At 43.0% G+C, this 71,519-nt stretch overlaps 3 protein-coding genes across 14 annotated transcripts; 2 read left to right on the forward strand and 1 right to left on the reverse strand.

The window, feature by feature from the left end:
- The first annotated feature begins 12,913 nt into the window (after window positions 1-12,913).
- On the forward strand, window positions 12,914-14,485 carry BEX3 (brain expressed X-linked 3). 4 transcript variants are annotated; one of them, XM_002720295.5, is made up of 3 exons: window positions 12,914-13,054; window positions 13,421-13,506; window positions 13,922-14,485. In XM_002720295.5, exon 3 carries the CDS (start codon window positions 13,934-13,936, stop codon window positions 14,237-14,239), a length of 306 nt encoding a protein of 101 aa, XP_002720341.2. In that variant the 5' UTR covers window positions 12,914-13,054; window positions 13,421-13,506; window positions 13,922-13,933; the 3' UTR covers window positions 14,240-14,485. The 4 variants fall into 4 exon arrangements, with proteins under 4 accessions (XP_002720341.2, XP_008271289.1, XP_069922537.1 ...); XM_008273067.5 differs by having other exon boundaries at window positions 12,999-13,054; window positions 13,871-14,485; XM_070066436.2 differs by lacking the exon at window positions 12,914-13,054 and adding an exon at window positions 13,107-13,244.
- Window positions 14,486-46,298: 31,813 nt separating this feature from the next.
- Window positions 46,299-48,449, reverse strand: TCEAL7 (transcription elongation factor A like 7). Of its 6 annotated transcripts, none has more exons than XM_008273066.5 (3): window positions 48,312-48,449; window positions 47,602-47,663; window positions 46,299-47,235 (listed from the first exon to the last, which is right to left on the reverse strand). In XM_008273066.5, the coding sequence occupies exon 3, from the start codon at window positions 47,222-47,224 to the stop codon at window positions 46,922-46,924; it is 303 nt and encodes a 100-aa protein (XP_008271288.1). In that variant the 5' UTR covers window positions 47,225-47,235; window positions 47,602-47,663; window positions 48,312-48,449; the 3' UTR covers window positions 46,299-46,921. The 6 variants fall into 6 exon arrangements, with proteins under 6 accessions (XP_008271288.1, XP_008271285.1, XP_017205134.1 ...); XM_008273063.5 differs by having other exon boundaries at window positions 46,299-47,238; XM_017349645.4 differs by having other exon boundaries at window positions 46,299-47,243.
- A 19,731-nt stretch (window positions 48,450-68,180) lies between these two features.
- LOC100338527 (protein BEX1) lies at window positions 68,181-70,073 on the forward strand. 4 transcript variants are annotated; one of them, XM_008273061.4, is made up of 3 exons: window positions 68,181-68,559; window positions 68,997-69,082; window positions 69,454-70,073. In XM_008273061.4, the coding sequence occupies exon 3, from the start codon at window positions 69,459-69,461 to the stop codon at window positions 69,840-69,842; it is 384 nt and encodes a 127-aa protein (XP_008271283.2). In that variant the 5' UTR covers window positions 68,181-68,559; window positions 68,997-69,082; window positions 69,454-69,458; the 3' UTR covers window positions 69,843-70,073. The 4 variants fall into 4 exon arrangements, with proteins under 4 accessions (XP_008271283.2, XP_008271284.2, XP_069922539.1 ...); XM_070066438.1 differs by having other exon boundaries at window positions 68,425-68,559; window positions 68,965-69,082; XM_017349643.4 differs by having other exon boundaries at window positions 68,477-68,690.
- Window positions 70,074-71,519: the final 1,446 nt, after the last annotated feature.

Raw genomic sequence — 71,519 nt, forward strand, 5'->3', positions numbered from 1 at the left:
TTTCCAGTAGTGCCTGCCTACCCACACCCTCTGCCATTGATAATACCATGTATATTCCTGCCCCTTCTGGCAGATCCTGCACATACTACTGCAAATATGCTAGGATTCTCAAGTAGTAAAGTGCAACATACATTAGCTCACCTAGTGGGCTAAAATCCCAGACTGACCCCTACAAAAATGGGGAGATTGCCTATCCCTTCAATTTAGACATGTATATAGTACCGCTTGTACCAGGATATCTTACAGATATCTTGGCCATTTGGGGATCCTAACATCTTCCCCAGACATGATGAATCCATCTGGGGAATGGACAAGAAGACATCTGACTAACACTATGCTTTAGTCAGAATTGTTGGTCTGTGTCTGAATGTCTGAAGATTACCATTTTGTTTTCCTGATTCCCATTTCCTTAGGGCCAGTGATCTCTCCCAAAAGACTGGTGACAGGTGCTCCACATCAGTTCAACTGACATCCCCAGACTCATGTAAGTTTTAAAGGGATATGCAAGGTAGATTTGAGGATACTCTCATCCCTGGATGGAAATATGTGAAAGTGCTATGTAAGATTTATTATGCATATGCATATCCATATCCCAATGCTTATGTATCTACAAATGCATATATGATTCATAGTTGTGCCATTCATGTACTGTTTTTCCTGTATGCTGTGCTTTTTTGGGCAGTTCGTGTCTTTAGACTATTCTTGAAGGTTTCAACAAGCTAATGGGTGCTGGTCTGGCTGGAGTGAAAAGAGGTTCCAGGGGTCACTATGCCCATTTCACAAGACAGACTAAATCCGTCCCCCTGGCGCTTGGAGGGGTGATGCTCAGGCAGGATGTGGAAGAGCTCATCAGAGCCACACTGCTCTCCAGGGTGGGTCTGCCTTCAGTTTCTCTGCCCCAGTCTGCAGCAGGCATCAGACTCCCTAGGCTGCCAGCTGGGCTGTCCTGGACACACACCTGGAGGAGGACAGTTGTCCCCTTTGCAGTTCAGAGTACTACACTTTCTTTCTCCTTTTCTTTTTCACAGAGGTCTTGATGGAAACTTTTTAATTTTTCTTAAAAAAAAAGATTTATTTGTTTACTTGAGAGAGAGAGAGCACTTCCATCCCAAGTGACACGTGACCTCAGTGGCCAGGGCTGGGCCAAGCTGAAGGCAGGAGGCAGGTAGTCCACCCAGGTCTCCCATGTGAGTGGCATGGGCGCAAGCACTTGGGCCATCTTCTGCTGCTTTCCCAGGTGCATTAGCAGGAAGCTGGATGGGAAGTGAAGCAGCTGGCACTTGAATCGGTGCCCTTCAGGGATGCTAGCATTACAGGCCATGGCTTAACATGCTGTGCCACAACACTGGCTCCATGGGTAGAATTTTATTATGGAGAAGATAAGAACTCAAAATTCACTAACATGAAGCACTGATTGTGATAGTCTTTATCTTAGATATGAATGTTCTAGATGTAAATAGATAACTTGAGGTTAAAGCAGAAAGGCCTAATGGTAGCAGAAGATGATTTTAGATAATACACAGATATTTTATTTTAATGATTTATTTATGTGAAAGGCAGAGTCTCTCTCTCTCTCTCTCTCTCTCTCTCTCACACACACACACACACACACACACACACACACAGAGAGAGAGAGATTGGTGTTCCATCTGCTGGTTCACTCACTAAATGGCTGCAACAGCCAGGGCTGGGGCTAGGCTGAAACCAGGAATAAGAAGTTCCATTGTGAGTAGCAGGGGCTCAAGCACTTGGGTCATGACTACCAGCTCTCAGGGTGTTCATTAGCAGTAAGCGGTGGAAGCAGAGCTGGAACTCAAAGCCGGCACTACCTGGAATGTGGGCATCCCAAGCAGTGACTTTTTTTTAAAAAAATGTATTCATTTATTTGAAAGGCAGATTTATAGAGAGGGAGAGAGAGAGAGAGAGAGAGAGAGAGAGAGAGAGAATGAATCAATCTTCCATTTGCTGGTTCACTCTCTAAATGACCTCAAAGGCCTGACCTAGACCAGGCCAAACCAGGAGCCTAGAATTCTTTCTCGATCTCTCAAAAGGCTGGCAGCAGCCTAAGTACCTGAGCCATCATCTTCAGCCTTCCCAGGAGGATTAGCAGGGAGTTGGATTGGCAGTGGAACAGCCTAAATTCAAACCGGCACTCTTATATGAGATGCTTGGGTCACACCTGGCAGTTTAACAACTGCACCACAATGAACACAGGCCCCCAATCATTTTTCTTCATCTTTTTTCTGTGTATATTTTGGATCATATAACTATCAATCTATCTTCAAGTTCACTAATTCTTCTGTCAATTCTAATTTTTTTTTGTTTCAATTATTGGCTTTTCAATTCCAGAATTCCCATGTGATTCTTTCTTAATAATTTATGTGTCCTTATCGATCTTTCTACTTGATGCAATATTGTCATTGTATCTTCCTCTTTTTTCAGATTTTATTTATTTATTTGAGAGGTAGAGTTACAGACAGTGAGAGGAAGATACAAAGAGAAAGGTCCTCTGTCCACTGATTCATACCCCAGACGGCCACAACGGCCAGAGCTGAATCCGAAGCCAGGAGCCAGGAGCCTCCTCCAGGTCTCCTATGCGGGTACAGGGGCCCAAGGACTTGGGCCATCTTCTGCTTTCCCAGGCCACAGCAGAGAGCTAGATTGGAAGTGCAGCAGCCTGGACTAGAACCGGCGCCCATATGGGATGCTGGTGCTGCAGGCAGAGGATCAACCTACTGTGCCACAATGCTGGCCCTCCTTTACTTCTTTAATCATGATTTCCTTTAGTTATTGAGACATATTTTTAATGGTGGCTTTGAAGTTTTTTCTATATCTCATAACTGTTACAGGTGATTTATGTTGCCTGCTCTTATTTTCCAATGTATGGGTCATTCTTTTCTGTTTCTTTGCATGTCTTGTTGGAAACTAGATGTCTTAGATAACATGTTGTAGCAAGTCTGCTTACTGCCCCCCTCTGCAGGACATATTATTATTATTTGCCTATTTATTGCTTTAGTGATTGGCTAGATGATCTTGATGATATCCACTGCTCTCCCTCCAGCACTAAATCTCTGTCGCTCCTCAGGGAGGCAAGTCTTTTGATGTGCCCATAGTCACTCTATGATGACAATGGTTTTCACAGGGCTTTCTTAGTCTTTCTCCCTGACCATACTCAAACTTTAGGCTCCTCTAATTGCTGACTGTTTGGTCTATTATTTTCAATAATTGCCATCAATTGCTCTTAACACTAATTAAATCAAACATAGGCTCTCAAGGAACAGTTCCCAAGGTCAGTTTGATATATGTTTGGCCCCAGGAAAATTACTCCTAGCCATCTCCTTCTCTGGCTCTCCCTGGATCTCTCCAACAATCTAGCCAGACAATAGTTCAACAAATCCATGAATCACTTCTCAATTGCCTCCACCACAATATCCAATGTTTTTGGAACATACTCAGCTTGAATTTAGTTAGCGCCAGCAGCAGATGGTTGGGGGAAGGATGAGAAATGTTCACACCTTGCTGTTCACAAATGAAAGCTCCTGACCGGAAACTGCAAACAGAGGATTCCCTGTGTTCTCCACTGCCAGTTAGGAGTGCAGCTTATGCCTCCCTAAGCTGGAAGTGTAAGGGGAGAGCTCAAGGTTCAAATACAATGCTCACCTCTCTTATAATGTTCTATAGATTTCCTTAAAGAAATGTTTCTCCATTGATATATACCCTTAACACCAATTCCAAAGGCTTTAAATGGTTGGTTGTTTTGCTTTATAGTCTTTATCAGTCTCGCTGGAGAATAAGTCTACAGCACTCTTTGAGCTGTCATGCCAGAAATCAATCTCCTAGACATTGCTTCCTCCTAAAAGACTTCATTGGCAGCTCAATTAGATCCTATTATTCTGTGCTCCAAGTGCTCCAAATTCAGCACTTACTGCTCTGTTTCTGCTTTCCTCCCACTAAATAATGAGCTCCATAAGAATATGAAGGCTACATTTACCTCATTCTCTTTTATATCTCCAGAGATTTACCTGCAACATAGTAGACATTCAATAAATATTGATTGAACTGAATGTGTATTTCTTATATTTTGATTAATGGCAAAAGCTATGTCCTGGAAATTGGCATTCCTAACTGTGGTGCTGAGATTGACAAATGGATATGGAGAGGCAGTGCCTAGCAAAGGATAGTGTTCACATAATATAAAAATAAATGTTGAATGAACAAAAGAATGAATGAGATATAAAATTGGGACTCAATGATAGGGTAACATTCAAGAACATTGACTTAGGAACCAGACTATATGAGTTTTAATTCCTGCTCTGCCACTTAATGTGTGTTGCTTGGCTTTGCCTTCCCGCAGTTCTTTTATTTGTAAAATAGAGTATAATATTAGCACCTACTTTGTAAAATTTTTGAGACAACAAAATGCAATAATGAATATACATATAGTACAATGCCTTGCATATATCAACAATTACATAAGTGCTGTTTGTCTTTTCTTTTTATCACGATGTATGTGTAAGGAAACTAGGATAATTCTGTACATGCTGTTTTGTAACTTGAATTTTTTTAAAGATTTATTTTATTTATTTGAAAGACAGAGTTACAGAGAGAGGTAGAGACACAAAGAGAGGTCTTTCATCCAGTGGTTCACTCCCCAGATGGCTGCAAAGGCCGGAGCTGCGCTGATCCGAAGTCAGGAGCCAGGAGCTTCCTCTAGGTCCCCTACACGGGTACAGGAGCCCAAGGACTTGGGCCATCTTCTACTGCTTTCCCAGGCCATAGCAGAGAGCTGGATCAGAAGTGGAGCAGCTGGGACTTGAACTGGCACCCATATGGGATGCTGGTGCTGCAGGCCAGGGCTTTAACCCACTGCACCACAGTGCTGGCCCTTGTAACTTGAATTTAAAAAGTAGTACCTTTCCCCTTTTTCCACAAAGGATATCCATTACTTGGAGACAGTTTAATAGATAGAAGTAACCACTGCCTGATGACCAGCATCAGAAATGCATCTTTAATCTCAAAGATGAAGGCAACCAAGTTGAGGGGAATGAGGGAGGGACAGGGGCAAAACATACCAGGCAGAGGTTTCAAATGAAAAATGTGACACAGGGTACTGTCATACTACTAATGCCTCGGTCTCTGAGTCAGGACAGGAAATACAGCCCTTCACTCAGGAACTGGGGCAGGTGTAAAAGGGAGAAGAGCTAGGGAAGAGGTGTGTGTGTGTGTGTGTGTGTAAGAGAGAGAATAAACGAACATTTTTTTAAATTTTTGTTTATTCATTTACTTATGGGGGAAGGAAGAAGGGGAGAGAAAGAGGGAGATTGCTCCCAAATCTGCTGTGCTGGTTCCCTCCCTAAATGTCCTCAATGGCTGGGACAAGGCTAGGCCAAAGCCTGGAGCCTGAGTTCCATTTGAGCCCCCACATGGGTCACTGGGACCTAATTACTTGGGCCATCACCTACTGCCTCCCCATGTGTGCATTAACAGAAAGTTGGAATCGAGAGTGGAGGTGGTACATGAATCCAGGAACTTCAGGATGGTATGCATGTGTCTTAACTGCTTTCTCAACAACTAGGTCAGATGCCTTCCCTGAACATTTGTTGTTCAGAACACTGAGACAAAGAGAGCTTGCATCGTTTTTCCCAGACTATAGATTGATTCATGGTCAGGTATTGGATAAAAACTGACTTAAGATTTCATGCAGTATCAACGCCTAAGATATTATCAACTTCACTAGCCTTTAATAATAATTTCTTGCTTATTCCTTATCCACCTAAATTATTGAAGAATATTTAGGGGTCGGCACTGTGGTGTAGCAGGTAAAGCTGCTGCCTGCAGTGCCGGCATTCACATGGGCGCCACTTTGAGTCCTGGCTGCTCCACTTCCTTTTTTTAAAAAAAGATTTATTTATTTACTTGAAAGTCAGAGTTACACAGAGAGAGAAGGAGAGGCAGAGAGGTCTTCCATCTGCTGGTTCACTCCCCAGATGGCAGCAATGGCTGGAGCTGTGCCAATACGAAGCCAGGAGCCAGGAGCTTCTTCTGGGTCTCCCATGTGGGTGCAGGGGCCCAAGGACTTGGGCCATCTTCTACTGCTTTCCCAGGCCATAGCAGAGAGCTGGATCAGAAGTGGAGCAGCCGGGACTCGAACTGGCGCTCATATGGGATGTTGGCACTGCAGGAGGTGACTTTACCTGCTACGCCACAGCGCCCGCCCCGATCCACTTCCTTTTTTTAAAATTTTTATTATTATTATTTATTTGAAAATCAGAGTTACACACAGAGAGAAGGAGAGAGAGAGAGAGAAAGAGAGAGAGAGAGAGAGGTCTTCCATCACTGGTTCACACTCCAGTTGGCCAGAACGGCCAGAGCTGCACCGATCCAAAGCCAGGAGCCAGGAGCTTCCTCCAGGTCTCCTACTTGGGTGCAGGGGTCCAAGGATTTGGGTCATTCTCCACTGCATTCCCAGGCCATAGCAGAGAGCTGGATCAGAAGTAGAGAAGCCGGGACTCGAACCGGCGCCCATATGGGATGCCGGCACTGCAGGTGGCAGCTGTTTCACTTCCTATCTAGCTCTCTGCTATGGCCTGGGAAAGCAGTCGAAGATGGCCCCAGTGTTTGGGCTCCGGAAGAAGCTCCTGGCTCCTGGCTTCAGATGGGCCCAGCTCCAACTATTGTGGCCATTTGGGAAGTGAACCAGCGGATCGAAGACCTCTCTCTCGCGCTCTCTCTCTCTCTCTGCTTCTGCCTTTCCATAACTCTGCCTTTAAAATAAATAAAGACATCTTTTAAAAAAAGAATATTTGAAACATGGAAAATCAAATTTGGAAGTTTTATGATTTTGACCTATCATCTATCGCTTAGAGTAAAGGAAGTCATAGACAAAATATTAGCATATTTCCTTTGATTTTGTTTTGTTTATTATGTATAAACCTAGCATGTAATAAATAAAATTGGCTAAGTTCCATGGGCTGAGTGTTTGTGTCCAACCCGAATTCGCATGATGAATCCTAATCCCCAATGTGATGTGATTGGAGGAAGGAACTTTTCTTAAAAAAAAAAAAAAAAAACTATTTATTTATTTGAAAAGCATAGTTAGAGAGAGGGAGAGACAAAGAGAGAGTTTGATCTTTTATCAGCTAGTTCACTTTTCAAATGACTGCAATGGCCAATGCCAGGAACCTGGAAATCCATCCAGGTCTCCCATGTGGGTGTAGGACTCCAGGGACTTGGGCCATCTTCCACTGCTTTCCTAGGCACATTAACAGGGAGTTGGATTGGAAGTGGAGCAGTGAAGACTCTAACTGGCACCCACATGGGATGGCAGCATTGCAGACAGTGACTTAACCCGCTGTGCCACAACACAGAGACCCCAGAGGTGAGAACTTGGAAGAGTAACTAAGTCATGAGGGTAGAGCCCTCATGAGTCAGATTACTACTCTAACAAGAAGCAACATGAGATTGTTTCCGTGCTTTCTGCTCTCCTCTGTGTGAGGATACAAAGAAAAGATGGACATCTGCCAACCAGGAAGTGGGTACTCATCAGACATCAGATCTGCTAGCATCTTAATCTTGAACTTTCTAGCCTTCAAAATTCTGTGAAATAAATATTTCCTATTTTAGCCATCCAGTCTATGGTATTTTTGTTAAAGCAGCCCAAACTAAGACAGCAAGAAAGCAGACAAGAGAAAAAAGAAAATTACAGTCAAAAGTTAGTTTATACCAAACACTTGTGATCAAACAAATGTCACTAATGTACTAACTTCCTTGCCTAACTGGAGGGTAGCAAGGGATGGTAAGAGGCACATAACAGTAAGGTATGTGATGGATTTTTTTTAAAGATTTATTTATTTATTTGAAAGTCAGAGTTACAGAGAGAGAAGAGGCAGAGAGAGAGAGAGAGAGAGAGAGAGATCTTTCATCTGCTGATTCACTCCCCAATTGGCCACAATGGCCAGAGCTGTGCCTATCTGAAGCCAGGAGCCAGGAGCTTCTTCCAGGTCTCCCACACGGGTGCAGGGGCCCAAGGATTTGGAGCATCTTCTACTGCTTTCCCAGGCCATAGCAGAGAGCTGGATTGGAAGTGGAGCAGCCGGGTTTCAAACCAGTGCCCATATGGGATGCCAGCGCTTCAGGCCAGGGCTTTAACCTGATGCACCACAACGGCAGACCCTGTGATGGTTTTAAAACATGCGTGCAAATGTTTTGACACTTCTCTCATTAAGAAGTGAGATCTATATTCCCTCCCCTCAAATCTTGGAAGAGGGCTTATGAAACATTTCCAACCAATAAAGTACAGTAAAACTAATGCTATGTAATCTCCAAAACCAGGTCATAAAAGACCATATGGCTTTCACTTTAGTTACTGGGAACATTTGCTTTTGAAGCCCTGAGACACTCATGTTGGATACGCTACATGTCGACCCTCTGGCTGACAGTCCCATAAAAGCCTGTCTTTTGGCTCAGTCTCCGTTGCTGTAGTGCCTAGGTTTTGGATTCATCTACAGGTTGTAGAGTTATTCTAAAGCAAGTCATCCTTGCCTCACACATCGTGGAGCAGAAAAGAGCAGTTCCCATTGAGCACTTTCTGGATGTCTCATTCAGAATCTGTGAGTGTGTGTGTATCTATCAGCATACCTTCCAGCAGTGAGTTTTAGAGCAGGATGCTACCTGTCAATAGATAACTGAAGGAGTTACCTGTCATGCTGCAGCTGATAGCCACAGGCATTGAAGCCAACGTGTTACCAAGTCAGCTAAATAGAGTCGAGGAAATGTGTGCGCAGTTCTGAATCAGCAGCTTACTCTTCCACAAATGAATTCCACATGAACTTTTGTGTTTCTGGTATCTCTTGGGAAAAAAAAGAGACTACTCTGCAACCATAAGCCTTCATTTCCTCATGACAATTGGCAAGAGGAGAGCAGAGGCTGTCCCATTTCGGTAGGGCGTGTGCCTTCGAGTTCAACCACACTCCTGCTCCTTCAGCTTCCCTCACATATACTCATCTGCTACCTGTGGCTGTGTAAGTTGACACATTTGAGCTAACAGCTCACTGGGTGCTAGGACCTTGTTAGGTGCTAGAACTATCAGACACTCTGGTATTCATCCCAACACTATTTGTATTCTATTGGAGATGGAAGGCGGTGCACATTATGTGAGTTTTTTCCTGCAGAGCTTAGACTAGATGCTTCCTGTTCAAGGTAATATGAGAAATTCCTACAGTTACTATATGGATAAAAATACATTCTATGTATATACAATATATATTGTGTGCATTTTGTCCCAAATGATACCACTTTCAGAGCAAGAATTAAAAAAAAATGATTTTTCTGGTCAAGCGAGAGAAAATTTTCTTTTGAAGGAGTCAAACATATTTATCATACACATGGTGATTCTAACATGTTTTTTTCTGTGAAATAAGCATTCACAGTCTTCTTTCAACCTGGAAGTGCACTGAAATGTGCAAAATCCAAAATAACATTCTGGCAAAATTATACTTTTTTAAAAAAAGATTTATTTATTTACTTAAAAGTCAGAGTTACACAGAGAGAGAAGGAGAGGCAGAGAGAGATAGAGAGAGGTCTTCCATCTGCTGGTTCACTCCCCAAATGGCAGCAATGGCTGGAGCTGCACCAATCTGAAGCCAGGAGCCAGGAGCTTCTTCTGAGTCTCCCATGTGGGTGCAGGGGCCCAAGCACTTGGGCCATCTTCCACTGCTTTCCCAGGCCATAGCAGAAAGCTGGATTGGAAGTGGAACAGCCAGGACTAGAACCGAATGCTGGCACCACAGGCATAGGCTTTAGCCCTCTGCATCATGGCACCAGTCCCCTACACTATTTCAGCTGTCAGCAATCATGGGTGAAAGTGCGTATTTGCCTACATACTCACCAACACTGTATACTACCAATTTTCTGAATCTTTGTTTCACTTTTGTTTTATATTTGTTTTTTATGACAATAATTCATATCCTCTTACTCCTCTTCATAAAATTTTCCAATAGTTTCAACTCAGATTTAAAATTAAAAAATCAAGCTATTTACAATGAATTAAAAGACCTTCCTACATGATATTGCTTCTGTCCACATTTCTAACCTGATCTACTAGTACTGGATGTGTTCTTTATGCTGTAGTCTCACCAGCTTTCTTTCTAGTCCTCAAAAGTGCTCACCTCTGGTCCTTTATACTTGCTAAATCTTCTGTCTGGAATGTTCTTCGCCTAGCACTTCAAAGTGTCTTCTTTCTCATCATCCAGGTCCTAAATCAGAAGTCATTTCCTCAAGTGGACCTAGGCTGCTTCATTTAAAGTAGTATGTATATGTATCTTCCATCCATTGATTCACTCTCCAAATAGCTGGGACAACTGAGACTGGGGCCAGGCCAAAGCCAGGGGCCAGGAGCCAGGAACTTCTTCTGGGTCTCCCACGCTGATACAGGGGCCCCAAGGACTTGACCCATCATCCTCTGCTTTCCCAGGTGCATTAGCAGGGAGCTGGATCAGAAGTGGAGAAGAATCAGAAATGGAGAAGGAACAGAAGTGGAGCAGCTGGGACTCGGACCGTCACCCACATCGGATACCAGCGATGCAAGCTGTGGGTTAACCCACTATGCCACAGTGCTGGCCCCACCATCAAAGTTATAATGGCCAATGCTTATAGGAAAGCTGGAGTAGGCAAAGTTTCCTTTATGTAGGATCTTCAAAAAGTTCATGAAAATAGCATGGATTTCATGCATCGATTTCAAATATTTTTTCACCAAAATATCTTTTAACTCCATTTTCCACACACTTTCTGAAGTCCCCTCATATTCTTTATTATATTATTTGAAAGGCAGAGCAACAGGGTGATGGAGGGGAAGATAGAGATAGAGAGAGACGGGGGCCAGTGCTGTAGCTCAGTAGGTTAATCCTCTGCCTGCAGCGCCAGCATTCCATATGGGCGCCGGTCCTAGTCTTGGCTACTCCTTTTCCGATCAAGCTCTCTGCTATGACCTAGAAAAGCAGTGGAAGATGGCCCAAGCGTTTGAGCCCCAGAAGAAGCTCCTGGCTCCTGGCTTCAGATTGGCTCAGCTTTGGCTGTTGTAGACGTTTGGGGAGTGAACCAGCAGATGGAAGACCTTTCTGTTTCTCCCTCTCACTGTCTGTAACTCTACCTCTCAAATAAATAAAATATTTTTAAAAAGAGAGGGAGAGAGATAGTGATCGAGATATAGATAGATCTTCCATCCACTGATTCGACTTCCCAAAGGCCAGCAACGACAGGGGCTGGGCCAGACTGAAGTCACGAGCCCAGAACTCTATCCATGTCTCCCACATGGATGGCAGGGACCCAAGTCCCCAAGCCGTCACCTTCTGCCTCCCAGACTGTGCATTAACAAGAAGCTAGGATTGGACCCAGAGCTGAGACTTGAACCCAGTCACTCCTATACAGGATGCAGGTGTCCCAAGTGGTAACTTAAGGGATTGTGCCAAATACCCTTCCCAATGTGAACTTTTAGAGCTAGATATTAATGTATTGCTATATCTGTAAAAGCATATCTATATAATTTAATAATAATAAATAGTTCTATAACCTCAAGCCATAAATGCACTAGTGTATGCTCTTCCTTTATTCAATGTCCCCCATAGTATTGCAGGGTAGGAGATTTATATATATAAGAGTTTGGGGCCCAAACCAGAGGCAGTAAAGCATTTGTCTGGTCTGTCTTGTCTTAGGGCAGTATATGATGATTTCCTTTTTTTTTTATCACAATCAACAACTACTAAATACTTTTTCATAACAATGCCCCTTTCTTTATGTTATCTCTCTAGCTGTGATAACTGTTTAAAAAAGGATTTCAAGTTGAAGAACAGAACGTTTGTACTTGGGATGAGTTTCAGTCTTTAGTCACTGCACACACAACCCCGGTTTATTTCTAATATTTTTGAAAGACATCAAAAAGTAGATGGCTTTGAGTCTAATTTCTGACTATTAGAGACTTAACTTCTGAGCTCCTTCTAAGAAAATATTTGTCAGGGTGGTTTGGAAAGTTTGGAAAGGAAGGCAGGGAATAAAAAGGCTCCTTTACTCTGATGCCTGGGGGTATCAAAACCATCACACAAAGTTTTATAAAATGCCCTAAGTCTGACAACCAGACTTCTCTCTGAAGATTTACTTTACAGATTACATTGCAAACACCAGCTGTATTCAGGAAGGGTCCCTCCTTTTTCCAAACAAAATTTTGCAACAGGCCAGCAGTACAGTATGTTTCCAAAGTGATGTTAATGTTGTGTGGAGCCCAGAGAAAATATTTTCTGTGTGGTACAGGTCTACATAAACAATGAGGCTTTTTCATTCTGCAGGATGAAGCATTTCTTTCAAAAATGAAAACTGGTTATTTCTAATTTTCTGAGGCATGCTACTTAAAAAAAAAAGGAAATAGAAAAGTATACACAGCCCATTCCCCTTCCTCATCTCCCTTTCTGACGAGTCCCCTTCTGCCTCTTCAACTCAGTCCTTATTCTAAACTTCCTAGCAGGGTAAGACTTAGCGGCTAGGTGGGCATTGGTGACTGAAAGGGCAAGATGGGGAGAGAGGGCACAGGGGAAAGTTCAAAGCCAAGGAGAAAGGAGAGAAAGCAGAAAAGGTCAAAACCAAGAATGCAGTGAGGTGGGAATGCGGGTGATGGAAGATAATACAGAACTTCCTTAGAAACCAGCAGCGAGCAAATTCCAACCATAAGGCGATGATGCCACTTGTAGGCCCTCAGATTGGAGAGTATGGAGATGAGTGACAGGGCGGTGTACATCGGGGCACCACCGCACAAAGATAGGCGGTGTGAGTGTTTCGGGGGCGGGGGGTGGGTAAAGGATGCGTGTGCTTGTGGCTGCTGGGGGCGGGGGGCTCAGCAACACTGGCCGCTGGAGTCGGGGGCGAGCGCGGCGGTGACGCGCGGCCGTCACGTGACCCCGAGCTGCAGAGGGACGCAGCCTCGGGTGCAGTCGTCACTCGCGTCTGGCTACCAGCTCCCCGCTGCCCTGCGCTCGGCGGGCTGGCATCGGGCCCGGGCAGAGCGGAGCAGGTGAGGGCCCCGGCGGCCAGGGCGGCAGCGGCGGGCGAGGAGAACAGCGCAGCGGGCCCCGCCGCTTTCTGTTTATACAGTGGCCCCCAGGAGTAGGGGTGCAGGGGCGGCTGGGGTGCTGGAGGGGAGAGCAGCAGAGCAGGCAGGAGCCAGAGGAAGTCCCCCCGCCCCGGGACGCTGCGGGAAAACGGTGAACACCGGAGGGGGCGGGGCGGCTCTGCGGAGGGACGCGGCCGCTGAGGGCCTGGACGGAGGCGCGGGGGCCAGGGCGGCGGGAAGGGGCCGGCAGGGGGCGGGGAGGGGGGGCGTAGCGGTGCCGAGCGCTCGCCTGCAGCCGCCCCCTCTCCCCGACCCCGCCGTCTGCAGGTCTGCAGGTCTGAGGCGCTGAGTGTCGCGGCGGCGCGCCGGCGGCGAGAATCGGGAGGAGGAGGAGACCGCAAGGATAGGCCCAGGTCGGTGGGACAGACCGGGGTGGGGGCGGCGGGGAGGAGCGTGCGGAAACCCTATCTGGGACCCCAGACCCCTCCAGCGACCCGTGCCCCCTCCCCCTCCCTGTCCCTGTCCTCCATTTTGGTGCCTGCAGAGCTCTGGGAAAGAATCCTGGGAAAAGAAAAATGGTGGGCTTTGGAGGGGATGGGGGATGAGGGGAGGAGGAGGAGAGAGAGCTAGAGGGAGGGGCTCGCATTGGAGGCCCCCTAGAGGGCGCACGAAGCGTCGAAGGTGGGAAAAATTAAACCTGTGGTGTCAGGGCTCTGAATCCTGCTGGTCAGTGCACCACGCATTCAGTCTCTCCTCACCCTTTACTTGTGTCCAAAGAAACACAGCCAGAAAAAAAAAATTCAATTCACCATGGCAAATATCCACCAGGAAAACGAACCAATGGAGCAGCCCATGCCGAATGGAGAAGACCGCCCTTTGGGAGGAGGTGAAGGCCACCAGCCTGCAGGAAATAACAGACGGGGACAGGCTCGCCGACTTGCCCCTAATTTTCGATGGGCCATACCCAATAGGCAGGGCAATGATGGGATGGGTGGAGATGGGGATGATATGGAAATGTTCATGGAGGAGATGAGAGAAATCAGGAGAAAACTTAGGGAGTTGCAGCTGAGGAATTGTTTGCGTATCCTTATGGGGGAGCTCTCCAATCACCATGACCATCATGATGAATTTTGCCTTATGCCTTGACTTCTGCCCTTTTCCGTGAGATTAATACTGTGATTCCCATTGATTTCCTTTTCCTTGCATTTTCCCAACATGCCTTTATGGATCCATTTGCTGTGAACCTTATGTTATTTCCATGTGTCAAGTGGGTCTTGTGTTGCCAGCTTCTAATTGAAAATTGCATCTGCACCCAGACTAAGTTTCTGTCAGAGTAGAGTTTCATCCATTTGCATGGAAAAATGTAAAGTTAATAAAGCAATTGAAAAGCAATCTAGATATTTATTATTGTCTCATTGAAGAGTATAGACTCATAAAACAGGAGCCAAAAGTATGAAATGAAACACAGCAAAGTGTTCACTGGGATGCATTTCTGTGTGGCGAGATATTGTGTGACTTTTCCTCTTTTTATCTGGAGTTTGAGAAGCAATGGAAATGATTTTTCAACGAGTATCTGAATAAAATGCAGGTACATAACAATTACTGGCTCAACAGACCTAAAGAAGAGTAAACCTTGATATTTTCCAGTCTTAACTGAATAATTCCTCCCTTCATTATAGTTACATTACTTTAGAGTCCTGTGAAATGAGGAACAATGCTTATCTTACAGGGCTGCTAAGTGGACCAGATGAGGGATGAAACTGTTGGGCTGGCTCCTCTTTAACTCCCAGCATTTAATAGGCTCCTTTCGCATACTTTGGGAGGACTGGAAGGAGTTCTCACCCATTTTCACAAGTACAGAAAGCAAAAATATGTGGGTTCTCCTATTCCATTCTTCCATTGTTTGCAATCTTGCTCCCCTGCCATATCCATATTCTGCTCCTTACTGATTTGGTTCTTGTTGAAGACATGAGTCTTCAAGGTAACTAAACCTCATGGATTTCTCTGGAGTGCTTGGTGAGCCAAATCCCCCTTTGACCTCTCTAGAAGCCTGGGGAATTAAGTTTATGCAGTTGAGTGCAACTCCCATGGTTCTTTTTTTTAAGATGTATTTTATTTATTTGAAAGAGTTGAGAGAGAGTGCTTGCATCTGCTGGTCCATTGCCCAAATGGTCACAGTGGCCAGGGATTAGCCAGGCCAAAGCCAGAAACCAGGAGCCTCACTGTGTCTCCCACGTGGGAGGCAGGGGCCCAGGCTCTTAGGCCACTTTCTACTACTTTCTCAGGCCATTAACAGGGAGCTGGATAAGAAGTGAAGCAACTGGGAATCGAACTGTCGCCCATATGGGATGCAGGCACAGGCAGCGACTTTACCTGCCACACCACAACTCTGGCTCCAAATCCTGTGATTCTTGGGTTTATATCCATTCTTTTCTGGTTTTATTTTTATGCCCTTTGTTTTCAAAGAAAGCAAGACATGAATGCCACGGGGGCCTAGGTGAGGAAGTACATATAGGTATCACCAGTGTGCCCAGGGTGCATGACTGCAAACCTCCCAAAAACGAACAGGCTGATGGCTTTACTTTTCCTGTGTATTGACCCTTTCTGTGGATTTTCTCAAAGGAGGCTCCTGTCAGGCCTGCCCACCCAGTTTAACAGACATAAATTTCATTGGGGGAACATATTTGCTCTTTCTTTTCCTTCCACAGCTAAAACATGAAACCGTAAGTACATAAAACTATATTAAAATAGACGGCATTATAAAGGGATATAGAAGTGTCTGCTCTTCTCCAAACAATGGGTTTGTTCTAATTGTTCTAGAACTGAGTTGCTAGTACAGAGTTGATATGGTTGATTCTAAGTTATTAATTACTGTGATTGATTAATGAAGTTAGAAACGCAGGTCAAAAAGTTTTCTAACAGACTTTTCTTAGCTGAGGGGCCTAAGGCAAGTAACTGTCTAGAAAGTATTAGATTTAATTTCCAAAGGAACATAATAAGGAGTCACTCAAATCTGTAGTTTTTAACCTTATATATATTTTTCAAAGATTTATTTTTATTATTTATTTGAAAGACAGTTACAGAGAGAGGTAGAGACAGACAGAGAGATTGTCCGTCTGCTGGTTCACTCCCCAGATGGCCATAATGGCTAGAGCCGCGCTGATATGAAGCCAGGAGCTTCTTCCTGGTCTCCCACCTGGGTGCAGGGGCCCAAGGACTTGGTCCATCTTCTACTGCTTTCCCAGGCCATAGCAGAGAGCTGGATCGGAAGAGGAGCAGCCGGGACTAGAACCGGCACCCACATGGGATGCTGGTGCTTCAGTCCAGGGCATTAACCCGCTGTGCCACAGCGCCGACCCCAACCTTATGTATGTTAATGTGTAAAGGAACACACACCCCTTACTTGCATCGTGATCACCTAGGGAAAATGTTAAAAGTGCTGACACTTGGGGGCCTTTCTCACCTCTAGCCTGCTATTGTCACCCCCTGAATATCCTGACAGGAATTAATGTTTTGACAGTTCCTGAAGTGATTGTCATATATAGGAGCCTTGGCAACATAGGTATATATGGAAACACTGATAGTGTTTAGATTACACACATTGTCATCTAAATTACCTTACCTACTTGCTTTTGCAGTGAATATATTTCCAAAATAAGACATTCCTGAAATTGGACTACAATAATCATTGCATGTCTATACTTAAAGCCGGTGTTGAGGGCTGGCTCTGTGGTGTAGCGGTTAAAGCCACCACATGCAGTGCCAGCATCCCATATGGGTGCTGGTTGGAGTCCTGGTTGCTCCATTTCTCATCCAGCTTCCTGCTAATGCTCCTGGGAAAGCAGTGGAGGAGGGCCCAAAACCTTGGGCCCCTGCACCCACATGGGAGACTCAGAAGAAGCTCTTAGCTCCTGGGCCCAGCCCTGTCGTTAGCAGCCATTTGGGTAGTGAACGAGCATATGGAGGATCTCTCTGTCTCTCTTTAACTCTGCCTTTCAAATAAATAAATAAATAAATCTTTAAAAAAACTGTTTTCATCTTTCCAAGTATCTAAGTCAATGCATTATCATAAATTTATTAATATAAATTTATAAAATTACTAAATTATATATTATCATCTGTATGAAGCCTGTGCCCTTTCATAATAATTTTAATTGTCCTGAAGCTCAATTTCTAGCATAGTGCCTCATATAGTAGATGTTTAATAACATAGTAATGCATTTAATTATTGGTTCATTTATTAATTACTGCACAATTATAGTTTATCTAAAATACAATTAACATTTTGTGTCTTTGTGAGTGGTTTATGTTTATATTAAAAGTTGAAGGGCCGACTCTGTGGCATAGTGGGTAAAGCTGCTGCCTGCAGCATCCCATGGGGGTGCCGGTTCTAGTCCCGGCTGCTGCACTTCTGATATAGCTCTCTGCTATGGCCTGGGAAAGCAGTAGAAGATGGCCCAAGTGCTTGGGCCCCTTTACCCTTGTGGGAGACCTACACGAAACTGCTGGCACCTGGCTTCAGATCTGCGCAGCTCTGGCCATTGCAGCCATTTGGGGAGTGAACCAGTGGATGGAAGACCTCTCCCTCTGCCTCTGCCACTGCCTCTCTATAACTGCCTTTCAAATAAATCAGTCTTTAAAAAAATTAGTTGATTTATGAGGCAGAGGGACAGAGAGAGCTCTCATTCACTGGTTCACTCCCTAATTGCCTGTAACAGGCCCAGGCCAAAACCACATGTCGGGAACTCAATCCAGGTTTTTGTGTGGAACCCAATCAAGTGGGTTATTACTACTATCTCCCAGCATCAAGAGTGGAGCCAAGTATAAAACCCAAACATTTTGATATGGGATATATGTGTCTTAATCGGGGTCTTAAGCAGTAGGCTAATTGTCTCTGGTTTATTTTATGTATTCATCTTTTAGAGGTTTCTATAAGCAACATTTTAGAATGTGATACTTTTTATAATTATGTATGTAATACAAGGGGACTTCAGAAAGTTTGTGGAAAATATGGATCATCTTTTAATTCCATTTGTTCTTGACCTTTTTGAAGCATCATTTTACAAGGTCATTGACACATTTGAATGATGCAGACAGCGCAGGATGAATATAAACAAAACTATAATCCAGTCTTCCAAAGAAACCACTTGTAAATTTTTTTTTTATCCTCATCCTATACTTAGTTATAACAAAGCCAAGCTCTGACTGAGCCTTTTGTGAGAAACAATGTCACTTTCAAAGCCCCTGCCAAGGAAGCATGTTTAGCTTGCCATGTTTAAATTATTTAGTATATCTTTGCTCAGCTCATCAAAGCCACCTGAATCATATTTGATCAACTTCCTATTAGCTCCTAATTTTCAAACCTGCCAAGCCATCACATTTCAGCGGTGAGCATTCTCAGTGAGCAAAGTTGGGAACATACAATGAATGCATTTTTATAAAGATTTATTAATTTATTTGAAAGGCAGAGTTACACAGAGAGAGGAGAGGCAGAGAAAGAAGTCTTCCATTCGATGGTTCACTCCCCAGTTGGCCTCCCTGGCTGGAGCTGTGGTAATCCAAAGCCAGGAGTCAGGAGCTTCTTCCAGGTCTCCTTTGCAGATGCTGGGGCCCAAGGACTTGGGCCATCTTCTACTGCTTTCCCAGGCCACAGCAGAGAGCTGGATGGGAAGTGGAGCAGCTAGGACTCAAACCAACATCTATATGGGATGCTGGCACTACAGGAGGTACTTTACCCACTACGCCACAGTGCTGGCCCTAGTGTACATTTATGTAATAGAGAAGGACAGAACTATTTCTTCATGAAACTTAAAACTTGTGCCCAGGTAAGAAAAAGGATTGGCTTATCTATGTGAACACAAAATTTCATGTCTGCTTTCTGTCTCCTTGGCTGACATCACATATTCATGTGATAAACATACTGATTTTGTTTCAAAGACTCAGTTTCTAAATTTTTAGATAGCATGTGATGTAGTTAGTATTGATAGGGAATCCAGGGACCCCTGGAAGGAAGAAGAAACACATGACATAACTCTCTAGGAGCCCTGAGTTTTGGGGAGATGGAAGAAACATTTACAATGCCATCTTTAGATGTCGTTGAGTCTTCCTAATAGACCTGATTGAGAACTCTGCATGCTTCTGTGCAAAACAGACTACTCCAATGTCACTTCCCTGATTGGTTCATGTAGCATGCTTCATTAGCATATACATTGACCAATCAGGGAGAACTTCCTGCTTTAGAAGGCTCCTGGCAAACAGCCTTCTAGAGGAGGCAGCCCTCTGGCTCAGACAGGCCTCTGGGGGCAGGCAGCACTTTGCAAGGCTGGTTGGCCCAGCTGCCAGAGAACAAACCAGCAGAGACCTGAACCCCGCAGAGAGGAAAAGCTTTGATACAGAGAGCTGTGACACAGCTGCAACACAAAGAACTGTAACACAGGAGCTGTGCTGTTTCTGAAGAACTGGGGAGAAGAATCTGCCACATCCGTCCCGGTTGAGACGCAGACCCGATGACCAGAGCCACAGACTTCCTGCCACTGCTCCTGTAACACCAACACCAGAACTCCCTCAACAATATGTTATGTGCCACTTGTCGGAATGCTTTCTAAGTGATACACGTAAATATAAGACAGCCTCATGAAACTAAAAATCTTAATGTTTTTGATTTCGGATTTTCCCTAGATGTTATGTTGCAATTAGCCTGCTTAGACATTTACTCCCTCCTTTGTAGTTGATGAATGGCATTTTCTATTTAGTAAGAAAAAAACTTCTGAATTTCATATGAAAAGAGAAATATTCAGGGGCCAGTGCTGTGGTGTAGGGGTAAAGTCACCGCCTGCAGTGCCCGCATCCCATATGTACGATGGTTCAAGTCCCGGCTGATCCACTTACGATACAGCTCTCTGCTGTGGCCTGGGAAAGCAGTGGAAGATAGCCCACTTGGGCCTCTGCACCCGCATGGGCGATGCAGAAGTAGCTCCTGGTCCCTGGCTTTGGATCAGCCCAACTCTGCCCATTGTGGCCAATTGGGGAGTGAACCAGCAGATGGAAGATTGATATCTCTCTCTCTCCCTCTCTCTCTCTCTCTGCCTATCTGTAACTCCGCCTTTCAAATAAATAATTAAATCTTTAAAAAAAGAAATATTTGATATATTCCATTAATAAGGAGTAATTGTCGCAGAAATCAAGAGTTTTATTGTGTTTCTGATTGTATAGTAATACGTTCTGAAGTGATTTTTAAATTTTTAAAAAGATTTATTTATTTATTTGAAAGGCAGAGACAGGAAGAGAGAGAGATTTTCCATCTGCTGATTCACTCCTCAAATGGCCACAATGGCTGGGGCTGGGCCAAGCAAAAGACCAGGAGCTTAGAACTCCACTGGGGTCTCCCACCTAGGTGGTAGGAGCCCAAACACTGGGCCATGTTCTGCCTTTCCAGGCATATTAGCAGGGAACTGTATTGGAAGCACCGCAGCCAAGAATAGAATCGGTGCTCATATGGGATGCAGGCATCAGAAGGTGGTGGCTTAATCTGCTGCACCACAGGACTAGCCCCTCTGAAGTGGTTATTGTTGCTGTTTCTTTGGAACAGAAAAAAAATGTGTCAAGAAAATTTAAAAATCTGGGGCTGGCTGGCATCGGGTGCAACAGTTAAGCCACCGCCTGCAATGCTGGTGTCCTGTATGGGCACCGATTTGAGTCCTGGCTACTCCACTTCTGGCCCATCTCCCTGCGAATGCACCTAAGAAAGCAGCAGAGGATGGCCCAAGTGCATGGCCCCCGCCACTGATGTGGGAGACCCGGATAAATCCTGGCTTCAGCCTGGCTCAGCCTCAGGCTGTTGTGCCCATTTGGGGAGTGAACCAGCAGATGGAAGACCTCTCTCTCTCTCTCTCTCTCTCTCTCTCTAACTCTGCCTTTCAAATAAATAAATTTTAACAAATTGAAAAATCTTATTTTTACCACCTTGTTTCCTTTACTGAGATCACATGAATATCAACTAATTTTAAGCTTTTATAAATATTCCCCCAAAATAATAAGTATTATTTATTGCCTAATGATATTGAAGTTTGATTTTTAAAAGATGAAGTAAGTTAATAGGTCAATCAAAACACAGTGAGGAACTTGGGGAAAACATACTGAAAAGGCGATGACACGTGAGAATAACGAGTTTCCAACTGCTTCAGATCTTTGAGCTGCCAGTGTAAACCTAGTAGTTATTACCATGGCAGTGTTTTACTCTTTGTTAGTGAATGCACTCAGTGACCTCCAGGGCTTCTGTAAGAACCAAAGGAGGTGAAAGCATGTGTGAGTGTAGACCCCAAGTCCCTCAGATTTCCTTCAGCTGTTGGGAATAGAATCCAAACTATGTTTCACAATCTCACTGTATTCCTCTACTATGGTGAGACACCCCTTCCCCCCAGTTAGTGCACTTTCCATTGGCCCTCCTCAATGCGAATTCTCTAGACACCTCAGTGTACCAGTATCTCTGTTTATTTCCTACAGAAGTGTGCATAAAGACTTTTACCTGATTTACAATTAGTTATATTAGGGGTCAGCACTGTGACATAGTGGGCTAGGCTTCTGCCTGAGGCTCTGGCATCCCATATGGGCGCCTGTTCAAGTGCTGGCTGCTGCATTTCTAGTCCAGCTCTCTGCCATGGCCTGGGAAGGCAGCAGAAGATGGGCCAAGTGCTTGGGCCCCTACACCCATGTGGGAGACCTAGAAGAAGCTCCTGGCTCCTGGCTTCAGATTGGCCCAGCTCCGGCCGTTGTGGCCATTTGGGGAGTCAATCAGTGGAATGAAAACCTCTCTCTCTCTCTCTCTCTCTCTCTCTCTCTCTCTCTCTCCCCCTCCCTCTGCCTCTCTGTCACTGTCCTTCAAGAAAACTTTAAAAAACTCATTAAGGCCAGCGCCATGGCTCACTAGGCGATCTCCGCCTGCAGCGCCAGCACCCCGGGTTCTAGTGCTGGTTGGGGCGCCAGATTCTGTCCCGGTTGCTCCTCTTCCAGTCCAGCTCTCTGCTGCGGCCCGGGAGGGCAGTGGAGGATGGCCCAAGTGCTTGGGCCCTGCACCCGCATGGGAGACCAGGAGAAGCACCTGCTTCTGGCTTTGGATCGGCGCAATGTGTTGGCCGCAATGTGCTGGCCATAGCAGCCACTTGGGGGGTGAACCAATGGAAAAAGGAAGACCTTTCTCTCTCTCTCTCTCTCTCTCACTGTCTAACTCTGCCTGTCAAAAAACAAAACAAAACAAAACAAAAAAACCCTCATTAAAAAGAATGGTTAATTGTATGTTACGTGCAACTTACCTTGATGTAAAAATTCAAAAAAAAAAAAAAGAATTGGTTATATTAGCTTATGTGAGTACAGTTTTAGTTATGTATAGAACGTGATGTGTTGTATATTTTTGGCAAAAAAAAAGACATTCAGTTTACGTTTGCTGTTTTTGTGTTTGTCTAACTAGCCTTCTCTTCTCTAAAGCATTCAGAGAATAGGGGCTGAGTCTTGCTGACAATCTCTGTCATAAAATTAGAGGGCTTAGACAATTTTTATTTAAAGTAATTATCAATATAATTAATGTACTGTTAATTTCTTCAGTTGTTCTATTTAATTTTGAATTGTTTCTATTGCTATGTTTTCAGTTTCAATATTCTCTTTTCTTTCTTTCTTTCTTTCTTTGAAAGATTTATTTATTTATTTATTTGAAAGAGAGAGTTACAGAGAGAGGTAGAGACAGAGAGAGGTCTTCCATCTGCTGGTTCACTCCCCAGATGGCTGCAACGGCTGGAGCTGGGCTGATCCGAAGCCAGGAGCCAGGAGCTTCTTCTGCATCTCCCACATGGATGCAGGAGCCTAAGTACTTGGACCATCTTCCACTGCTTTCGCAGGCCATAGCAGAGAGCTGGATTGGAAGAGGAGCAACTGGGACTTGAACCAGCACCCATATGGGATGCCAGCACTGCAGGCGGCATCATTACCCGTCACGCCACAGCGATGCCCTCTGCCCCCACAAGCAGCATCTGAAATGTTGTACCAAACACCAGCCAGCCCCTTACTTTCAGTTTTGAGTGATAGGTTAACTTGATACAGATTCTTAGTTTGAGGGGCTGGTGTTGTGGTGTAGTGGGTAAAGCCTCAGCCAGTGTATGGGCACTGGTTTGAGTCCTGGCTGCTCCACTTTTTTTTCTTTCAGCATCTTACTTTTATTATATACCTCGAATACAGAACTGTTCCCCTTATTGATGGTTTTAATTTTATACATTAAATTAGAGCTTCCTCCAGGTTTCCACGCGGATGCAGGGGCCCAAGGACTTGGCTCTTCATCCACTGCTTTCCCACGCCATAGCAGAAAGCTGCGTGGGAAGTGGAGCAGCCGGGACTCAAACTGGTGCCCATATGGGATGCTGGAACTGCAGGCAGTGGCTTTACCTGGTATGCCACAGTGCCGGCCCTCAATATTCTTTTCTTCTATAATCCCTAACCTGCTATTTACCGTATATGGCATATTTTTATTTCATACACAGCCATTTTATCTATATGTCCAATTTTGTCTTTTAAATATTTTAAATTCCATCTCTGCTAAAGATGTTCACTCTTCTCTCCAGTTTCTTGAACTATAAAATACTTGTTTAATGTTCTTATCTAATTCTAGCATCTTTGTTATTTCTGGGCCAGTTTTTTCATTTATTGATTTTTGTCCTCATGATGGGTTATATTTTGCTTGTTTCTTTGCAGGATTGGTAGTGGTTGCTCTGATGCTACAAATTGTCAGTTTTACCTGCTGAGTCCTGGATATTTTTGTATCTCTGTATATTGATTTTTATTCCAGGACACAGTTAAGTTAGTTATAAGCAATTTGATCTTTTAGGTTCTTTTTAAAGAATATTTTATTTTATTTATTTGAAAGAATCTTAGAGAGAGAGAGAGAGAGAGAGAGAGAGCGCCAAAGCGAGAGATCTTCTAACTGCTTTACTGACCTTCTAACTGGTTTATTCCCTTAAATGGCTTCAACCACCAGGTCTGAGCTAGGCCGAAAACCAAGAGCCAGGAACTCCATCTGGGTCTCCCACGTGGGTTGCAGGGGCTCAAGTAGTTTGGCCATCCTCCGCTGCCCTTCCCAGCACATTAGCAAGGAGCTGGATCAGAAAAAAAGCAGCACTCTGATATGGGATGCCAGTGTTGCAGACAGCAGCTTAACGTGCTGTGCCACAATGCTGGGCTCCTCTTTCGGGTCCTTGATTTTAACCCTCATAAGGCAAAATCAGAATTTTAGTTTAGAGTTTAGAGTTAATCGTATTGCCATTAAGAAGGAAAAGCCCTTCTGAATACTCTATCTGATGTATTGTGAATTATGACATCTTTAAGTCTGGCTCATGAGAACATATACTATTCCCCAACATGTTAACTTAAGGAATTGTTCCCTTTAATCCTTTTGAATGGATCATTTACTGACCCAGAGCAGTTTCCCCACAGGTATATAGTGATCAGTACTGTTAAAATTATTAATTGGTAGCCCATTAGACTAATGTGGCCCTAGCACCTTGGAGTTCCTATATAAGTAAACTGAAACCAAACTCATAGTAAATGGTCATAGCCTAGTAAAATAAAACTTAAGCTTAACCAATCAGAAACTACTCTCCAACTAGAGCTTTTTACCAATCAGACCCTGCCAGCTAACCTCTAACTGGGGACTTATAATCAAATAAACATTTTCTTTGTCTTCAGCAAACAACTTATAAATATTTTACCTCATAACCTCTTAGTGGATTTCTAAAGCACTAAACCTTGGTGCTTCTCTATTCATGAATCAGGGGCTGTACAAACAAACTGTAAAATTATAATGTACTTGAATTTATCTTTTAACAGTATTCAGGTGAGTACCCAAGGGTGACCATCTATGGATCTCTGGAATTCTCTCTGTGTCCTTTTCCTTTCTGATACATAGCCTTGTGAACTCCAACTTCTTTGGCTTCCCCAGACTGCCATCTTTTCATTCTAGGCTCTTGGATAAAACTGGAATCCTCATGGACTCCTACTCCCTAGACCGTGCCTTGAAAACTTTCTCTAGGAAGTAAGCTAAGCCAATCATAAGAATAAGCTCAGTTGCTCCCAGTGGCTCAGAGATCAGTGACCTGTTGTCTAGGGCCGCATGAACAGTTGGTTTATATATTTCATCCAGTAGTCTAATTGTTTCAGATTGGAGGACAATTCCTCCCTAGACCGTAACAAAAATCCTGGTATGGGGGCCAGCACTGTTGCATAGCGGGTAAAGCCGCCGCCTGCAGTGCCAGCATCCCATATTGAGTCTGGTGCGAGATCCAGCTGCTCCACTTCTGATCCAGCTCTCTGCCATGACTTGGGAAAGCAGTAGAGGATGGCCCAAGTCCTTGGGCTCCTGCACCCACGTGGGTGGGAGACCCGAAGGAAGCTTCTGGTTCCTGGCTCTGGATAAGCCCAGCTCTGGCCATTGTGGCCAACTGGGGAGTGAACCCGTGGATGGAAGACCTCTCTCTGCCTCTCCTTATCTCTGTGTGTAATTCTGACTTTCAAATAAATAAATAAATCTTTAAAAAAATCCTGGTATGTAAGGTGGGGTGGAGGTTACCCTAGCAGTTTAGACACTGGTTTCCCACACTGGAGTTCCTGGGTTCTATACCTGGTCCCTGCCATCCATGTGGCAAGCTGGATTGAGTTTTCAGATCTGGCATTGACTTGGCCCAGTCCCATCTTTTGCAGGTATTTGTTGAGTGAACCAGCAGGTGGAAGTTCTCTTTCTATTAATCTCTCTCTCTAACACTAAGTAAATATATTTTTTAAAAAACTAGTATGTATAAATATATATGGATATGCATATATTCAAATACAAATATGAGGGGTAGGCATCATGGCACAGCAGGTTAAGCTGCTGCTTAGGATGCCTGCATCCCATATCAGAGTGCCGGTTCGAGTCTTGATGCCTCTGCTTCTGATCCAGTTTGCTGCTAATGCATCTTGACAGGTAACAGATGATGACTCAATTGTTTGGTCCCCTGCCACCCATGTGGCAGACCTAAATGGAGTTCTGGGCTCCTGGTTTTGGCCTGGCCCAGTCCTGGCTATTGCAGGTATTTGGGGAGTGAACCAGTGGATAGAAGATCTCTCTCTCTCTCTCTCTCTCTCTCTCTCTCTCTTTCTGTCTCCCTTGCTCTGCCTTTGAAGTAAATGAAAAGTTAACATTTTTGAAAAAGACAGGAATCTAAAAGAATTCATCACTGATAATATTTAGGAATGGTTCATGAGTGAAGGTGATTTTTCTGTTCTTGTTCCCTTCTATGCCACTTTTTTATTTTTTTAATTTCTTATACAGTTCCAATATTACTGGTATTAGAATTATGAATATTTATATATATGTCATCAATTTTGCATAGACAGAAGGTAATGATAATAATGATGATGATGATGATCATAACATACATTTATGTAAACCATAGTCCAGAGAGTGTTCTAAGTGGTTTGCAGGTATTATTCAATCCATTCCCCCAGAAGAAACCTGTCATGGCTATAGAATCAGTGTTCCCACTTTACATAGGAGGAAACTGAGGCATCTAAATCATAAACAAATCACTTGAAGTTGTTTAGCTAACAAGCTGCGAAACCAAAATACAGGCAAACTGCCAAGCTCCAAAATCAGTGCCCTCAAGCTCCCAATGAAGGAAATAATAAAAACATTAAAACAATAAGTAGAACAGCTGGAGAGAGCCAAATATTTTCTTAAAATTAGATTTAAAAATTTACAAGTTTAAATTAAAATTACATTACATTGTTTTTCTAATATTTTACAAGTGGCACATCCCAAGCCTGTTGCTTCTTCCAAGAGAAACCGTGTTTTCCATGACATTGCATAGAACAGGGCATAATGGAGATGATCAAACAAATGATGCTGGAAACTGAACGAAAAGCAGGAGAAAAATCTCTGCTAGTAAAGATTTGAGAGATCACCACAAGTCCAAGTTATGAGGTAGACAAATGAAAAGGGAGCAGAAACTATGAAGAAGCAGAAGCTAGGAAACAGGAAACCTACGCACCTCTAAGCAATGGGAAAGGAAGACAGACATTTGTTGTACAAGTGCATATTTTATGGGAGGGAAATGTACCAGGTAGAAGGACCCTTCAGCGTTTTCGACCCATAAACATTTTGAAAAATGAATAGGTATTGTACATTGAAGAATGGCTCCTAACTTGCCTTCAAGTACAATAAAAAAGTAGTTTTTCTCCTTTACCAACAGTTAGATTCAAAGTAATGGGCCATCTTGTGACCAGAGCCAACACTACAGTTTGAACACCACTGAGAGAAAGCTTGGGTTAAAAAAAAAGGGGGGGGGGAGGGTTATTCTTGACTAATGGTGGAATTCATTTTTGGACCTGTTGAGATTGGGGTCTCACTGGGACACCTAGAGAGAGGGCTCCATTAGAGAACGGGAGAAGTCTGTAGGGCTAGCGAATGGGCTAGATTTGGAGCTGAAGGTCCTCATCCCTAGGACTGCAGTGAGTCTGAAATCGGAAAAGACCCCCTAAAATTCACACTAAAATGTGGCCCCTTAAAGTTCCATAGAAATGCTATCCGGGGTACCACATGCGCTACCAGAATTTGGGGTGCCTTACGATTTCACCACGGGCTTATTACTAAATCCCCGATATTAATGAGCCCAAGAGGGTTCTTGCCTAATATTTAGAGAAGAATTCTAAATACCAGCACAGATAAACGAGGCAGCATGGTACGTTTTATGCTTTTATTTAGTAAGAAAGGTGCATAAGAGAGTGAGAGCTTTATTTAGGGGAGAGAGGTGAATGGGGGTTCATACCGAGCACCAGGAACAAGCCACGTGGATAAGCATCTAGGCCAGGAAGCCTAGAGCACAAGGCCTGAAGGCGATGTGCCCTGGAGGGGGCAGGGCTACAGCAAGCCCTGTCCTGGTGAGAGGCCAGGGAAGAAGAGCAGGGCCAGGCACACTGTGCCCTAGGCTTTTAACCCACTCCAAAGGGGAGTGGCTAATTAACCTGATTGGCTGGTGGGCACCCCGGTGTGGCCAGGTAGGGGAATGAGGCCACACAGGGGCGTGGCAAAGGCATCAAGTGGGAGCATGAGGTCACACAGGGGCGTGGTCTTCCAGTTCACAAATCTGACCAATTTTAACCTGTATGCCTGCCTACTTCATTCCCCCTTCAGAGACTCCAGACCTTAATCTTAAGGGGATGTTGATGGGCATCGAGTCTCCATCTTCTGTAGCTACTTCCTGCTGATTAGGGGTGCAGACCCTGCCTGTTCTCGGTCTGGAAGTCTCTGCCTATCTCATCTAATAAGTTCATTTCATGAGCTGGATCTCTTTCAGTCACTGCCATACTCAGTGTCTCCTGCATGGTCATCATTATTCTCAGAAGCTGCTGGGTTCTGCTGGGTTAGTTTAGATATAAATGAAGGTCCATTGTCACTCTGGAGTGACTGTGGGAGTCCATAGCGTGGCACGATGTCTTTCAACAATGCTCTAAGCACCTCGTGTGCTTTCTCCGTTTGGGTCGAAAAGGCCTCTATCCATCCTGTAAAAGTGTCAATAAAGACTAGAAGGTACCTATAATTACTTGTAGGGAGCATATTGGTAAAATCAACCTGCCAATCTTTAGCTGTTTATGTTCCCCTCCTCTGCACAGGAGTCAACAGGGGAGGTGGCCTTACATGGTGAGGGTTATTCTGTAAACATAGTGGGCAAGAGTGAGTCACTTCCTCTATGACCATATTTGGTCCCTTTTGTCGCTCCCCCTCTTCGTGGAGGAACGACACTAAACCCTGCCTAGGCTTCATATCCGAGTCACGGCACCATTATGTCGCTCCCCCTCTTCGTGGAGGAACGACACAAGACCCTGCGCTGTTCTTCTGTCTGCTCGGCCCTCCCCGGGTTTGCTGCTGGTTCTTCCCGGGTTGGCTACTATCCCTTCCACCTCCGTGGAAGGGCAGTTCCCCCTGGCCACATTCCCCACTTCCGCAGGGGAGCGGCACACCGCCGGCCGGCTCTCTGGGGGCTGCACAGGTGTTCCCCTTAGATGTTCCCCTTAGATGTTCCTGGTGCATGCCGTCTCTCTCCTCCTTTATAGTCCTCCTCCGCCAATCCTAACTCGGCTGCCCACACGCCGAGTACGCTGCTCTCCTCCAATCAGTAGCAAGTCCTACAGTTTATTGGTTGAACTGGAGGCAGCTGTGCGGAAGCTGTTTACTTCTCTCCCAGCGCCATATTGTGGGAGAGCAGATGCATAGAATAAGTCTTAATTCCAGTAACTCAGTCCAGTCCGGGCTGCTCCCCACACCTTTCCTCCAAAAAGCTCAGGAGACCAGTTGTACTAAGGCATCTCTTCCCAAGTGGGTAGAGTTGTGTATCTCCTTAATAATTTTCCATTGAGTGGCCAATGGTAGCATTATTCTATGATTTAGCATCCACCATCCATTTGCGTTTTCAGTATAGCCTCACTGTTGGGCCCATTCATTCTCAGGCTCCATATAGTGAGGTTCCTTAGCCACTTCCACAGGTTGAGGTATAAGGGCCATTTCCAAACTTTCCTGTGTAGCTGCTCTATCTGCTAATGCATTTCCCTGGTTAACATAATTATCTCCCTTCTGATATCCCTTGCAGTGGATGATGGCCACTTCTAAAGGCTGCGGTACTACCTGAAGTAGAGCCAGTATCTCTTTTCCATATTTAACAGGGGAACTCTTTGCAGTCAGTAAGCCCCTCTCTTTCCAGATTGCTGTGTGTGCATGCAACACAAGGAAAGCAAATCTGTAATCTGTATATATATTAACTCGCTAACCTTTTCCCACTTGTAAATCCCTAGTAAATGCAATAAGCTCCGCCTTTTGGGCTAAAGTATTGTGTGGTAGTGCTTGGGCTCCTATCTTTTGCTTTCTAACTCCTTCCTTCAGATAGCTGCTACCATCAGTAAACCATTCAGCATCTGGATTTTCCAGGGGCTCATCTCGAAGGTCTGGCCTACTAGGGTACATCTGCCTAATTCAAGTCCTGCGGCTGAGGAAGAGATGAGCCAGAGAACATGGAGCCTGAGGATAGAGAGCAGACTTGTGAAACTTAGAGAGGAAGCAGCTCAGGCTCTGGGAGGCCAGATGTTGGCACCTGTCAGAACAAGCTGGGCCCAAATCTCCACTCTGCCCCTCATTATTCCAAGTAAAGATAGCAAAAAGTACAACTGGAATACAATTATAAAATATGCAGTTGTACATGAGAACAGAGATAGTATGCATGTAGGAAATATTGGAAGTAATATTCTATGACATTTTTGTAAGAAATTGAGTATCACTTTTTAAATATCAGACAAGATGGGATTTAGGACAGCCAGCACTTGGATAGATAAACAGGGACAGTCAAAAAGCGAAATGATCAATCCACCAGGATGGAATAATAATCCTTCAGCTGTAGGGACATAATGAGATAAAGCAGGAAATGCAAACTAGAATAAGAGGATGAGTAGAAAAATCCATAATCATAGTGACAAAGACTTACATAAGTTTTCTGGCAACTAATAGTATAATCACAAAAATATTAGTAGTGATGTCAAAGATGTTACAAAGCTGGTAAGATATTTGACTTCACAGATGTATGCAGCACAACAAACATCAGCAGCTAAAAAACACCCCTTTCAATTGTACCTGGACTATTTCCCAAAGTTGACATGTGCACTGTGTCAAAAAGAAGGGTGAATGAATTTCAAAGACTAAAACCTCCAAGAATATATTTGTAGCATTTACAGAGATTACTAGAGAGTTGCAAAATGTTTAGGAATTAAGCAATATGTCCTAAATAAGTCATAGGTAAGAAAAAAATCACATTGGAAACCGGGTAATATTTTGAAAATAATGACAATGGCTGTATGACACATGGATACTTAGGGGAAGAAACTAAAGCTGTCTTCTAGAGCAGCGTTGTGCTCAGTTGATCACCCTGCTTGTTACACCGGTTTTGTTGAGCAATCAGATATCAAGGTGGTCAATGAGAACAATATGTCCAATTGAGTAGCTATCAAGTCTTCACTCACTTTGTGGGATAGCATAAACAAGAGGAGAAAAAGTAAAGAGTTGGCCGGCTTCTTATGGATTAATGCAGATAGGGAGCATGCTCTCATGGCTTAGGAGCCCCAAACCAAAGATTCCACTTCTTTTTTTGTTGAATGGGCTCAGGGAGGGGAGCAAATGTTTAAGAATGGAGAGATACTGAGTCAAAGTGGACAAAAATGCTTCAGCTAGGTTGGCCTATAAGGAGGACTCTATAGGGAGGAGCATGAGTTAGGAATGCAGATATGCATATGGGTACGTAAGACCTGGAAAATCATGACTCTTTGACTGCAGCTCCCTCCAGAAAAATATAATGCATTGGTGTGGGAAGAGTAACTTCCTCCCATGAGTTTGGAAGTGTAAAGCCTGTGGTTGGGCTTGAACATTCGTAACGAAAGTTTTAATCTGGAGCTGGATTCTTCCAACCCAACCAAATCACCTTTCAGAATGAAGGTGAAATAAAGGCATTCTCAGGTAAACAAAACTGTGATAATTCACTTCTAGTAGTACTGTTTCACAGGAAATACTAAAAGAGTTATACAGGCCAAAAAGAAGCAACTCCAGGCAGTAATTTGGATTCACACCAAAACAAAAACAAACAAACATAGCAGAAAGAGCACCTACAAAGGAAATTATATAATTATGAAAGATAGCATAAATGCATATTTCTTCTCTTTGCTTAATTGACTTAAAAAGCAATTGTACAAAACAGTATGCATATTGTTGTATTGCTGGTCCTGTAACATATAGAAACATACTTGATCATAACAATACAGAAGGAGTGGGTAGGAACAAAGCTGTATGAGGATAAGAAAATTATACTAGATGGTATTTTGAGTCTCCAGGAACATAAAGAGAGCAGCAGAAATGAAAAAGAAGGCTAACATAACAAACTCTCTAAATACAAACTTTCTTCCTTTTTCTCCTAGCTTCTTAACAATAGATAAAATTATATAAAGCAATAAGGATCACAATGTATTTTTGATTTATAATACATATATATATATATGTATGTATCACACACATAAAAATAAGGGTGAAAAAGGGAGAAGGGGAACAGAGCTATATATGAAAAACATGGCTATGCCTTGCTGGGATAAAGTTAATATAAATTTGAAACATTCTGATAAGAAAAATATAGCCAGGATTAGAACAACCATTATAAATATAAGTAAAATAGGGTAATGTCATTCAAAGAATTAAAATCTTACACTAGAAATTGTTCATTTACTGCAAAATAAAGCAACATAGGAGAAATAGAGTGAGACATGAAACATAGAACTTATAAAACAAAATGGTACATGAATAAAAATATTTAATGTGGACAAACTGAACAATCCAATCCAAAGGCACATATTGTCACATTAGATAAAAACAAAAGACAAGATATAACTGTATGCTGGAAATGTGAGATATACTTCATATTCAAGGATACAGGTTAAAATTAAAGTCTAAAAAATTGCATCATGCAAAGAGCAATTGTAAGAAAGCTGCGTTGTCTCGTTGTCTATACTAATGGACAAGACATACTTTAAAAAAATTTACTACAGATAAGAATATTTTATAATGATAGAAGTGTGAATCCAGGAAGGTATAACAACTATACACATATATTCCTGTAACAAAAGAGTGCCTAAATATAAGAAACAAAAATGGCCAGAATTAAAGGGAGAAATAGACATACCAACAATAATATTTTGAGGCAGACATTTGGCTTAGCAGTGGAGACAACAGTTAGGATGCTTATGCCTCACATGGAAGTGTCTGGGGTCAACTCTGAGCTCCACCTGGGACTAAGATGTAGTGGCTCAAGTAGTTGGGCTTCTGCCACTCACGTTGGAGACTTGGGTTGAGTTCTGGGGGGGTCTCAGCTTCATCCAGGCCCCTGCTTAGCCCTTTGGGACTTTTTAAAATTTTTTTTTATTTGGAAGAATTACAGAGATACAGGGAGAGAGAGAGAGAGAGAGAGAGAGAGAGAGAGAGAGAGAAGCCCTCCATCTGTTGGTTCACTCCCCAAGTGGCCACAATGACCAGGGCTGAGCCAGGTCAAAGCCAGGAGCCAGGAGCTGCATCTAGGTCTCCCATGTGGGTAGCAGGGACCCAAATACCTGGGCCATCTTCCACTGCTTTCCCAGGAGCATTAGCAGGGAGCTGGATCTGAAGTAGAGCAGCTGGGACACAAGCCCGATCCCAGGTGTGATGCTGGCATTGCAGGCACTGGCTTTATCTTATGAGCCACAATGCCGTCTTCTTTTGGGAGTTTTGGGGCTTGAATGTAGTGGATGCGAGTTCTCTCTGTCTCTCAAATAAAAAAAGAGACAAAAGCATTGGAGATACCAATATCATGCTTTAAATAATTAATAAAGGAGATCTGAATTGAGAAAATTCAGAGGCAGAAGATCAACAAGAAAAGACTTAAACAGTGTAAGAATTGTGTACAGGTTGAAATGTCCATGTGCTGATTCTCCCACATATTCAATAAAATCCCAATTATAAAAGAAAAAAAATGTACCGTGAAAACTACAAAATATTATTGAAATATTATTGAACAAAACTAAAAAAGACAGATAGAAATGCATCTTTAACCCCTATGGTGATGCAGAAGAATCAATATTATTTTCAGTTATTCTTGAATTTGTCAGTGCACCCAATCAATCAAAATAAAAATCTCAGTGAGTATTTTGTACAAATAGGCTAACAGATTCTCAAATTTTATTGAGAAATTAAAAGGATTTAGAACAGCTGAAACAATTATGGAATGAAAGAATGATGAATGGAGTGCTTACAATACTCAAGTGAATCATTGGTATTAAGGACCAAAATATAGATAATGAAATAGAATAGAGTCTGGAAATAGACATGCATACAACTAGTCAACTGATTTTTAAATTTCTTTTAGATTTATTTATTTGAAAAGCAGAGTTGCTGAGAGAGAAAGAGAGATAGCAATATCTTCCATTTGCTGATTCACTCCCCCAAATGACTGCAACTGCTGGAACTGAGCTGATCAGAAGCCAGGATCCAGGAACTTCCTCCGGGTCTCCCACGTTGGTGCAGGGGCCCAAGGACTTGGGCTATCTTCTACTGCTTTCCCAGGCCATAGCAGAGAGCTGGATCAGAAGTGGAGCAGCTGGGACTTGAACTGGCGCCCATATGGGATGCTGGTGCTGCAGGCCAGGGCTTTAACCCACTGCACCACAGTGCTGACCCCTGATATTTTTGATTTTTAGAATTTTTTTTTTGAAATGCAAAGACACATACAAACACACACACACACACACACACACATCTTCCATCGGCTGTTTCCTTTAGTTAGTTCCTCTAATTATATGCTTTCTCAGCAAGTGACCTAACACGTGAAGGTGTTTTCTCTCAGTGAAAGGCAAGTGAACAAAGGGCCAAGTTGGTGCATTTCCAAAGTGGAGAATCATCTGGCACATCCCAGTTACCATAGTACCCTGTCAATCACTATGGCAACCAGTGGACTATGGCAACATGTAAAATTTTTTTTAAATTTCATTTTCATTTTTAATTTGAGAGAGACAAAAAATAATCTCCCATCATCCAGTACTCTCCCCAAATGGCTGCAACAACCAGGGCTGGGCCAGGCCAAAGCCAGGAGACAGGAATTCCATCTGTGTCTCCCACATGGATAGCAGGGGACCTAAGTATTTGGGCCATCCTCTGCTGCCTCCCAAGGTGTATATTAGCAGGGTGCTGGGTTTGGAAGCCAAAATCAGAGCTGGAGGAAAAACTTGAATGCACACAATTCGATGTTAGGGTATAGGTGTCCCCATGAAGTCTTTTTAGTAGAGACCAGCGTGGCCTGGAGAGAAGATTAGGATCCAGCCTTTGGTTGTTTGGACTCCACTAAGGGTGTGGATGCCCCGCAGTGGGCTCTGGGGGAGAATCCATTTTCTTGAATTTTCCAGCTTCTAGAGGCTGCTGGCATTCCCTGGCTCATGTCTGCACTTCACTGTGGCCTCTGCATTTGTAGTCACATCTCCTTCTATGAGTCTCCCACCTTCCCCTTCAAAATACCCATGGTAATTATACTGGGCTCAACCAGACAGTCCAGCAATGCACAATAATGTCTCATTTTCAAAGTCATTACCTTAATCAGAGATGGAGCAAGGGAAATTTGGGGACCTACTGCTAATAGGTACAGTTTCTGTTTGGGTTGATGAAAAATTTTGGGAATACATAATAGTGATGGTTTTTATAGCATTGTGGATATCATTAGTGCTGCTCATTATTACACCTGAAAATGGCTTAAATAGATAGCTTTATGTTTTATATCTATAACTGTCTATATATGTATCTATCTAGTTTTTTTAACCAAAATAAAAAATCCAAAAACTATGGGAAGGGTTGTTCATTGTGGCATAGCAAGTAAAGCAGCTGTTCTGACATCCCATATGGGCTCCAGTTTGTGTCCCAGCTACTCCACTTTGATCCAGCTCCCCGATAGTGGTCTAGGAAAACAGCAGAAGATGGCTTAAGTGCTTGGGCCCCTGCACCCACGTGGGAGACACAAAAGAAGTTGCTAGCTCCTGTCTTCAGCCTGACCCAGCCCCAGCTGTTGTGGCCATCTGGGGAGTGAACCAGTGGATAGTTATTTGAATGGGAGAAAGAGAGAGAGAGAGAGAGAGAGAGAGAGAGAGAGAGAGAGATCTTCCATCCATTGGTTCACTCCTCAAATGGCCACAATGGCCCGGGCTGGGCAAGGCCAAAGCCAGGAGCCAGGAACTCCATCTGGGTCCCCCACATGCATGGCAGGGGCCCAAGCACTTGGGCTATCTTTCACTGCTTTCCCAGGCACATTAGTCAGGAGCTGGATTGGAAGTGGAGCAGCTGGGTCTCGAACAAGCGCTCTGCTTTGGGATGCTGGCATTGCAGGTGGTGGCTTAACTCATTGGGCCACAATAGTGGCCCTTGTGCAAAAGATCTCTGTGAGTGAGATCCCAGTGGAAAGAACAGGTCTTCAAAGAAGGAGGTACCTTTCTCTGAAGGGAGGAGAGAACCTCCACTTTGACTATGACCTTGTCTAAACAAGATAAGAATCGGAGAACTCAAAGGGCTTCCATAGCCTTGGAAACTCATGACTGGAGCAGAGGGAGATTACTGATGCCATAGACAGGAGTGTCAATTGGTAAAGTCAACAACAGGAGTCACTGTGCACTTACTCCTCATGTAGGATCTCTGTCCTTAATGTGCTGTGCATTGAGATTTAATGCTATAACGAGTACTCAAACAATATATTTCACTTTGTGTTTCTATGGGGGTGCAAACTGTTGAAATCTTTACTTAATGTATACTAAACTGATCCTCTGTAAAAAAAAAAAAAAAAAAAAAAGACTCATAGAATGGCAGATGTCCTAAATAGCACTCTGGCCTCAGAATCAGCCCTTAAGGCATTCAGATCTGGCTGAAGATTCGATGAGAGTGTTTCAGGCATGGAAAGCCAAGACACTCTGGCAAAAAAGAAAAAAAAAAAGAGGACCTAAATGAAAGATCTCCACAAGTGAGATCCCAGGAGAAAGAATGGGCCATCAAAGAAGGAGGTACCTTTCTCTTAAGGCAGGAGAGAACTTCCACTTTGATTATGACCCTGTCTAAATAAGATCAAAGTCAGCAAACTCAAAAGGCTTCCATAGTCTTGGCAACTCATGACTAGTGCCTAGGGAGATTACTGACACCATAACAAGAGTGTCAAATTTTTAAGTCAATAACAGGAGTCACTGTGTACTTACTCCTCGTGCAGGATCTCTGTCCTTAATGTGTTGTTCAATGTGAATTAATGCTATAGCTAGTACTGAAACAGTATTTTACACTTTATGCTTGTGTGCATGCAAACTGTTGAAATCCTTACTTAATATATGCTAAATTGATCTTCTGTATATAAAGATTTGAAAATGAATCTTGATGTGAATGGAATGGGAGAGGGAGCAGGAGAGGGGAGGGTTGCGGGTGGGAGGGAAGTTATGGGGAGAAGAAGCCATTGTAATCCATAAACTGTACTTTGGAAATTTATATTTACTAAACAAAAGCTTTAAAAAAAGAAAAATATCAAAAAAAAATAGTGGCCCTTGTGCTCACTTTTCAGTATAAATCTAAGTAGTGACACTTTGTTTTACATACAGTAAAGCCGAGTTTTCATTTCAGCTGTAGAAGAAACAAAGATCAACAGTATTTCCTTTCTTAAAAATTTAAAATGTATGTATTTGAAATGGAGAGCGAGAGCAAGAGAGACTGGAATCTTGCATCCACTGGTTCACTCCCCAAATGTTTGCAATAGCTGGGACTGGATGAGGCTGAATGAAACCAGGTGCCAGAAACTCCATCTAGATCTCCCATGTGGCTAACAAGAACTCAAGTGCTTGGGTTATCATTTACTACTTTCCAGCAAGGAGCAGGATTGGAAGCAGAGTAGCCAATACTTTATCTGGCAGCATCCCAATCATCAGCTTAACTTGCTATGCTCCAACATCTGCCTGAACTACATTTCTTTTTAAAAATTTCTTATTTAATTATTTGAGAGAGAGACAAAGAAGAAGAGAGACAGTTCAATCCACTGGTTCATTCTCCAAATGACCACAATAGCTTGGGCTGGCCAGGCTAAAGCAGGAATCCAATTACCTGTTGCCTTTCAGGGTCTGAATTGGCAGGAAGCTGGAGTCAGGAACTAGAGCCAGGAATTGAACCCAGGTACTCCAATATGGAATGTGGGTGCCTTAACTGCTAGCCTTAACACCCATACCTAACCGTACTTCTATCCAGTGTAAATGAGTGAACCAAATATAAAATTAATAAAATATCTGTTTAAAAAAGCATTAGAAAGAATAAAATGCTTTGGAATAAGTTTGACAAAAGAAGTACAGGCAAACTCTGAACACTGCAAAATATTTTGAAAGACATTTCAATAAACTTTTAATCAAAATCCAGCTATCATTTGCATAAGTAAACAAGTTGATTATAAAATTCATATGAAAGTGCCAGGGACTCAAAATAACCCAGATTCATGAAAAATTAGGCAGAGAAGTAAGAAATAACACTTCTTGATCTGAAAACTCACTACAAAGATATAGTAGTCAAGACAGTGTGATTCTAGTATAAGGACAACTAAAAAGGTCCATGATATAAACATTTGTTAAAAGATTTATTTATTTGAAAGTCAGAGTTACACACAGAAAGGAGAGAGAGAGAGAGAGAGAGGTCTTCCATTCTCTGGTTCACTCCCCAATTGGTCACAAAGGCTGGAGCTGCGCCGATCCAAAGCCGGGAGCCAGGAGCTTCTTCCAGGTCTCCCACGTGAGTGCGTGGGCCCAAGGGCTTGGGCCATCTTCCACTGCTTTCCCAGGCCATAGCAGAGAGCTGGATCAGAAGTGGGGCACCCGGGACTCGAACCGGCACCCATATGGGATGCTGGCACTGCAAGCAGCAGCTTTACCTGCTATGCCACAACACCAGCCCCCATGATATAAAATTGAGAGTCCTGAAATAAACCCACACCTTCATGATCAATCAATTGATTTTTGACAAGGGGCCCAAAACCACTTAATAGGGAAAAATAGTGTTTTCAACAAACAAGGTTAGAAAACTAGCTATGCTAAAGTATGAAGCTGGATCCTTATCTTATACTATGTATAAAAATGAGATCAAAAAAGGGGGTGGGTATTGTGGTGTAGCGGGTTAAGCCACCACCTTCAATGCTGGCAGTCCATATGAGTGTGGTTCATGTGCAAATGGCCCAAGTTCTTGGGCCCCTGTCACTCACGTGGGAGACTCAGATATAATTACAGTCCCCTGGCTTCAGCTTGTCTCAGCTCTGGCTGTGGCAGCCATTTGGAAAGTGAACCAGCAGATGAAAGATCTGTCTCTTTCTCTCTTTGTCTCTAACTCCGCCTTTCAAATAAATAAATAAATCTTAAAAAAAATTCAAAAGGGATCAAAGACCTAACTCTAAGAGCTGAAGTTATAATCCTAGGTGTTTCTGTCATAGGTGTAGCACTTTGACCTTGAACTGGGCAGTGGTTTTTAAGGTGTGACTGGTAAAGCACAAGTAGTAGATGAAAAAATAGGTAAAGAGGACATCACCAAAATTAAGAAAGTTGTGTCTCAAATGGCACAATGAGAAGGCGAATACAAAACCCTCAGAAGGGAAGATATCTCTTGCAAAAAAACCATAATTGATAGGGATTTGTATCTGCAGTATATAAATATTACCATTCAATAATACAAAGTCAAATAAACTAATTAATAAGCAAGCAAAGGATTTGAATAGACATTTCTCCAAAGCAAATATTCAAATTCACATCAAGTACATGAAAAGATGCTCAGGCCGACACCGTGGCTCACTTGGCTAATCCTCTGCCTGCGGTGCCGGCACCCCAGGTTCTAGTCCCGGTCTGGGTGCTGGGTACTAGTCCCGGTTGCTCCTCTTCCAGTACAGCTCTCTGCTGTGGCCCGGGAGGGCAGAGGAGGATGGCCCAAGTGTTTGGGTCCCTGCACCCGCATGGGAGACCGGGAGGAGTACCCAGCTCTTGGCTTCAGATCGGCGCAGCGCCGGCCATAGCAGACATTAGGGGAGTGAACCAACGGAAGGAAGACATTTCTCTCTGTCTCTCACTGTCTATAACTCTCTGTCTCTCTCTCTCTCACTGTCTAACTCTACCTGGCAAAAAAAAATGCTCAAAAACCACAGCCATCATACTAAATGCATACTAAAATCCCATTGAAATACCACTTCTCCTCCACTAGAATGGCTAGAATTAAAAAGTCAAATATTAGAAAAATTTTGTCAACCATATGGAGAAATAGAAACCCTCTCACATTGCTGATGGCAATGTAAAATCATTCAACCACTTTAGAAAATAGACTGGCAGTTCCTTAAGTGGTTAAGCATAGAATTATCATATGGATAAGTAATTTTATTCCTAGATGTCTACCTAAGATAAATGAAAAGATATATGCATACAAAATTTTTGCACAAATGCTTATAGCAACACTGTCCATAATAGCTGAAAAGTGCAAACAACATAAATATCCAAACACTGATAAATGGATAGGTTAAATGTAGACTAGCCATATAATGGAATAATCCTTTGCAGTCGAAAAGGATAAAACATTGATACACACTATATTATGGATGAACCTTGAAAATATTTTGCTATGTGTGAAAGAAGCCAGTTGCAAAATATCACATTTTATGCTTACAGCCATATGACATTTCCAGAATAGACAGATCTCTAGAGATAGGAATTCTTATGGTTCCCTAGGGCTGGGAATTATAAATCATTTGGTGATTGATGACTAAGATGTTTCTTCTTAGCATACTGAAAATGTTTCAAAATTGTGGTGATGGATGCACAACACCATGAATAAAAATAAAAATCCTTGAATGCTACACTGTATGTGATTGAATTTAATGTGATGTGAATCATATCTCAATAAAACTGTGACGTAAAACAGAGCCATATTGATTCTGTGGTTAATTCTTTTAAATATTTAAAGACAAAATAATATTAAATGCACATACACTCTTCCAGACACTGAAAATGTGGGGAGCACTTCTAAACTTGTGTTGTGAAGGCAGCATAACATTGATACAAAAAAATATGATGAGGGTTTTACAAGAAAAACCATAGGTAAAATTCTCTTCTGAAAATTTATGCACAAATTATGAACAAATATTGGCAAATCAAAGCCAACAAGATATATAAACACACATGTGTGTGAATATGTGTGTGTGTAAATGTTTAAATAACTGTGCATTGCTGAAATAAAAACAACTTGGCTGTGATATGTGTGCATGTATGAATTCAGGGTTGTTTTTATATTTGAAAATGATTCAACATAGTTTTCTTCCTTAACACAAGGAATCTGCTCACCTCAGTGAATGCAGAGGAAAAAAGCTTATAAAATTCTACACTCATAAGAAAAACTTCCTGGTCCACTAAAAACAGTAGAATGTTTGCCTAATCTCATAAAAAGTTTAAAATAGTTATAATTATTAAGCCTACAACAATCCTTATACTTTAATAGTGTAAGGGGCTTTCACTTGATAAAGTGGTAGAACAAAGATGTTTTTCAACACTTCTATTAGAAATTGGGCTGTAAGTCTTACCTTGTGCAATAAGGCAAGAAAAAATGCTTAAGACATATTGAGGCCTCACTAGGCTAATCCTCCGCCTGCAGCACCAGCACCCCAGGTTCTAGTCCCGGTTGGGGTGCTGGATTCTGTCCTGGTTGCTCCTCTTCCAGTCCAGCTCTCTGCTGTGGCCCGGGAAGGCAGTGGAGGATGGCCCAAGTACTTGGGTCCTGCACCCACATGGGAGACCAGGAGGAAGCACCTGGCTCCTGGCTTCGGATCGTTGCAGTGCGCCGGCCATGGCAGCCATTTGGGGGGTGAACCAACGGAAGGAAGACCTTTCTCTCTCTCTCTCTCTCTCTCTCTCTCTCTAACTCTGCCTGTCAAAATCAAAAACCAAACCAAAACAAAACAAAAGGATATATTGAAAAGAAAGAAAACAAGCTGTCATTATTTGCAGAAAGTATGATCATTATATAGAAAATCCAAAAGATTGTGCAGACAGCATTAATAGGCAGATAGGCATTAGTAAGAAATTTGACAAGTTTCTTGGTACAAAGTCAACATTCAACACTGAATTGCATTTTTATATGTCATCACACACAGAAACATAAATCTTAAAATATACCATTTACATTTGCATGAATGAATATCAAATATTTGTGCTTAAACCTAACAAAGATGTGCAAGATTGCTACAGAATAAACTACAAATATTACTAAAAGAACTAAAGACCTACCTAAATGAATATATTAGTGCATAAATAGGTAAAAGATTCCAACCTCCCCAAAATGATGTATATATTCAATGCAATCTCAATCAAAATCACAGTATTTAGAAAATGATTTTGGTAATAACTCAAAAACACAAAAATACTCAAAAAACTGTTACCTTTTATTTCTAGTTATCATCTCTCACTATGAATAGTGGATTTTCTTCATATTTACCAATTTGACTTTTTGAAAACAAAAATTTGACTTTACCCTTTTATTCCCTAGAACACTTAAAAATGCTCACCATTTTATGAATCTATGTGGTATAATAAGATGTGTGTGTGTGTGTGTGTGTGTTTGGTTTTCATTCCCAGTTACTGGCACAGAGTTCATAACAATTTTGTAACTTCTTGAGTGCTAGGGGTGTAGAATGGCCTTTTGTCCTAATAAGGGAACACTTGGCAGGCCCCTAGATAGTTTCAGAATGGGTGCTAGTCACCAGGAAGACCAAGCCTTGATTAGAAACTTGCAACTTTCAGTCTCACTCCCTTCTCTTTGGGGAGGAGGGAAGAGCTGAAGATTGAGTTCATAATCAGTTAATAATCAGTTGTATCTATGTGCTGAAACTTCCATAAATCCCCCTAAGCACATTGTTTAGGGTGCACTGCAACTTCATTGAGACAGAGGCTCCTGTGCTCAAGACTTCTGGACTTCACCCTATTTAACCTCTTCATCTGGCTGTTCAGTTGAATCCTTTACAGAAAACTGGTAACCAAAAGTGAAGTGTTTCTCTGAGTTTTGTGAGCCATTCTAGCAAATTATGAAAAACGAAAGGGAAGGAGGTTGGAGGAATCATCAACTTTGTAGCCAAGTAAGATAGGAGTGTGGGTCATCTGGGAACATGATACTTGGTAATGACATCTGGAGTCAGGGTGACCTTGTGGGACTGGGCCCTTAACCTTGGAATCTGATGCTAGCTCTGGGTTAATGTCAGAATTGAATTGTTTTGTAGGACACATAGTTGTTAAAATTGTTTGGTATCAAGAAGGTAAAAAAAAAAAAAACCTCTCAGTGTACTTTATACATTTCAAGCTACTTTATATTTCCTGAAACAAAAATGTCCTCAATTGTAAGATGCATCATTTAATTTGAATACTCTTTTCAGGAAAAACAGTATTACTCCAATGTAAATATAAAAAATCCATTGTAAAACCTATTTCAATTCCATAAATGTTAAAATATAGACAAACTGTGAGTCTTTTTCACTGAGTCTTAAAACTCATACAGATAAGCTAATTATGTTCATATTCTGAGTACCATGTTTGAACATCAATATATTTTGGTTTACTTCTTGGTACTCTTTTTGTGTACTGTTATATTTTTTACTTTCTAAAAGTGTGGAGTTTCAGAACACTTATTTACTCCTTCCATTCCCTTTTTCCCCCTCCAGGACAAGGAGATAGTATTTGAAAGATTCCATGGGACTAGAACTACCTGAACGCAATTGAATTGTTCATGAAGGGAAGGCGATGTCACCAGTGACCTTGAGTCACCAATTTCCCTTTGCACTATCTCTGCCCTCTCCTTTCTCTATCCTCACATCATCACATCACACAGTTTGTCTTTGCCAATCTGAGAAGTCAAAGGTGGGACCACAGGAGAAGGCATTTAGCTTTGTGGTAAAGATGCTCATGTCCCACCTGGGTTTGATTCCTGGCTCTGGCTCTCATTGGATAACTCATGCTGTTTCTTTTTTAGGTTAAATACTTCACAAATATGTGATCCTTAAATGAATGTACTTATAACTAAACATCTGTTCATCACAACAATTATTTCCTTAGGATAAATTCCATGCAGAATTCTTGGGTCATGAAGTATGCAATATGTAAATATGTAGATTTTGTAACTGATTGTGAATAGAAGCACAAAAGGACTGTAGCAGTTTCTCTGTCTCATTATGACAATGACTATACCCTTAAAAAAAGTTGAGTGTTGTGAGTAAACATTTGTTTGCTTATTTGATAGATGAATAACGATACCTTGCCATTTTATTTGTTTTTTATTTGTCTTTTTGCCTTTTAGTAAGGCTGAATAAGTTTATTCTCTACACAGATGTATTGGGTAGATGCCCTATTTATATCATTTCCAGAATTTTTAGGCTATAACAACCACAATTTTGACTTTTAGGTGACCCTAACAATTATAAATTACATATCAATATACTCTTTGATGATAAGAAGATTCCCTCTACAGAGTTCAGCAGAATCAGTGTCTATGGTGAGAGTTTATGAGGCAGGAGTGGAGACTATGAGTTCATGGGAACACAAAAGCAAATTAAAGGGCCAGATGCACAGAGATTTTGACTCAGTATTGTTTATGAGTATATTGTGTGTGTGAGGATTCCAGATGAAATGTCTTTTTTAAAAAAATTTATTTATTTGTTTGAAAGTCAGAGTTAGAGAGAGAGAGAGAGAGATACAGTCTATCCACTGGTTTGCTCCCCACGTGGCTTAACCAGGATGAAGCCAGGAGCTAGGAGCCCCATCCAGTTCTCCCACGTGGGTTCAGGGGCCCAAGCACTTGAGTCATCTTCCACTGCTTTCCCAGGCCATAGCAGAGAGCTGGATCAGAAGTGGAGCAGTCAGGACACAAACTAGCACTCACATGAGATGCTGGCATTGCAAGTGGTGACTTTACCTACTACATTACAATGCTATCCCCGCAATGACATTTTTTTAAAGAAAAATTATTTTATTTATTTGAGAGGCAGAGCTTCAATGGCCAGGGCTGGGCCAGGCTGAATCCAGGAGCCCAAAACTCTATCGCAGTCTCCCATATGGGTGGCAGGGACCCAAGCACTTGAGGCATCCACTGTTGGTTTCCCAGGTGATTAGCATGGAGCTGGATTAGAAGTGGAATAGCCAGGACTTGGACCAACACTCCGATGCCTTAACCTGCTATACCACAACTCCGGCTGAGGAAATCACTTTTTGAGAGACTAATTACACAATGTTACAATAATTTTATAGACTGAATTTAGGGAATAATCCCTTTCTTGCAGGGTTCCTTTGGAAAATGTAAGTTAAAGTTTCTAAATAAGTAGAGTTATTGCCAATTTTATGTTATCTGAAGTACATCTAGGCACTAGAATTCTAAGTAAACATTTATTAAGTACTTACTATATGTTAATTGCTTTACAAATTAATAAAATATAATGAAGAAATATAACATTGTCTTTACTTTGAAATGCAAAATGTAGAAAGTCCAGTTAGGAAATAATGTTTAACATGTATACATACGTATATGTACACATATTAGTCTTCATATATATATCAACATATATATTAGTCTTATAAAGCACATATATGGATATGTATATATGAGTGTGCATTGATTTATATATGTATATGCATATATAAATTCCCACACACACATACACAATGTAATTTAGCCTTACAAAGCATTTTTTATGTATGTTACAGGAAGGAACAGATTGACAGCAGAAGACTATATTCCCTTACATCTGTTCCTGTGTCACTTTTTTGCAATTTTCTCGTCCCCTGAAAGACTTCTGAACCAGTAAGGCAGGTCTTGCAGGAGCTCTCAGGCACAGATCATCTCACTAGTGGAAAAACCTTATTTCCTAGGTGTAAAGCAGCGACTCTGACTAGAGTTATGATGTTTTTTACTCAAATTTGAATTCCAGTCCAACTCCCAAATGAGTCATGTCTGACTTCTATGGGGAGAGAGGGTCTTGTGATTGAAAATACAGGGGGCTGCTTTACTAAAGCCTGTGCAAGACATGTGACCCAAGCTATCCTAGGACAGTCCCACCTGTGTTAAGTGTCACCATCAAGCAGAGACAGGCTTTCAGAGTGGGACTTCAACCCACCGGGAACTCCAGGAAACTCAGTGGGGTCTTGGCACTCAAGGCCTCAAATGTGATGGTGGAGGCAGTGGGAGTGGTGGTGGTAGTAGGAGAGGGAGTGGTGGTGATGGGAGGAGGAGATGGCAGAGGGCAAAGGACCCAGAAGAAGAAGCAGATGTGCCCATTAGGCATGGCAGGACCCAGGAGAGGAGACAGGGAAGGGCTCAGCAGCTGAGGATTGGCATAAAAGTTCCCACCTCTGCTCCGAGACTTGTTCCTGAGCACAGGGTGAGTCATGCCAGGGCAGATTGGGTTTCTATATGCACAGGCAGGAACAAGATCCGATCAAGCACAGCTCAGAGTTACTGTCTCATTTCTTTCCAATAACAGCCCTCTGTGCCAAATATTTTCCCCATGAAAAGATTGAGTCTTAAACGTTTGTGTATCTTATAATAACTGCCAGTTTATTCCCCTGGCTAAGCGATCCAGAGGCAATTTGAAATTTACATTTCTTTCTTATATTTCTGCTATTAAGAGTTGATTGTTTCACTGCCTTCCAAAAAGTGATTGACAAATTCTTCCATTGTGTCTATTTTAGTTTTGTTTGTGTCAAAAGTAATATACACACAGAGATGTATTCATCTTTTTTTTTCTTGGAAAATGAGAAGATGCAGGTAGGCAAAAAAGAAATGAAATACTGATCACACAGATTCACTGTTCACCTTTGGTGTATAATAATGCCATGCAAATGAATGAGATTTTTTGCTTTGCATTGTCATTATAAATATACATATATGGCATACACACACACACACACACACACACATATATATATGCAACGTATTTTCACTTTACACTATACAATGTGCATCTTCCCATGCAAATGAGACTCCTTATTAAATGGGGTTGGGTCAAAAGATGAGATGTTGAGAAGAGTCATATGTAAATTAAGCAGCGCTGAAGGATCAGAACAAAATGACAGGAAATACCTAGCAAGAAAATGCAGACAGAAAGAAAGCAGTGGCAATGTTAATAACAGAAAAGAACTGTTTCAGGGGAGAATGCATTAAATGGGGTAAGGACGGTCTCCAGAATGCCTATGGTTAGAATGCAGAGCCCTGAATTTCTTTCTCAGACCTCTTATCTCTTCCAAACACCTTTCCATTTCATCTGCCTCTCTTGTCATTTCTTCATCCTTAAAATGCCTATAATCTATATCCTCCTTAAATTCTTCAAGAGATTGAAGCAGCCTCTGTCTAAAATTCCCTTCCGTTTGCTGGCGTTCAAATTCTCCATAGGGGCGTTCTTCCTCTCTCTTTGGTACTCTGCACTTGGGCTTTCCGTCATTTTCTTTGCAGGGTTTTTGCATGATGTTCTTTCCTGCTTTACTCCAGGGAGAAAATGTAGAGAGGGATAGCTTAGTTACTTTCGAATCCGGATTGTCAGTTCCTCTTTGCGACAAGATATTCACCCAGTCTCCTAACCGTGCCCGACAGGTCCCAGCCCTCAGCAGTTGGACATGCAGCTGCTTCTTCCACCCTTTCCTTTCCACACTCCGTCCCCATCTGCTTCCCCTCCTCCCCGACCCACCATTTCCCCCAGCAGGAGGCTCCTGGCCTCTCCAACCGGTGGGAGAAGGGGAGCAGATGCGGAGGTGGACGGTGAAGCCACAAACTGCAGTCAGCTTTCTCTCTTGCCAACTCCCGACCTCAGAACTCTCAGTCTAAGTGCCTCCCTCACACTGACCTGTGCTGATGCGAGGTAGTTTCCTGCTCTTTTTTTGCCTTGAGAACACAAGAGTGCTGGATCTGCAAGCAGAGAGGAAGACGGCGGGGAGGAGGGGGTTCTCTGTGAATCAACCAGCTCTACAGACAAGACACACACGATTGTCTTGAATCTGGGCACCTCATCGCTATCGTCACCCCACATTTGCTACTACCTAGTTCGTTTCCTGGCTTCCCTTCGGCCAGTATTTCTGTCCCCACCACCCACGGCAGGCCCCTTCCATACGCCCCACCCCCCACCAACCCCGGCCCCGCCTCGCCTCGCCCCGCCCCACCTTGGCCCGCAGGCACTGAGGCGAACTCCTTACAAATTATCTCTAAATCTCTCTTGCCCTCAGTTTAGGCTTTCAGCATTCATCACCCTCCAGCCCACACCCCTGGCCTACCGTTGTCTCCAAGGAATTGGAGAAAGGGAGAAGAATAAAGAGAAAGCTTTCCAGATGCAAGAAACTGATTATCTCTAAAGTATCACCAAATCTCAGAGTGGCCCTCAGCAGACTTCCACCTACCCCGCCAGCTTTCCCCCTTCAAAAGATGTAAATTTCTTCAACGAATTAGCGGGGGTCTGGGGAAACAATCCTGGACCCCTTGCAGTCCCTGGGTTGAGCCACTACCGCCCCAGGGATCCCAGCGGCTCCTTCACACCAACCTGCTGGGATTTCCGGAATTTACCTCTTCCTTCCCTTGGCCACAGGCAGGCAGGTCTGCAGGTCAGTGAGAAGCTGCTACCCAGAGGAGAAAGAAGCCCGGGAATATAAGGACTTCGGTTCTCTTCAGTTCTTGATCACGTGAGGATTATGTCATCCTCCAACTCTGGTCGTTACTTCTCCCTCCCACCAGCAGTGCCGCAGAAGTGGACGGGCTTCCGACCTCCCACCTCCTACCCCCTCCCAGCACACCAGGCTCTGTCACTCATGTTTGTCATTGCTAATTCCAGAGGTCAAAAGTGGCCCCTTCTCCTGGTAGTTGGTATTTGCCTTTCTCTGATTACCAGGGAGGGGCTGCATCTTTCCAAAATTATAGTGACCACTGTTATTGTTTCATAGTTGTGTGTGAGAGGATTTCTAGTCTTTCTCTAGGTTACAAGAACCGAAAAATAGAGGGCTTTCCTCCATCCGCCCTCCTCTCAGCCACTAAGAGCCACCATTCCGCTTGAAGTCCAATCCTTGAAACCAAATTGCAGAGATCGGGGTGAGTTAGGAAAGAAGATAATGACTTGACTTGTGGTTTTCACTTTTGCCCCGATAATTTGCTTTTTTCACATTTCCTATAAATTAATTATGCCTCTATTAATAAAAAATACAATTTTTTAAATGCACATTTGGAAAACCATTCAAGATAGAAGGATAAAGAGACCCAGCCACCTGTTTGTGCTGCTGAAGTCATTATATATATTTAGAACCTTCATGCAGATACATTTTTGGAAGGTTAAAATTTACAGGACAGCTGGCACTTACCCTTGAGAGGGGCTCCTGGGCATGTGAAATTCTTCCATTAGGTAACCCACTGAAGCTGCAGTCCCACGGCCTCTTGCTCTTCGATTTTCAAGTCTCAAAAAGTCAGTCACACATCTTTCCCAGTTTGATCTCAGTATCATGCCCTTTCCCTCCCAGTGTGTATCATGCCCATATCCTTTCATTCTCTTCATGGTGTCCCCAAAGTTCCAGCTTTTCTCAACACCCTTACTCAGAATCACATAAGTTTTCATTTCTCCCACACATCTCCATGTTATTTATGTTTTCTTAGACCTTATTAAGCCGTACTGTGGAATTAGAAGTTACTTACAGCACTAGCAGAAACTGGCAAATTTACAGCACACCAAGCTTTTTGATGGCAAGGATTCTGGTAATCATCTAAAGTGGATTTGTTACCTTGAAGAACATGCAATGCAGAGGAGATATGCAAAGTGTATAAAACTGTCCTTACGAAGATAGTGATGCATTATGGATGTTGTCACTAATCAGTTTTATGTAAATGATTCCAGGATAAAGTTAAATGATCCAAAAGAAAAAGAAGTCTTTTAAAAAAAGTGTAGGCCGGCGCCGCGGCTCACTAGGCTAATCCTCCACCTAGCGGCGCCGGCACACCGGGTTCTAGTCCCGGTCAGGGCGCCGGATTCTGTCCCGGTTGCCCCTCTTCCAGGCCAGCTCTCTGCTGTGGCCAGGGAGTGCAGTGGAGGATGGCCCAAGTGCTTGGGCCCTGCACCCCATGGGAGACCAGGAAAAGCACCTGGCTCCTGGCTCCTGCCATCGGATCAGCGCGGTGCGCCGGCCGCAGCGCGCCGGCCGCGGCGGCCATTGGAGGGTGAACCAACGGCAAAGGAAGACCTTTCTCTGTGTCTCTCTCTCTCACTGTCCACTCTGCCTGTCAAAAAATAAAAATAAAAAAAAAATAATAAAAAAAGTGTAGCATTGTTGCCACAGTTCCTAAGGAATGATTGGAGGGTGAACCAACGGCAAAGGAAGACCTTTCTCTCTGTCTCTCTCTCTCACTGTCCACTCTGCCTGTCAAAAAAAAAAAAAAAAGGAATGATTAACTGTGGTACATGCAAAAGATTCGTGGGTGAGGTGAAGAATTTCTAAATCCTTTGTGAACAGTGTTTCGTGCAGATGTTATGCTCACAGTGACCAAGTGACTGGAAGGATCCAGATGATGAAGACTTGCATCTTAGTAAGAAGCATGGCAATGGACAACTCCTAGTTTGAATTTATTAAATTATATATTGCATAGCCTTGGATGTTAAGCCTGGGTAACTAAAACTTCTCTGTGTCTTATCTACAAAATGTGCACAATATTTTTAAGTATATCACAGAGTTATTATAATAACTAAATGACAGGCCTGTGCCGCGGCTCACTAGGCTAATCCTCCACCTGCAGCGCCGGCACCCCGGGTTCTAGCCCCGGTTGGGGCACCGGATTCTGTCCCGGTTGTTCCTCTTCCAGTCCAGCTCTCTGCTGTGGTTCCGGGGAAGGCAGTGGAGGATGGCCCAAGTACTTGGGCCCTGCACCTGCATGGGAGACCAGGAGGAGGTGCCTGGCTCCTGGCTTCAGATCGGCACAGCAAGCCGGCTGTAGCGGCCATTTGGGGAGTGAACCAACAGAAGGAGGACCTTTCTCACTGTCTCTCTCTCTCTCTCTCTCGCTGACTAACTCTGTCTGTAAAAAAAAATAACCAAATGACAGAAGTGCTTAGTACATGACTGACAAATTCCCTGTACTCCCATCAGAAAAAAGTACATCCTTCTTTGATGGTCCCTTTTTTCCACTGGGTATCACTCACAGAGATCCTTCATGTAGAATATTTTTTGCCACAGTGTCTTGGCTTTTCATGCCTGAAATGCTTTCGTGAGCTTTTCAGCCAGATCTGAATGCCTTAAGGGCTGATTCTGAGGTCAGAGTGTTGTTTAAGGCATTTGTCTTTCTATGAGTCTGTTGTGTGGACTGCTTCCTATATTCTCTCCTTTTTAACTCTATCTATTCATATTACCAGACAGTCTTATTTATGTGATCCCTTGACACTTAATCCTATCTATAGGATCAGTTACACACTTAATGTGATACTTTGACAGTAAGATGGCATTAGTACCACCCTGGACATTGCCTTCTTAACTGCTAGGCTGAATGCTCACTTCTAAGTCATCTTTTTTTAATCCATTCATCCACTTTATGTCCTTTGGCTGGAGAATTTAATAAATTTAAGTGGAGGGTAATTATTGATAGATAATTATTTACTACTGCCGTTTTGTTCATTGTTTTCTGGTTGTTTTGTAGAGCCTTTGTTACTTTCCTTCTGTCTTGCTGTATATCTTTGTGATAAGATCAATTTCTCCAGTGGTGTGCTTTCACACCTGTAATAGTATAACACTGGATTTAATGTGGAGAAGCCAGGATTTGAACTAGCACTATGATAGTGGGATGCAGACATTCCAAGCAAGAGGTTAACACACTGCACTCCAATGCCTGTACCTCCTTAGAATGTCTTGTAAGACCAATCTGGGGGGGGGGGGCAGTGCTATGGCGCAGCAGGTTAAACTGCTGCCTGCAGCACTCAGCACTGGCATCCCATATGGGTGCTGGTTCAATTCCCAGGTGCCCCACTTCTGATCCAACTCCTTGCTAAAGCACCTAGGAAAGTAGCAGAGGATGGCCCAAGTCCTTGGGCCCCTGCTACCCACATAGGAGACCCAGATGAAGCACCTGGCTGCTGGCTTTGGCCTGGCCCAGCCCCAGCTGATTGGACCATTTGGAGAGTTAATTGGTAGATGGAAGGTTCTCTCTCTCAGTCTCTGTCTCTCCCTCTCTTTCTGTAACCCTGCCTTTCGAATAAAATAAATAAATCTTTATATTTTTAAAAGACCAATCTGGTGGTGATAAACTCCTTCAGCTTTTATTTGGGAAAGTCCTTATCTTTCCTTTATTTTTGAAGGACAGCTTTGCCTGGTAACGTGTTCTTCATTGACAGGTTCTTTTCCCTTCAGCACTTTTTCTTTCCTGGCCTGGAAGGTTTGTGTTGAGAAATCCACTGCTAGCCTTATTGAAACTACTTTATATTTTATTTTATTTTCTCCTACTATTGTTATTTTATTTTAAACATTTATTTATTTATTTATTTGAAAGGCACAGTTAAAGAGAAAGAGGGAAAGACACACACACACACACACACACAGAGATTTTTCCATCCACTGGTTTATCCCCCAATTGGCCACAACAGCTATGCCTGAGCCAGGTGGAAGCCAGGAGCCTGGAACTCAATTCCTGTCTCCTACTTGGGAAGCAGGGGCCCAAGCCCTTAGGCTATCTTCTGCTGCTTTCCCAGGCACATTCGCAGGGAACAGGATCAGAAATAGTGCAGCTTGGACTCAGAAACTCAAACCCACACTCATATGGGATGCCAGCATTGCAGGCCTTGGTCTAATCTTCAGTGCCACAATGCTCTCCTACTGCTTATAGAATTTTCTGTTTGTACTTGATTTTTGACAGTTTGATTATAATAAGTCCTAGTATATATAGCCCTGTTTGGATTTACTCCTTTTTTTAAGATTTATTTATTTGAAAGGCAGAGTTACAGAGAGGCAGAGGCACAGAGAGAGTGATCTCCCATCATCTAGTTCATTCCCCAAATGCCCACAATGACCGGATCTGAGCCGATCTGAAGCTAGGAGCCAGGAGCTTCTTCCTGGTCTCCCGTATGGGTGCAGGGCCCCAAGCACTTGGACTATCTTTTGCTGCTTTCCCAGGCTGTAGCAGAGAGCTGGATTGGAGTGGAGCAGCCTGGATATGAACCTGTGCCCATATGGGATGACGGCACTACAGGCGGCGGCTTTACCCACTATGCCACAGAGCTGGCCCCTGGATTTAGTCCTATTGGAGACATTTGACTTTCCTATACTCAGATATTTGTATCTTGCCCACATTTGGACACTTTTCTTATTTATTTAAATATGCTTTCTATTATTTGTCCTTTGTATTCTCCTTCATGACATCTTAACATTTGTTCTTTTGATTCTGTTCTTGAACATCATGTACTTTTTTTCTTTCCTTTCTATTCTTTTTCTTTTTCTCCTCTGGCTGAATATATTCAAATAATCTGTCTTCAAGTTCAGATTCTTTCTTCTTCTTGATTAATTCTGGTGCTGATTCTTTCTATTATATTTTCATTTCATTCATTGTACTCATCAGCTGCAGAATTAAAAAGATAATTATCTCTGCTAAATTTTCATTTTGATAATTTATGTTTCTGCATTTTGGTGAATATTTTCTGTGCATTTTCTTCTTTTTTAAAGATTTATTTTATTTGAGAGAGTGATGAGATAGAGAGAGAGGGAGAGAGAATATCTTTCATCCACTGGGTCACCCCCAGAATGGCCACAATAGCTGGGGCTGACACAGGTTAAAGCCTGGATCTGAAACTCCATCCAGGTCTCTCATGTGGGTGACAGGGCCCAAGCTCTTGGGCATCTTCCACTGCTTTTCCAGGAGCATTAACAGGAAGCTGGGTCACAACTAGAGCAGTCAGGACTTGAACTGGCACTCTGATATGGGATGCTGGTGTTTTAGGTGGTGGCTTAATCCACTGCACCGCAACACTGGCCTTTGCATTTTCTTGAAGTTTGCTGAGCTTCCTTAAGGCAATTGTTTTGATTTTTTTTGCCAGGAAATTCATAAATCTACATTTCTATAGGTTTGACTATTGATACTTTATTATTTTTCCCTTTAGTGGCATCACTTTTCCCTGTTTTTCTTGATCCTTCTTACTGTGTACTGGTACCTATACTATTGAAGTTGGATCTTATTTTATTCTTTATAGACTTTTCAGGCTTACCCCTGATAACCAAGGATCCACCGTGCCCCAGGTGCCAAGACAGCAAGCCCTCCAGGCTTGCCCAAGTGGATCCATGTGTCAGTCCATCCCAGTGCCTACTCATCCCCTGTAGACTAAAGCTGAAGACCGATCCCAGCACCAGGTCAGTCCTTATAGACATAGATTTCAGGCTGACCCTGTGGATGAAGAATCCAGGCCCACCATTGTGGACTAAGATCCCAAGTACATTCTCCATAGACCCAGTCAACAAGTCCAGCCTAATGGATCCAGCTTCTGAGCATACCCCTGTGGACCCAGAAGTCAGGCCTAATCACATGCTGACACAGCCACAAGGCCAGCCTACCTTCAAATTCCAGCATCAAGCTAGCCAATGCACCATGCCATTGTGGGTGATGGTCTAGAATCTTAGGTCTTCTGGGGCAGGCCTGGAGCCTATGACTGCAGTATCTAGTCTAGGCTTGGAGGCTCAGTCTTCAGGTAGTAGCAGTGGGGGTTTACCCAGTACTTAGTGTTACTGAGGTGGGCCCAGTGTTGAAGTGCAAGGCAATCTAATGCTCACTTCAGTCTCCTTCCCCCAGATAGATGATTCTCCTTTTCTGCTATGCTGTCTGGTATTGGGAAGGGGTGACATAGGTAATATGAAACTCTGCTTTCCCCCTTTTCATTATGTCTTTTCTTACTTTTCTTATTTCTGTGCTGTACCCAAGTGTTGTAATCCCTTGCCCGTTTTCCTTAGCCCATGTGAAGTTATTGTCATTTGTGGGTATTTGATCAAATTGATGTTTCTGTGGGGGACAAATACTGGAAAGTACTGCACTGCCTTCTCATTAACAACCAACTCCTCACACGTTAATTAATTTTAAAAAGGCAGATAAAGAAGGGGGTAAAAAGGAAATGAAAATTTGATACATGAAAGCAAATATCAAGATACAAGGTCTAAACTAATTTATATTACTAATTACATCAAGCATTCCTTTCTTAAGCAAGCCAAGTAAAAAGAAGACTGTGATCATTGATTCTGGAAGTCAATTTGACTGGATCCAGGGCTACCTATATAGCTGGTAAGGCATTCTTCATGCTCAATGCTTTAATAGCACTGAGCCCACCCTTCATCTGCTGAAAGGAAAACCAGGTAGTTTTTTTTTTTTAAATAAAATGATTTGGCTGCCCGGGGTGTCTGTGAGAATGTTTCCAGGGGCGATTGGCAGGTGATTTGTTGAACTGAGTGGGCAAGATCTGTCGTTAATATGGGCATGCACCATCCAATCCTCTGGAGGCCAGGATAAAACAAAAAAAAAAAAAAAAGGAGGAAGAAAGTCAAATTCTTGCCATCTCTTTTCTGGAGGTAGGATATCTCTTGCAACAACAAAATTCCAGGTTCTCCAGTCTTTGGACTAAGGGGCTCTCGCAATAGCCTCATAGGCTCTCAGATCTTTGGCCCAAAACTGAGAATAGCACTAACTGCTTCATTGGCTCTGAGACCTTCAGATTTTTACTGATCCACAATACTGGTTTTCCTTAATCTCTAGCTTGCAGAGGACCTATCATGGGACCTCTCAGACCCATAATTAAGTGATTCAATTCCTCTTAAAAATCTCTTTTCCTTTATTTATCATCTACTTATCTACACATCTATCTTTTTTATCTACCTCTTCCCAGTTCTGTATCTCTGGAGAACCCTGACTAAAATAGGGAGATTTACAGGTTAGACAAAAATGCTAAACCACTTATGTCCTTTCTATGAGGAATTTACTGTAAATCTAAAGGCGTAGATTGGTTAATAGTAAAAGAATGAAAAGAGGAAATAGTATGTAAACACTAAATTCATGTTTCAGGACAAGAAATACCCTTAGATAGATTAATGTGGTATACACACCAATGGGGGAGGGAATTTTAAAAAAGAATTAAATTCTGATACATAATACAATATGGAGGAATCTTGAAACACTATGCTAAGTGAAATAAACCAGACACAAAAGGACAGATAGAGCATGTTTTCATATATATACATATACAAATGATATATATGTGATACAATTTAAAAGTATATATGATACAATTTAAGTCATATATATACTATATGTGTGTGTGTGTGTGTGTGTGTGTATAGTACCTAGAATACTTAAACTCATAGACAGGAAGTAGAATAATGGTTTCCAGAGGTTGAAGAAAATAGGAAATGTGGTTAATGTTTAATGGGTACAGAATTTCAATTTGGAAACATCAAAGAGTTCTGAAGATGGGTGTTGGCAATGGTTGCACAACAATGTGAATGTACTTAATGCCACTGAACTGTACACTTAAAATGGTTACAATGATATAATTTAAGTTATATATATTTTACCTTAATAAAATATATTTTGAAATATGAATGAGAAACCTTTGGGTTAAAAGCTATTTAAGAGATATATCAAGAAAATCTATGATGTTACTGGATCCTCATTCAAGCAATTGGAAAATGAAAATATATTATACTCATAGGACAAATTAAAACTTTAACCCTAAATAGATTTTTAAAATTAAAGAGCTATTTTGAAATATAATAAAGATACTGTAATTAGGTTAAAATATTTTATCTTTTACATATACATACTGGCATATCAACAAATGAAATTATATGTTATCTGCATAATTAGTTAGCTTTTTGTCACTATAATAAACCACTTGAGGCAGGCTGCATTACAAAGAAAAATAATTTATTCTGGCTCACAGTACTAGGGGTGCAAGGTCTAGGGGCCTAATCTGGTGATGGCTTTCTTTCTGGCAAGGTCCAAGGCAGTGTGGAGCATCATGTGACAAGAGATAGGGAGTGAGTGTATGTTTCTATCTGTGTCTGCATGATCTCTTGCTCCCACCTTAAAAAGCCACCAGGACTCATAGGGGTTCCCCCCTTATGATCTAATCCAATGTAATCACTTCCCAAATGTCCAGCCTCTAAATACCACATCAGATTAGGTTTCCATTGTCTTAATGTTATCAACATAAGCTTTTGTGTATTAAATTCATGTATAAGTTTGAGGAGGACAGTCAAACTATAGCATTGGAATTTGCTTCAAAACAGTGTGGTAGGAAAGGAGTAGGTGGGGGATACAAACAGACTGACCATAAATTGAAAAGTATTATATGTAGTGGGGATATCTGAGATTTAATTTTTATTTTTCCAATTTACTTTTAATATATTTGAAATACTGCACAATAAGAAGTTCTTAAATACCCTGATACTATTTAAAAGTCAAGCCATATAATCAGTGAGGTATTTGCCACATATAAAACTCACAAAGAACAAGAACTGGGGCTGGCGTTGTGGTGTAGTGGGTAAAGTCATGGCCTGCATTGTGGGCATCCAATATGGGTGCTGGTTCAAGTCCAAACTGCTCCATTTCTGATTCAGCTCTCTACTAACAGCCTGGGAAGAGCAGCAGAACATGGCCCAAGTGTTTGGGCCCCTGCTATCCTATGTGGGAGACTCAGGTGAAGTTCCTAGCTCCTGGTTCCTGGCTATGACCTGGGCAGCTGGGGAGCAAACCAGAAGATGAAAGATCTTTCTCTGTCTCTCCCTCTTTCTCTGTAACTCTGACTTTCAAATAAATAAATCTTTTTTTTAAAAAAGAACAAAGGCCGGTGCCGTGGCTCAATAGGCTAATCCTCCGCCTTGCGGCGCTGGCACACCAGGTTCTACTCCCGGTCAGGGTGCCGGATTCTGTCCTGGTTGCCCCTCTTCCAGGCCAGCCCTCTGCTGTGGCCCGGGAGTGCAGTGGAGGATGGCCTAAGTACTTGGGCCCTGAACCTCATGGGAGACCAGGAGAAGTACCTGGCTCCTGGCTTCGGATCAGCGCGGTGCGCCGGCCACAGCGCGCTGGCCGCGGTGGCCACTGGAGGGTGAACCAAGGGCAAAGGAAGACCTTCTCTCCGTCTTTCTCTCTCACTGTCCACTCTGCCTGTCAAAAAAAAAAAAAAAAAAGAACAAAATGTAGCATTTAGAAAAAATTATAAAGGAAGTATAAATGATGCATCCTTTTCAAAAATATTTTGATACAATCGGTTAAAGATGAAGATATGGATGTCCATGACCCAGGAATTCCACTCATAATATATACTGATTAGATATTTACAAGGATGATGTTAATAGAAACACATTTTTGTAAATAGACAAAAATTGGGAAAATTTTCCAAGAAGATGAAAATTAATATGCTATATTCCTGCAATAAGATAAAATATTTCATACCTGCAATAAAATCCAAACATGGATGGAGTTAGCTAACTTGTACAAGCAAGACCAAATGAGTAAAATCAGTATGATTACATTTATATAAAGTTAAACTTCAGGCAAAAGTAAATAGTTAGAGTGCCCATATAGGTGATAAAACTCTGAAAAGAAGCAAGGAAATAGTAACTGTAAAATTTAAGATAGTGTTTATTTCTGGGAATAAGGTAGGTTTTTTTATAAATATTTATTTTATTTATTTGAATGGCAGAGTTACAGAAAGAGACAGGGAGAGACAGAGAGAGATAGATCTTCCATTCGCTGGTTCACCCCCAAAATGGAAAACAGTGGCCAGGGCTGGGCCAGGCCGATGCCAGGAGCCAGGAGCTTCATCTGGTCTTCCACTTGGGTGCAGGGGCCCAAGGACTTGGGCCATTTTCTGCTGCTTTTCCAGGTGCATTATCAAGGAGCTAGACCAGAAGTGGAGCAGCTAGGACTCGAATTGGCGCCCACATGGGATACTGGCATTGCAGGTGGCAGCTTAAACCATTATATCACAACACTGGCAGGATCTTATGATTGGTAAAAAAAAAAAAAATCACCCAAGGGAATATAGGTGTTGCAAAGTTCTATTTCTTGACCTGAGTGGTTTCATTCTATAATGTAAAAGAAAGAAATGTTATTGAGTTAATGGTTAATATTTCAGGATAATATTAATATTATTATTAATATCAATTATTATTAATAGTTATGGTAATATTAATTTTTAAACTTAACAAAAGCCAAATGGATAAAGTGTTTACATGTAAACAAGTAAAACAATAAAAGTGTAGTATTAACTTGTGTATTAAGGAAAATATTTAATAACACATCAATAAAGACTGATAGGACAGGGCTAGTGCTGTGGTACAGTGGGTTAAAGCCCTGGCCTGCAGCACCGGCATCCCATATAGGTGCTGGTTTGAAGTCCCTGCTACTCCACTTCTAATCTAACTCTCTGCTATGGCCTGAGAAAGCAGTAGAAGGTGGCCTTCTGGGGAGTGAACCAGCGGATGGAAGACCTCTCTCTCTCTCTCTCTCTGTAACTCTGCCTTTCAAATAAACAAATAAATCTGTAAAAATAAAAGTATATTCACTGTGTTCCTAAATTTGTAAAAAAAAAAAGAAATAACATTACATAAAGTCTTTTAAAAATTAGAAGGCACAAAAAACTACAATTCATTTTATTGTTTAGTAAGATTTATTTATTTATTTAAAAGGCAGAGTGACTGAGAGGGAGGGAGGGAGACAGAGAGTGATCTTCCATCTGCTATTTCACTCCCCAAATGGCTTACAATGACCAGGGCTGGGCCAAGGCAAATCCAGGATCCTGGAACTCCTTCCTGGTCTCCCCCATGAGTGACAGGGTCCCAGTTACTTGGGCCATGTTCTGCTGCTTTCCCAGACACATTAGCAGGGAGCTGGATCAGAAACAGAGCACTTGGGGCAAGACTTCTGATAAGCGATGCTGGCATTGCAGGCGGCGGCTTAACCCACTGTGCCAAAACGCTGGCTCCCAGAAATTTACTCTCCATATGTTTATAGTTTATTGTATATAAATCGCGTCTGTTACAGTTATTCAAAAAATCAAAACAAGTTGAGCCAAATGCCTCTGTAAAGCAAAAAACCACTTTAGATTTTGAAAAGTTAAACAGAAATCCCTCCATTGTCATAATTCTGTAGTTTATTCTAGATGAACATCCCCTGTTGACTGAGTTAAAACTGGAATGAAAGCTTGAATGACTGCATGTACCTGAAGAAAAAGAACTGCAGGACTAGTTATTATCAACCAGGAAGTCACTGAGCTAATCCAAATGATAGAATTTTTACCAACTCTGCTCTTATTTATTATGGAGGCCCTGAGGTCTCACTATCACTGCCTATGCTATCAGGTTATGATTCTTGAAAAGGTGTCTTAGGGCTGGCGCCCCGGCTCATTAGGCTAATCCTCTGCCTTGCGGCACCGGCACACCAGGTTCCAGTCCCGGTCGGGGCGCCGGATTCTGTCCTGGTTGCCCCTCTTCCAGGCCAGCTCTCTGCTATGGCCCGGGAGTGCAGTGGAGGATGGCCCAAGTCCTTGGGCCCTGCACCCCATGGGAGACCAGGATAAGTACCTGGCTCCTACCATCGGATCAGCGCGGTGCGTCTGCCGCAGCGCGCCTGCCGTGGCAGCCATTGGAGGGTGAACCAACGGCAAAGGAAGACCTTTCTCTCTGTCTCTCTCTCTCTCTCACTGTCCACTCTGCCTGTCAAAAAAAAAAAAGGTATCTTAGATCACAATCATTTTTAAAGATTTCTTTATTTATTTGAAAGGCAGAGTTACAGAGAGAAAGAGGTCTTCCGCCCACTGGTTCACTCCGCAAATGGCCACAATGGCTGGAGCTGTGCCAATCCAAAGCCAAGAGCCAGGAGCTTCATCTGGGTCTCCCACATAGGTGCAGGGGTCCAAGGACTTGGGCCATCTTCCATTGCTTTCCCAGGCTACAGCAGAAAGCTGGATTGGAAGTGGAATAGCCGGGACTTGAACCAGCACCAATATGGGATGCCAGCACCACAGGTGCCAGCCAAGTAAACATTTTTAAAAATTTGAATTTCTTTTTTTTTCTGCCAGGCAGAGTTAGACAGTGAGAGAGAGAGAGAGAGAGAGAGACAGAGAGAGAGTTATAGACAGAGAGAGAGACAGAGAGAAAGGTCTTCCTTCCGTTGGTTCACTTACCTAATGGCCATTACGGCTGGCACTGTGCTGATCTGAAGCTAGGAGCCGGGTACTTCCTCCTGGTCTCCCATGCGGGTGCAGGGACCCAAGCACTTAGGCCATCCTTCTCTGCCCTCCCGGGCCACCGCAGAGAGCTGGACTGGAAGAGGAGCAACCGGGACTAGTACCCAGCACCCAGACCGGGACTAGAACCCGGGGTGCCAGCATGGCAGGTGGAGGATTAGCCAAGTGAGCAACAGCACCGGCCTAAAAATTTGAATTTTACAAAGTATGAGGAGAGGGGCTCACTAAGTGGTTGCTGGAGACAGCCACACTACAGTTTGTTAAGCACATTGAAGTTATAGGCCTTCCTTCTATAGCATTAAGCATCAATGTTTAATCACACCCAAAAAGAGCAAAGCCCAGGTGTCATTATGTGCCTCTTTATAATAGAAAACAACAGTGCCTCTGATCCAAAGGGATGAAACAAAAATCTCATCGACCCCCTGGATGTGGTTGCCAATTTTTAGGAAATAGTGGAAAGACCATCAGGTTGACCTACACTATAATGCAGGCAGTCAGCAAAACCCAGTCTGTAGGAAACTCTACAAGTCAAACAGCCCAGGTTCTTCCACAAGTAGGTGTAAGGAAAAAGAAAAATATGACTTGAAAACCTGTATATAAGTAGCAACTTTAAATACATATAAAATTTTAATGGGGCCAGCACTGTGGCATAGCGGGTAAAGTCGCTGCCTGAAGTGCCAGCTTCGCATATGGGCATATGGAGGCAGTGGTGATGACTTAAGTGCTTGTATCCCTGCCACTCATGAGGGAGTCCCAGATTGAGTTCCTGGCTCCTGGCTTTGGCTTGGCCCAGCCCTGGCTGTTGTGGGCATTGGCGGGGCGGGGGGTGGGGTGGGGTGGAGTTAATCATCAGATGGAAGATCTCTCTTTCTCTCTCTCTTTCAAATTAAAGAAAAATAATTAAATAAATAAGTTTTTAAATGCACTAAAGTATAGTGTCCAGCTATGCACACTAGAGAGATAAAACCACACACACACGCAAATGAAAGAATAAGATTACTAAAAAAATCAGAATAATTTGGTGGAAAAGAAGAGACTTCAATAAGAATAAAGTATGTGGAAGGGTTTCTGGAGTGGCTGAAAAGTTCTATTGTTTGATCTGGGTAATAATCACAAGAGTATTCATTTTATTCTATTTCACAAACTTACCCTTTTTTTTAATGCTTATGGGTTATACTTTATAAGACTGCTTTAAAACTTTGTTTTCTTAAAAACCCTGAGTATGGGGGATGGCACTGTGGTGTAGCGGGTAAAGCGGCTCCCTGCAGCGCCAGCATCCCACCCCAAATGACAACAATAGCCAGGGCTTGGCCAGGCTGAATCCACTATCCTGAAACTCCATCCAGGTCTCCCAGTAGGTGCTAGGGTCCCAAGCACATGACACATCATCTGCTGCCTCCTAAGGGTGAGCTTTAGCAGGAAGCTGAACCAGAAACAAAGTAAGTGGGACTCAAACCCGCACTCCTATGTGGGATGATGATTTTCCAAGCGGCAGCTCAACCTGCTGTGTACGACATCTGCCCCCAATTTAGGCTTTATAACTTCATAATTATGAAAGACTTACTTTTAAAACTATATTTATGGCCGGCACCGCGGCTCACTAGACTAATCCTCTGCCTTGCGGCACCGGCACACCAGGTTCCAGTCCCGGTCGGGGTGCCGGATTCTGTCCCGGTTGCCCCTCTTCCAGGCCAGCTCTCTGCTGTGGCCAGGGAGTGCAGTGGAGGATGGCCCAGGTGCTTGGACCCTGCACCCCATGGGAGACCAGAATAAGTACCTGGCTCCTGCCTTCGGATCAGCGCAGTGCGCCGGCCGTAGCACGCTGGCCGTGGCGGCCATTGGAGGGTGAACCAACAGCAAAAGGAAGACCTTTCTCTCTGTCTCTCTCTCTCACTGTCCACTCTGCCTGTCACAAAAAAACACTATATTTATATATACATACACATATGTATCCATATGTCCATATAAGTGCTAACATTTATTTATACACACATGCATGTATACACACATATAATTTTTAAACTGTGATACACATGCAGAGATAACAATGTAAAAGGATTTAAATATTGACTACAACAATGAGTTTGCCCTTGTCCAGTTGATATCATTTGCTAATTACTGGTCTATGGAACTAATTTTACTTTTTAGTTCTCTGATACTATTTTACATCTTTGAATGTGGTCTTACGACCTTAACATTAATTAACCCAACCAGCCTTATTAATTTTTCTGAGCACACTGTCTTGAAGTCTCAGAGTCTTCCATAACCAGCAAGACCCTGTCTTTCTACACTGTGACAGCTGGATCTATCACTGTTCTGGCTTAAGCCCTTATCATCTTACATTTGAACTATTAGGGCAGGCCACTCTCTGGTGTCCCTCCCTCCATTCTCTCCTTCTTCTCTTCAGAGAGGTTTCAGTAAAATGTCCAAGGTTCCATAGCTGATTAGCGCCAAGCCTGGGAACTAATCCAAGTTTTAGAACGAGGACTGTCTCAATAGGACTTTATGTTCTCTGCCATCTTGTCCATTCAACTTTTTTCCCTCTATTCACTGAAGAGTCAATAGTTACTCTGGGGGCTCTCCTGATTGCCCAGGACTTCCTATGTGTTTTGAGTGAAAAGGACTGCATCTCTGAGAAAGGAACTACATTAGTGAGAAATGTACTCTCTCTGGGTAGGTCAAATACCCCTTCACATGAGGTCATTCGGAGTAAAAACTAAAAGGAGGTGAGGACTGTCAGGCCAAAAGTTTTCAGGGGAAGGCAATGGCTAAGTTGGCCAGAAAGAGAGAAAACCTCGAGGAAGAAAATTACTTTGACCTAGGTCTTGGAGGATGGGTAGGATGTAGAATTAAGATGGAAAGGAGAAAGGAGAACTTTCTGAAAGAACTCAGGCCCCGTGTCCTTACCACTAATTACCCTGGCCTTTCTCATGCTGCTTTATGTGTAGAAGTCCACTTGCTCCTTTTTTTTAAGATTTATTTATTTACTATTTATTTATTTATTAAGCAGAGTTACAGAGAGAGGGAGAGACAGAAAGAGAGAGAGAGAGGGAGATATCTTCCATCCACGGGTTCACTCCCCAAATGGCTGTACAGCTGAAGCTGGGCCAATCCAAAGCCAGGAGCCAGGAGCTTCTTCCGGGTCTCCCACGTGAGTGCAGGGGCCCAAGGACTTGGGCCATCTTCTGCTGCTTTTGCAGGTGCATTTGCAAGGAGCTACATCAGAAGTGGAACAGCTGAGACTCGAACCTTCGCCCATTTGGGATGCTAGTTGTGCAGGCGGAAGCTTAACCTACAACCCCACAGCACCGGCCCCAAATTGTTCCTTCTTTAGAGATGTCAATCAGTATGTCTACTGACTGAAAGTAGTTTAGTGTAAGCACTGTATGACACAAACTCAGGAAATTTGTGCTCAGCAGTTATAAAAACTTTCTTGCTTATTTCCAGCCATGGACTCTGGATATGTCAAACTTTCTGTACAGACAGAGCTTAGATAGTTGCGTTAAAATATGCATCCCCCTTGAGCTCTCAAACCCATTCCTAGACATCCACAATAATGAAATAATCAATGACACAAAAATGTAACCATGACAGAATTATAGTAAATACAGATGATACATATCACTTTAAAATTATTTTTATTTGAGAGAGAGAGAGATCTTCTATCCACTCCATAATTTCTTGAAACAGCCAAGGCTGGGTCAGACCAAAGCAGGAGCTGCGAACTCAATCAGGTGGGCAGGGACTGAAGCACTTAAGCCTTCACATGCTACCTCCCAGTGTGTGCATTAGCAAGAAGTTGGGATCAGCAGCTGAGCTGATACGGAAATCTATGCACTCTCAAGTGGGATGCAGGCATCCCAAGCCATGTCTTAACCTCTTTGCCAAATGCCTGTGCTGCTCCAGTTCACTTTGCTTTTCTTTTAGATTTATTTATTTGAAAGGCAGAATTACAGAGAGGGAAGGAGACACACACACACACACACACACACACACAGAGAGAGAGAGAGAGAGAGAGAGAGAGAGAGAGAGAGAAGAAAGAGGTATCTTCCATCTGCTGGTTCACTTGCAGTCTAGTATATCTAGTATATCTGTGTCCAAATAAGTTTCATTGGAATGGGAGCAGATGTGGAGTATGTAAGCTCTATGTTATTTTCTTGAAAAGGGAATTCTTTGCTTTCCACTTTCTTTTTCCTCCTTGCTGTGTTCTAGAATTCAGATGTAGTGTAAGAACAACAGCCTAGAAAGTGATGGAGCAACAAGGTAGAAGACACCTGACCCAACATAGCAGACAAGTTCCTTTGTCTAAAGCTCCCTTCCTACCTTTGGACTATTTTGTGTGATAGAAATATACTCGTGTTTGAGAAAGGAAATTCTCTTCTATTTGAGCCATCATATTTTTGGGATCTCTGAATTAGAGTAGCTTACATTTTATCCTAAATACACTTGTGTTCAAGGAAGTGATAGGAATTGATCATCAGAAAGTGATCATCACTTTTTTTTCCAACATGGAAAAATGAGATTAAAATGAACATATAATATATGTTGTGCATGGTTTTCCTAGTTTTATTTGCTTGCATTTATATTTCTGGTGTTTTTTTTGTATAGAAATCATTTTATTATCTAATTACATAGGTGTTTATTACATTTTATTTATTACTTTCCATGCTTATACTTTACATGCATATATATTAGAATTTCATTGAACATGTTGATACTTTTTTAAAAAATGCTTCTTTTTTGAAACTACTTATTTATTTATATGAAAGACAGAGAATGTTCCCTTGCATCCCCTCATGCAAGAGAGAGAGAGAGAGAAAGAGAGAGAAAAAAATAATTTTCCATTTGCTCTTTCACCTGCTAAATGCCAGCAACAACCGGAATTGAGCCAGGCCAAGCCAGGAGCCTGGTACTCTATCTGGTCTTCCATGTGGGTAGCAAGGACCCAAGCACGTGGGCCATCAGGATACATCCCAGGGTGTACATTAGCAGGAAGCTGGATTAGAAGCAAAGAAGTCAGATCTTAAAGCAGGCATTCCAATTTGTGATGTGGGAGACCCAAGTGGTGGCTTAACCATTGTTCCACAATACCTATCCCAGAGCATGTCATGTTATTTCTCATACATTTTCCATTTTTAAAAGTATAAATCACAAAACGTTTGCTTTATCATAAAATACTCCTTTGTAGTATGTTTTTATTGTTTTATACAAATCAATTATATGAATATGCAATAATTCATTTAATCTGCATAATGTGTATTTGAGTTTTGCTTTCTCAATTATTTCACTTATTTTTGTCTTACTACCATAATTATCTTTATGCATAAATCTTTCTACATATTTGCATTTTTTTCTGTAGAATAGAATGCAAAAAGTTAAATAGCTAATTCAAGTACTGTGAATTTTCTTAGAATTTTAACTTTTACTATCACATTGCCCTCTAGAAACAAGGTATCAAATTATATACCCACAAATAGTATGAGATTTTTTTTTTTAAAAAAAGATTTATTTCTTTATTTGAGAGGCAGAGTTACAAAGAGAGGGAGAGACAGAGAGAGAGATCTTCCATCCACTGGTTCACTCCCCAAATGGCCACAACTGCTTGAGCTGGGCCCATCCGAAGTCAGGAGCCAGGAGCCTCTTCCTGGTCCCCGACATAGGTGCAAGGTCCCAAGGACTTGGGCCATCTTTTGCTGCTTTCCCAAGTGCACCAGCAGGGAGCTGGATTGGAAGTGGAGCAGCCGGGACCTGAACCCACTCCCACATGGGATGCTGGCCAGCCCCAAGATGTTTTTAATTTTGATAAGTCCAATTGCTATTCTTTTGCATTCTATGGAATCTTTATCTTCCCTCTGATTGTAAATTTTGTACATGTCTTATTCTTTAAGTTTTATAATTTGGGTGTTTTCATTTAAATATATGATCCATTTTGAATTAATTTTCATGTGGTATAAAGTAAAAGGCAAAGGTTTTTTTTCTGTAAGGATTTCCAGTTGTTTAAACACCATTTGTCTAAAGGAGAATACTTTCCACACTGAATTTCCTTAACATCTTTGCCACAAAGTAATTATTAATATACGCGTGGAACTGTTTCTGGACTCTGTTGTAATGATTTGCTTGTACTTACTCTACTAGTACACCATGCTTATTACTACATCTTAAATCTTGAAATCATATGATGCAAGCCTCCAGATTTGTGCTTTTTTTCAAAACTATTTTATGTATTATAGGTCTGCATTTTCACATAAACTTGGGGGTAAATTTGTGAATTTACAGAAAAATGCCTTGTAGGATTTTGATTTTGACTGTATTGATTTTATAGAGCAATTTGGAGAGAATTGATATCTTAACACTATTGAATCTCCTGATGTTGATCATGATATGCCTTCAGATTTATTTCAGTCTTCAGTTTCCTTCACCAGTGTTTTGTGGTTTTCAATGTATCAGTTCACTATATATTAGAATGTTTTTCCTAAATGTATCTTGGAAGCTACCCAAGTGGTATATTTTTACATTTCAATTTCTAATTGTACATTACTAACATATAGGAATAAAATTGAATTTTGTGTATTTATCATGTAACTGCAACCTTCCTATATTCAATGCTTAGTCTTACAGTAGATTTATAGTAGACTTCTTAATATTTTCTAAATATATGATAATTTGATCTGCAAATACAAACATTTCTGTTTGAACCAGAAATGACTGGAGTTTTGCTGGTTTCAGTTCTGAAAATTCAGCAAGATTCTTGGACTACACATTCATTGGCTCACATCATGGAAGAGCCGCATGTGCCTGGGAGGCCCTCACGAGAGGAGCCATCAGCTGCCCTGTCCTTTTCCAAGTTCTAAAAATGCAACTGCCTGTACAGTCTATATTTATATAATGACTTAACAGAAGAGACAGGTGGTTGGGATTTTTTTACCCAACTTAATCCTGGTTTTCAAATAAAAAATAGCTTTTTTTTTTAGCTTTTAAAGAAAGTGTGCTGACTTTTCTACTTTTATTACATAGGAACAATACAGAAAAGTATTAAGAATTAGAAAAATCCACTCTCGGGCCCTTTTCTTGGTGCACCCCGTCTATCGCATTTTGCTAGAAGGAAAACGGAGAGCATCGGCAGCAGAGCGCAGCAAGCAGGAGGAAGTGTATCCTGGGAACAGAAGCGAGGGAGAGGAAGTCCTCCAGGAAGTGGGAATGGCCAACAGCCCCTGAGAAGATACTGCCCTTCCCTGGCCAGCAGAGAAAGGCACAAGAAGACACAATGAAGGGAAAGTGACAGGGCACGGGCTGGTGACGTTAAAAGACACTTGAGATGAGGGTGGGTGGGCGGAAGGCGGGCCGGCCGACAAGCCCGGCCCACTCCGGGCGTCAGGGAGGAGGATAGAGATAGGGGCGCGGCCGTTGGCTGTGACAGCAAGCCCGACGTCACTGACCAAAGCTGAGTCATTCGTCTAAGAGCAGCGTCAGAAGCGACAGTGGTTCTCCTATTTCTCGGCGCTACCTGTTCCCGGGGGCCCTCAGGGCTTGCGGTCCAGGGGCAGCCGGGGAGAGCAGGAGGCTGCAGGGCGGCAGGTGAGGGGCCCGAGCGGGGTCCCTAGGGTTGGTGAGGGAGAGCTGCCTGGTGCCACCGCCTACCTCGGGCATGGGCGCCCCGAAGCGGAGCAACAGAGAGCACCTGCGGGTGGCAACTGAGGGGCCCGCAGGTGGGCGCCCCGGGGGCGATGGCTGACCTGCCCCTGCCCCCCCCCCCGGCTACGGCCCCCCCGGGATACCTGCTCCGCTGCGCGGCGCCAGCTTCTCCGCACCCCCGGCCCGCCCCCTAGCTCCTGGTGGTCGGCGGGGGATGCGGCGGCTGAGGGCCAGGACCCGGGTGCAGGGGAGGGCAGCGGGAAGGGGTCGATGCAGGACGGCGGGGCGGCGGGGCGGCGGGGCGGGACCGGTGGGGGCGTCGAGGCAGCGCGGAACCCTGGGCTGCAGCCGCCCGCTCTCCCCGACCCCGCCGTCTGCAGGTCTGCAGGTCTGAGGCGCTGAGTGTCGCCGCGGGGCGCCGGCGGCGAGAATCGGGAGGAGGAGGAGACCGCAAGGATAGGCCCAGGTCTGTGAGACAGACTGGGGTGGGGGCGGCGGGGAGGAGCGTGCGGAAACCCCATCTGGGACCCCAGACCCCTCCTCGGGCCGTGCCTCCCCCTCCTCATTCTGCCCGCCCCGGTCCTCCGCGGTCCTCCCCGCCATTCTCCATTTTTGTGCCTACTGAGGCCTGGAGATGGACCTGCAGGGAAAATGGTGGTCTTCGGGGGAGGGAGGGGCTCGGAGTGGGGCCCCTGGAGGACGCAGGGGGCCTCTCAGGGTCGGAGAGTGACGTTTGCCAGCGGCCTGGGCATCTGGAAAGGTGCATAGTAGGGCCTCTGTCCTCGGTGCTGATCCGTCCACCAGGGATTCAGGCTCTCTCTGTCTTTTGTCTCCTAGGAGAAATGGAGTCCAAAGAGGAACAAGCAGTGAAAAACCTCAGCGCGGAAACTGCCAACCAGGAAAACGAAGCAAAAGATGAAAAGGAACAAGAAAATAAAAGGGAGCCCATGGCCCTCCCTTTGGAAGCTGGAGAATACTTGGTGCCTAGAGGAAACCGTAGGCGGTTCCGCACTAGGCAGCCCATTGTGCATTACAGATGGGGCATGATACATAGGCTTGGAGGGCCGCAAGCAAGAGTGGGAGAAGAAAATATGGAAAGGTTTGGGGAGGAGTTGAGACAGCTGATGCAGAAGCTGCAGGAAAAGCAGTTGAGTCACAGTTTGCGGGCTGTCAGTACTGACCCCCCTCACCATGACCACCATGATGAGTTCTGCCTTATGCCCTGAATCCTGAGGTGGCTCCCTGCTTTCTAAACTTAGACATTTTTGTCAGCCTTATGTATTGGTGTAAACCTTTTGACGTTACATATTTCTTGTGGGTCTTCTATTACCAACTTCTAATTGAATATTATGTCTTTGACCCAGTTTGTAAGTTTTTGTCAGCAGGGGAGTTTTACCTATTGCATGGGAACATGCTCATTACATATTGTGCAGTTAATAAAGTAAATTAAAAAGCAATCTGTGTTCTTTTAACTTCAGTTATATATGAACATAAATATTCATGTGCATAGTCTATTTCTTCATGGTAGAACTATGAGGGATTTTTGTTACTGATTATTTTATGATTTTCAAACTTGAACAAATTAATAAAAGAGCTTGACCACATTATAAAAACAATATGAGTGGCTGGCATTGTGGGAGAGCAGGATAAGCTGCCACCTGCAATGCTGGCATCCCATATGAGCATTGGTTTGTGCCCTGCTAATGTACCTAAGAGAAAAGCAGGGGAAGGTGCAAGTGTTTGGGCCCCTGAACCCATGTGGGAGATCCAAATAAAACTCCTAGCTCCTGGCTTTGGCCTGGCTGGGCCAGGCCACTATGGCCATTTGGGGAGTGGATGAGTGGATGGAAGATTCTCTAAATCTCTCTCCCTCTCTCTAACTCTATCTTTGAAATAAAATCTTAAAAAAATTAAAAATTCAACCTATAGAAAAGTGTTTAACAATTTACAAAAAGCAATGTGAGAACTCACTAAACACTTGTGAGAGAATCTCCATTTTAGCTTGCCTCTAGGATCTCTTATTTAGAAATACTTGTATAATATAATGATAAGAGACAAAGGTTTTTTTTTTTTTTTTGACAAGCAGAGTTAGACAGTGAGAGAGAGAGAGACAGAGAGAAAGGTCTGCCTTCCGTTGGTTCACCCCCCAAATGGCCACCACGGCTGGCACGCTGAGCCAATCCGAAGCCAGGAGCCAGGTGCTTCCTCTTGGTCTCTCATGCGGGTGCAGGGCCCAAGCACTTGAGCCATCCTCCACTGCCTTCCCGGGCCACAGCAGAGAGCTGGACTGGAAGAGGAGCAACTGGGATAGAACTGGTCCCCAACCGGGACTAGAACCTGGAGTGCCGGCACCACAGGCGGAGGATTAGCCTAGTGAGCCACGGGGCTAGCTGAGACAAAGGTTTTTAACATGAAGATAAATACCTCCCTAGGACTGCTGTGTGGACTAGATGAAGTAAGTTCTTGAGCTTTCTTTAAGTTCTCACTCCAACTGATATGTACATGATCTAACTTTCTATATATTCCCTTCAGTTACTAGGGAATGGTTATAAAGCAAGTGCTTCCTTATAATCACAAGTCCAGTGAGTTAAGTGGTAGGTACTTGATTCCTCTGCTGCTATACTGATTCCCAACCTCTTCCTTGGGTATTGCTCTATTTTTCACATCTTGCTTCCTATACTAGTCCCTGCCACTACAAATATTCAGGAATCCTCAAGGTGAGAAAGTCCTGCTGATCTCTCTGGAACTCTAAATGGATTGATGGATTGAGCCTTCACTTGCTCTAGAAAAACATGGATAAGTCCCCTCTTCTTGTTTAGTTTTCTGGAATGACCTAGTCTAGTTCTTCCTTAGGGGTAGTTCTCCCCCAGGAAACTTTCCCTGATTCAGCAGACTTCATAAGA

The sequence above is a fragment of the Oryctolagus cuniculus genome, chromosome X, assembly GCF_051225735.1.
Source record: "Oryctolagus cuniculus isolate XC-2025 breed Fujian yellow rabbit chromosome X, ASM5122573v1, whole genome shotgun sequence".
Classification (NCBI taxonomy): domain Eukaryota; kingdom Metazoa; phylum Chordata; class Mammalia; order Lagomorpha; family Leporidae; genus Oryctolagus; species Oryctolagus cuniculus.

Bases quoted from the DNA above. Each gene is read 5' to 3' on its own strand.
- BEX3 (XM_008273067.5), top strand. From the start codon at position 13,904: ATGGCAAATATCCACCAGGAAAACGAACCAATGGAGCAGCCCATGCCG.
- TCEAL7 (XM_008273066.5), bottom strand. From the start codon at position 47,224: ATGCAAAAACCCTGCAAAGAAAATGACGGAAAGCCCAAGTGCAGAGTA.
- LOC100338527 (XM_008273061.4), top strand. From the start codon at position 69,459: ATGGAGTCCAAAGAGGAACAAGCAGTGAAAAACCTCAGCGCGGAAACT.